General features: G+C 40.6%; 2 protein-coding genes and 1 long non-coding RNA gene across 4 annotated transcripts; 2 read left to right on the forward strand and 1 right to left on the reverse strand.

Moving 5' to 3' along the window:
• Positions 1-6,046: 6,046 nt before the first annotated feature.
• On the reverse strand, positions 6,047-7,528 carry LOC145433042 (uncharacterized). The gene is made up of 2 exons (XR_013913037.1): positions 6,893-7,528; positions 6,047-6,303 (listed from the first exon to the last, which is right to left on the reverse strand). It is a non-coding gene; the product is annotated as an uncharacterized LOC145433042 (long non-coding RNA).
• Positions 7,529-12,406: 4,878 nt separating this feature from the next.
• LOC145433046 (uncharacterized) lies at positions 12,407-28,463 on the forward strand. 2 transcript variants are annotated; one of them, XM_080309946.1, is made up of 12 exons: positions 12,407-13,019; positions 13,542-13,666; positions 13,902-14,063; positions 18,624-18,774; positions 19,590-19,798; positions 21,980-22,147; positions 24,137-24,289; positions 25,987-26,145; positions 26,198-26,362; positions 26,514-26,681; positions 26,774-26,944; positions 27,007-28,463. In XM_080309946.1, exons 1-12 carry the CDS (start codon positions 12,923-12,925, stop codon positions 27,016-27,018), a joined length of 1,740 nt encoding a protein of 579 aa, XP_080166072.1. In that variant the 5' UTR covers positions 12,407-12,922; the 3' UTR covers positions 27,019-28,463. The 2 variants fall into 2 exon arrangements, with proteins under 2 accessions (XP_080166072.1, XP_080166073.1); XM_080309947.1 differs by lacking the exon at positions 13,902-14,063 and having other exon boundaries at positions 12,410-13,019.
• Positions 28,464-45,690: 17,227 nt separating this feature from the next.
• On the forward strand, positions 45,691-46,996 carry LOC145459347 (uncharacterized). The gene is made up of 7 exons (XM_080337998.1): positions 45,691-45,696; positions 45,760-45,793; positions 46,005-46,111; positions 46,163-46,268; positions 46,332-46,514; positions 46,576-46,786; positions 46,914-46,996. Exons 3-6 carry the CDS (start codon positions 46,005-46,007, stop codon positions 46,762-46,764), a joined length of 585 nt encoding a protein of 194 aa, XP_080194124.1. The 5' UTR covers positions 45,691-45,696; positions 45,760-45,793; the 3' UTR covers positions 46,765-46,786; positions 46,914-46,996.
• Positions 46,997-72,089: the final 25,093 nt, after the last annotated feature.

Genomic DNA, 72,089 nt, shown 5'->3' on the forward strand with positions numbered 1-72,089 from the left:
CACATCCTCCCATGAAATGACTTTAATGGCGTTCAGAGATGCCCTTGTAGCTCCAATAATAGACGTCTCTACTTGGTTGTTTTCATCGTGACCTGCCGCCACACAATCGACTGGGTCCAGGGAGGACCAGTGAGTCGTGTCCAGTGATGTGGGGTGCCTCGAGAACGCATCCGATGCCGGTATGGATTTACCTGGAACATGAAAAATACGAAAGCGCCAGGACATTGTACGCTGCTTCAGGCGGAATATTCTAGTGTTTGTAATATCGTCCAACGATTTGTCCCCGAAGATTTTGATCAGCAGTTTGTGATCGGTAGCGATACCAAGGTCATCACAGCCAAGGGTAAATAACTTGGTATTCTCCAGTGACCATGCCACAGCAAGGGCTTCATCTTCAATCGGAGCGTATCGTCTTTCTGAATCACGTAAGAATCGGGAGCCTGCCAGAGTAATTTTCCAGCCATTGGGACAGCAATCAGGCGTCGTAGATTCGCACTCGCAGTATTTTTGACGCAGCCATTACCCAATGCCCGTTTTCGACCAGTCAGGATTCAAACAAGTTTTCCGCTTCGGGTCAAAAATGCGCACCCCATTTTGGATTGGCCTTTTTGAAGTTTATAACGTCTGTTATATCAAATGTGCGCTTCATTCGTAAATATGCTTCTCTTTTCCTACGAACCATTCTCTCACATTCGGGACTCCACCAAGGGACAGATTTCTTGTCCGTATTCTTTGTCTTTGGTATTGATCGATTCGCTGCTGTCGTTATGCATTTTGTTAGAATAGTATTTGCAGACTCAACATCTCGTTGATCGGACAAATCGATCATTTCATCTGCAATGTGGAAGAACTTCTTCCAATTGGCTTTCTTGAGAGACCACGATGGTGGTCGATAAAAAGAAGTTATCGCCGAGTTTGTCATATACTTCGTGAATACTAGGAAATGATCACTTATTCCTAGCAGCGACGAAGATATTTCAGTTTGGCATCTAGCGGCTATATCTTGAGTAGAGAGTGTTAAATCTAGTAACGACCAACGATTGACAGCATTGCTCGCGAGATTGATATGTGTTGGAGTTCAACATGACTAGTTCAACATGACTAAGTTTGCGTGATCGAGGACATTAAAAAGTTTAGTCCCTCGTTGGTTCGTTTGGTAACTCCACGACCAATAATGATGTGCATTGAAGTCGCCAAAGACGATGGATTTTGGTGGTAACGTCTCGAAAACGCTCGCATCACTGTCGCGTAAGCGGCAGTCGGGTGGGATGTACAGTGTACACATTGTACCATGATAGACCTTGAGGCTTCACACAAAGTACTTCGATGTCGGTTGTAGCAACTGCTTCGATGCTGGAGTTATGTGAAGATTTATTAAATATCGCCAATGCATCAGAATGAAGGGATTTGTCCTTTCTGTGACAGTGATATCCTGGAAATTTCGGAGAGTATTTTTCGATAAGGTGTGTTTGCTGGAGAATTATCGCATCTGGAGCACGTTCCAGAGTCGAGAGAAAGTGTTTTAGTTCGTGATGCTTCCTATATAATCCTCTACAATTCCACTGTAAAAAATTTAGTCCTGTATTATACTCGTTTACGGAATTTGTCATCGGATTGGCGTTGTTGATATCATGAAAAGGTTCGAAAATGTTTCTCATCGTGACAACATCTGCCTGTCGACCGAGATATTTCAAAGAAACTTTAGATACTATTTTGTATACGTCGCACTCCGTGTCAGAGTCGCAGGCCGCCAATGTAAGCTTCACTATTTCAGCCAGTAGTGCTATAAGCGGAATCTTCCTGATGGTAGCTCGGTGACTTGGGTTGTTGATTGTTGATCGTTGGTGATTGTTGATCGTTGCTGATTGTTGATACGCGTTGCGCTAGCCTGTGCCACTTCACTGCAAAGACGCGCAGCTTGAATTTCGGATGTTTCGGAATTTAGTATTGATTTAGCATCGGAGTGAGTAACCTTGGAACGTTCTTTTATGATTTGTAATTTCGCCTGTTCTTTGTACACCGGGCACCCGCCATAAGCAGCACTGTGCGATTGCTTACAATTAATGCAACATAACTCTTTGGTACATTCATCAACCTCGTGATCACGACCCCCACATTTCGAACAGCAATGTTTCCCACGCCAGTTCTGTTTTGTGTGGCCATATCTATTGCATCCAAAACATCTGACCGGTGGCGGGTTATAAGGTTTGGTACAAAATCGAGAGACTGCTCTCGTATTTCCCATCTACTTTGCGCTTCAGCCGTCTAACGAAATTGACGCCAATTTCAAAAAACTCTTTCAAGATATCTAATGTTATATCCAGCGGAACACCGGATATCACTGCTCGTGCTCCGTAAGGTTTGGCACCAAATAATGAGATTTTGACTTTAACCAGGTTGGAGTCTTTTCCTATTTGGTCTATAGTGAGAAGTTTATCAGCCTGTTCTTTGGTTTTACAAGTTACAACTAGATCTCCAGAAGGCAATCTACGTATTTTTTCCATAATTGCCAATGTTTATCTTACGTGCCTCACATACCTTTGTAGGATGTTGGTGTCCCATGCGTGTTCCATCAGACCCGGATAGCAGCACGTCAAGTTGCTGATCTGTTGCTTTTTGGCTATTAGATTCCCGCTCTTTCCCAAAAACATTATCCCTCAGCGCAAATTTATCGACAGGTATTTTTCCTCTTACTTCGCACCACTCCCCATATCCTCGCATTCTTCCTCAGAAGAAGTTAAGGTAGTTGAAGACTTCCTTTTTGCGGAGGAACTTGTCTCCATTTCCATATCTGATTGATTCAGTAGAAATTGCTTGTATTCCGATTTGAATGTGGACATGGACTGGACATCCTTGGCGACTGTCGGAAAGCCTGCGAGATGCTGTTCCACACTACAGGTCCGGCCTATTCGATAGAGCGATGCGTTTTCTTGTATTCCGTCCGGATTATATGGTAGTTGTTTTTCGAAGACGCGCAATCGCGCATGTGTTTTAGTTGTGCGCTTTTGATTCCGAGTCGTTAACATTTGAGGGACTGTGACCGCAATGGAACTGATTCCAGCTTCTTTGTTTAGAACACCAAATCTTTTGAGTAGCGATTTATCACTGGTCCATGAACTGAGCATTGCGGAACACCACGGGTAATAAGGGTGGACTGAGGACAAGGTGTTGGATAAGGAAACCATTTGTTGTCGTCCAGACAGATAGCTTTTCATGAGCTCTAGTTGCGGACCCCGCGTCAATTTCGAGAGTTGAATACTGCGATACATAAACTTGTAAATTTCTAGTTTCCCCATCTTCTAGGTGTAGGACACCGAATCTTTTGAACAGTGATATGTTGGTCGAGCAACCGGGCCCCCTGGCAATGATATACGGAGGGCCTGCGGTTGTAGTTTTTGCAGTGACTTGGGTGCCCTGACTAGGCTGACATTTAAAACAAACGGTGTTGAAAAAAAACTTCTTTAAAACATGTTTTAAGCAGTGTTTTAAACAGATGCCTTTGAAAAAAAAAATTTTTCAGACGTTGTCTATTTATGTCATAATTGTGGTAAATAGTTTCGAAAAAACGTGTAGTATGAGCCTACGGGCGATTTGCACCCAATATTGTCAACGTTGTGGGGTGGCTGAAACCCTCAAAATCGTCATTGGTTCAACAATTATAGCATTTAGATATAGATCAATGGTACTAAATGCGTGTTCTGATGGATGATTGGAACCCTCGAAATAGTCGGTTCAACAGCTATAGTATACGTAGATATAGATCATTGGTACGTAGTGAATGTTCTGATGATGAAGACCGCCGACCGTAAAAATGCAGCATAACGATGTAGTCCTGGTCAAATATAGTTTTTGGTACATTTAAGACAGGGATCTGAAGATATGTTTTAAACATGTTCGTTTTAAATTGATTTTTGTTTCAAATTCAACCCACTACCGGGTTCTGCCATCACATTGATTAGCTCGCATCGCGACAATTGTTTGCTGATTATGACGGCGTTTGGCCTGACTTCCTGCATTTCCCTATTAACGTTCGCAAAGTCTTGTTAAGTAACTCTTATGCACGGGAATGACTTGCAATTCACAGGCACACACAATAACACACCGTCCAATTTTAGGTTCTATTTGAAAAAAAAACACGAAAATTGCTGACGAATTATTTTGAACACGGGAATGCGACGCTTATGGGTGCAAATACAGTTTAATTTAGAGAGGAAGGGCGTGTATTTGCTCGTCTAATCGAGATCGACAGAGGAGATTGTGTTCATGTGTCTGTGATTGTGTGCATGCACCCAGTACGTTAACATTCAACGTGTTATAAATACATTGAGATTAACTGTTATTATTACAATTTTATTTACTTCCACCAGCGATTTTAGAAAGGAGTACCACAAAATTTCATAAAATCTCAAAGGGTACGAGCACTAGAAAGGTTTTATCTTATAATCGTTCGAAATACATTCATCATATGCTATATAACAGGGGTCGGCATACCTCCTTCATGAGCGAGCTTCATATTGAAAATCTTAGTTCTAAAAAAGCCACAACACACAACTTCAAAATACGGATTTATTACGTCACAATGAAATGTAGGCTGTCGAATGAAGTTTAATTGCGTAGTGATCCGGTGCGTCTCCACCTGAGCTGCATAGAAAGGATGGTGTGAACGTGAGGTTCACGTTCGCGTTCTGTAGGCTTAAATTAGGTAACCTAACAATTTTATAAAGTAGCCAGTACGATTTGAGAAAAAAAATCATTTTTGAAGAGCCCTACTGTGCATACCCTAACAAAATAACGGTTCGGCGCGACAGCCCCCATGCGGAACGGTATTTACGGAGCCGGAGCAGCGGTATCAATGAGCTCCGGAGCTTGGAGCCGGAGCCAATTCATCATAGCAGAGAGCGCCGGAGCTAGAGCAGTTTAAAATTTGTGCCAGCTCCAAAGCCCTGGTTCTAACCCTGTTGTTCACCTTCCCCTAAATGTTACAAGTGTTACATAAACCATAAGAAAGAAACAAGACGAAAACAATACGCATATAGTGTTAAAGGTCAACTGCATCTTATAGACAACTTCGCCTAATCATGTTCAGAATTTTTTTTCATACCGAAATTGCCGACTTTCCGTATTTCAAACTAATCGGAAATTGCCGTAATTTGGACTGAAAGTCCCAATATTGGTATGTTTACAGAAAAAGCGAAATGTCCATTGTGACGTCATGTGGTTGACATCTCTTCTGGCCGCTGCGGATGTATGCTATAGGGCTGGTGCTTTTGCAGTAGCAGGGCGATTACATTAGTTAGTTATAGCGGAGGTTTCGCTTGTAATGGATTCACCAAGTGAGTCCAAGTACTCAGATGACGAATGTAAGTATGCTTTTTGCCCTTGCTTACGAAAGTAATGTTTAAACTGGACACGTATCAAGTGTTGATGAGCTCAATCCCGTATCAGTGGAACTCCTTGCTGCTCCGAAAACGAGGGGTCGTTTGAGTATGATTATTTATTGATGAATAACCCAAGGAGGTTAGTAATATATAGTATGATCAGCCTAGCTTGTTCAGCTTGAGCCGCTTGTCCATACCAAATGAAATACAACGGTATGTGTAATTTGGTGGAGTACCTCATTTCAGTTATTAATCTTGGTATTATCAATTACAGGATAGAGGATGGAGGTTATTGCCAACTTATGCAAACTATTAGCGGGAGAGCAACTAACGAATTATTAGTGCATAACAGCATTACCATGATTTCAATCAGTAGCTCAATCAGTATTGGAGATGTCTCACCATAGATATCAACAGGAATATTGTCATATAATTATACCATCTAGTTCGATGCATGAGCGAATGAGTCTCATTCACATGAAACGCTGCGTTGGGAGCCAAGTAATTACCCGTCAGTAACACAACAATTATGCTTTTCAGGAAGCTGGGAAAACCTGTGTACGGAAATTTTGTTTGCTGGCCATTGGGATTCTGCAACACAAACCAACGAGAAATCCTGTCTGTGCATCCGATCAAAATTCACATCTAGTATTTTCAAAGGATTTCAATTTAGTAATGCTTCGCGAAGGAATAATTGTATTGAGAATAATAAATGCAACATAACCAATCCATCAACAGTACTACTGTGTCAGGGAGAGAAATATAGAGTTTTGTTTCCAACAATAGCTTCTTTTGTCCAGCAATGGCTTCAATTAATTTTCACGATGCCGCTAGTTGAATGAGGAAACCATCGCAATAGACTTGGTCGACTCCGCCGTATCTGGTCTTGCTTGAATGCATGCGTCAACTTCTTCATTGCAGGAATCTAGAGCAGGTGTAAAAACATTGCAGAGTTTTATAACAAAGTGGAATCATAGGCAGTATACCAAATCCTGTTCCGAAGTATCATAAAAATGAAGGATTGCCAACTGCATCCTATCTAACTTTTAGTCTGTTATGGTGATAGTGATACGTTTCCATCTTCTACTGAGCTGTCAATATCTTGAGAGGTTTAGTCACTGATATCTGACAGTCCTCATTCAGTAACTTAAGTAACTAATATGATTATTTGAGGTACAGCTGTTCAAATATTTCCGTAATATGATTATATGACTACACATGTACACAAACAGAAGTTTATTTGCAAAAGTAATAGGCCAAGGTTGATGCCAGATTCCATAGACTACTCCTTGTCGCTTCGACATCTTCCTGTCTTTTCATTGTATCGCATTTTTTGTGGTGAATTGAACTGATAAAATTGCTAATAAACCAATGATGATGATGAAGATGATTGCACATGCACATGAGTGTAAACAATAACTACTTTGATGACTACCGTACCACAGTCAATACTATACTATAAACGGTTAGTTACACTCTTACAATACTAGCTAACACATTACATTTTCACTTACCGATTTTGTACACTTTGTATAGCTTTAGAAGTGCGTTCCTTTGCCATTACCACAATTTCACTGACTGCGTGAAAAGGAAGTATGAACGGCACTACTGCAGTACGTCGGCACTACGTGTGAGAGTTTCCGTGGTCAGCAGTCAACTTTATTACGCGTTGCGTATCTCGGATACGTCATTGAAAATGTCTCTGCCTTTGGTTGTCTATAAGTCCGCACTTTTGGTCTTAGCGGCGTCCGGTCGCCTGACGGTATATGGACGGATTTTGGCAGCGATGTAAAGACATTGTAGACACGGCATATTGCGTATTGGAGCAACCATACGCGACATAACATCTGACTCTATGAATCATCTCCTTCACAGCCTTCATGATCTCACTCAATGACCCAAATCCACAGCTAATCTAAGCAATGAATCCCACCTAACAGCCAACAGGAATAACAAGGATTTTTGTTGTGTCAACTACTTGACGTCATTTCACGGCTGGATGATTTCGGGTCCGTTTTTCGGAATTTCGATTTGTAATTCAAATTACTTGAAAACTATCACGTAATTTTCATTTTCATTATTTTTTTCTTATTCCTAACCACATAATCTACGAAATAAGGCAAAGTCATTTTTAAGATGCAGTTGACCTTTAATATGTGATAGAATGGATCAGTTTATAATGAGGTTAAACTATTCAAGCAAAATGGCGAAACGCATGTGCAATTGTGCAATCATTAAAGAGCCACAATAAAAGGCTCAAAGAGCCGCAGTTTGGCCACCCCTGCTATATACCGTTAAAGGTGACATCGAGCAAAATAGCAAGTGTTAAGACAGCGAGTGTCATAATAGTACGGTTACCATATTTTGAGATCCGGCGAAGAGGACACTTTTTAAAAATCACAAAATTTATATATAGTCGGACGAGAAAACGGGTAATTATAAAATCTTTACAGGAAATATTGTTGTGTTGACTAAAATAAGAACATTTTCCCACCTCGACTCCCGATAGCTGCTGTCAAAGCTATAAAGGAGAACGAATTGCGAAAAGAGGACATTTGGGCGTCCTCGGAGGACATTTTCGATTTCCTGAAAACAAATCCTATTTTTAATGTATGAGAATAAAAATATTATTCCATTGATACAACGCATCAAAGGTATTTTGGAATCTCGAGCATACCTATTCCATGTGCTTTGTGACGATGCGACTGGTCGATCACTATTAGCTCAGTGCTACATGTTTTAGATACTGAGATACGACTGATCAAGAGGTTTTGAAGGTTACACGGTAGGTATTGACAATGTGAACTGGAATTCTCGTTGATAATATTCCTATACTGGAATTTATTGTGATATTCAACGCTATAGTAGATGTTATAAATTGTATCAATAAGACTAAGCACCAGTGTTGACGTATAGCCTACCATTTAAAGAAGATTCAATGATAATTTTGTATTTTTTATATCATACCTATTACATTGCACTTTGTAACAACGATGTGTGATGATCACGATTTCACAGATGTGTTATTTCTAGCAAGGTAGCTTTGTATGCTGCGATACCCATCAATCAAGGTTTTTAGAAACTATCATTCTCGTCGATAAATCAACTCGTAGCGACATGGAGCGTAGGGTTAATATATTTTGGGATCCGGAAAGGAGGACACTTTTTACAAACCCAAAAGTTAGATTACTGGGCTAGAAAACCGGTGATTTGAAATATTTTACGTGAAATCGTCTTATGTTGATTAAAAAGAGGTCAATTTTCCAAGTTCGACTCCTGAACGACTCACTCAGACGACCAGATCGCAGATTTCGCGTCATTTATGGCGTTTTTTAATTGTGCCTGTCCAGTGGCCTGGCTGTCAAAGCTATAAAGACGGACGAATCGCCAAAAAAGATGGCATTTAGGGAGGGCCAAAACAGCGCTTCGTCGGCCCACCCCCATTCCCCCAAAAAATGTTGGACTTGGGCCCCATAGGGTGATAAACAAAACTTTTTAGGGCTTCCCCAGACCCTCGTCACATTATACGTTTTGACCGCTACTTGTCAGCGAGGTTTGTTGTACTGTTTAGTGAGTCCGTTAATGTCGCCTAATAGCGAAAGGCGCTCTAATTCATGATTAAATCGGTAAATTTTATAGGGAATTGCATGTATATTGCTATCAATTTTTTCATCCTCTCTCTGCTCACGTAATCAGATTTACCGGAAGAGATTAGTGAGGTGCTGCCTCGGAAAATGTAGGGCCCGTAAATAATAATTAAACATATTCGGGGGGACCCGTTGGTATAATGACTTCGTTACATGATGTTATTCCGTGATCTCATATGTCTGCTTTGTCAAAAGATATTGAAATCGATATTGAAACCTAAACTGAAAGACGCATACGATTTGAAATTGGTATTTCTTCACTGGCAACTTTTTTGCGGGATGGCATTCGTCTTGTGGGGTTCAGATTGTTGTATGTTGTATACAAATCGAGGTCTTCGGTCAGCATAAAGAGCAGTCCTTTTCGGCCAAGGTTCCCTCGCTGCCGATCGTTCTGGCGCACTTCTCGGAGTCGCATGTTACATGACCTGAAACTTCATACGTCTTGGTGGGTCGTGCGCGGTAATGGCCGAAGCCGAAATGCCCATTCATCGTGCGTATTTTTTTCTTGGGGAGGGGTACCCAATAATCAAGATATTTGGCAACATTAAAACGCGCAAGGCGTGAAAATGTTTTGAAGAAGATGCATAAATTTTCAAAACAAAATACTCAATAATTTATGGTAACTCACGAAATATTTTTGGGCCCTTTTCGAGCTTGTCCCCTCCCCCACATAGGGGCTTTAGGGTGCGGTGGGTACGATCCAGCATTTAGGCTTCTTCGTCCCCTGAAAAATAAGGACAAATCCTCCTAAAGAATGACATGTGGTAACCTACATAATAGGATGCAGTTAAAGATATGTCAACGTACGATCACAATAAAGGCAACCCGATCCGTCGTATCCAAGTAACCAATTCTCGGAATTTCCAGTCGACCAATGGCCACATTAAAAATTACAATAGGCGACTGTATTGTTCCTTCCTCTGTTTTGTGTTATTCATTGCGATTATAGGTGGTAAAAGTATATGTGGCTCAGTTTGTTGGCTGATGATGATGATTGATATGCTATACAACGTATATTGCCCAACCGGGATGGGTGTCAATTAGATTGGGGCTGAGAAAAGAAAGCCATCATGAAGATATATCAACGAAAGTCTAGGATATTTAAGTCATTCATATGATTACATTTGAACCGTATGTTCGTCTCTATTCTTAAAACTGTGATTTGCCTTGGAAATAGACACTGTTATTTGGATATTTAGAACTTGAAAATGCGTTCAAAACTTATGTGTTTAAAACAAGTCTCGAAAGTTACACTATAACTGTATAACTGTAACTAAATTTAGAACAGAAGGTGTTTAAAATGCTTTGTTTAAAACTTTTTTAAACACGGTTATAAATAAATTCCATTTACAGAAAAAAAGCTAAATTGTGTAATTTCAGTCATAATTATCTAAAACAGTGGTTCCCAACGTGGGCGATATTAGCTGCGTAAAGGTGTAATTTCGAGGTCGAGCCGAAAAGTCGACCTTTATAGTCAACTCGCTGGTGATTACAGTTTGTATGCCCATTTTTCGGTTTCCAATATTTGGGGGTTCATGATCGGTGTGAAGCTTGATGAATCGAACAAGGATGGGAGTCACTGGCTAAATAATTTCGAAACAACATGTAGGTTAAATCTCGAACGCATCTTATATATGTGTATATATATATATATGGTGTTTTGACATCAGTGGTTATATGACACCAGGTCGATCTTTTATGATTTCTGAACTCCTGACAAAGAGCACGGCCCACCTTTGTTCTTGGCGTTTTTGTGAAGTCCCGTGCACACTGGCTTTGCGTCACGAAGAAATCAGCTGGTAATCCCCCCCCCCCCCCGATCATGTCGATCTGGTATTATTATTAGAAATTCCGACTGTCACTTCCAACATTTCAAAATTTCACCAACATTCCAAAAAGTCTCCTTCACTTGACCAACCATGATCGATTTCATTTCGAAATAAATTACAGCAAATATTGACAGTTTCAATCCCGTTAGGCTTACATACTGAGAGTATTGTCAATGTCACCGAAAACAACAGCACTTATAGGCATCTCAGTGAGCAAATCTCAGTTTTACGCGCGTTTGGTATCATGATGAATTGTGATGTTACATCACTATTTACGTAATTTAAATTCGACGTTGTTCTGAGATTTTCGCTACAGTGAGAAGGTGGAACGCTACAATGTTCTTTTTGTCAGATTTCACGGATTCAACATCATTTCTGAATTCTTGGTTTCTTTCAGCGCCAGTGCAATTAAGTAGAACCTATAAACATTTTCTTCTGCTTGATCACATTGCTGTGGAGCAAGGAAAATGAAAACATTATTGTTACTAGTACCATTCTTATGAAGCAAAGTTACAACAATGAATTGAAATTCGAAATAGGAGGAGTATTATATTGTTGATGTGATGTAAGAAGGAAAGGAAGTAATACAAGAGATAGCGAATACATTGTACTGAAACGAACAGTGTCACACATTACGCGTACGTACAGTTAGGAAATCTCAGAGGGGGTCGATGAAGTTGCTGTTTATGTAGACGGAGAAGTAACGCTGTAAATTTCTTCTGAATTTCAAGTAGATGTAGCGAATACAAGACATGTCACAGCTATAGGCCTACTTCAAGTGGAGGTAGAAAATGAAAGATAAGAGGAGAATTCAAGTAATCAGCTTCAAAAGATTGATGGTAGATTTGGTCGGGGGTGGCATACTTCAATACGTCAATCGCAGGTGACATAGAAATGATACAGACTTATCCCAAAACTGCTTTCTACTTTCTAATCCCAAAATGTATAAAGTATGTATTTTTGCGTATGAAACAGTACTTTTGTACGTAGTGCAGGTATGCGGAAGCTACCTGAGTGCTCCGAAAAAGTAGTTCCTTACTGACCAGCTTGTGAACTCGCATTTCACACCAGATTTCTTCACTTCAAAACTGTTGTATGAAATGATTTAATACTGAACATAAACAGTGACACGACCACATTGCGTATGGCGTGGTTATCGGGTCAGCTGTTGTCCTGCGTACATGAGGATCATGAATCATGATAGCACTGTATGTCGATAACAAGTTCATAAAAGGAAGACTGCATATGTAGTTGAAATCTAATATTTTAATAGTGAGAGGACAGGTGATACGTTTTTTCAGGGACATGGTGTTCGATTCAATAAGTCATTAATGTTGAAGAGAGCGACAACGACTACGATTACTAGCAAGTTGCAACATTTCCTGATCATCTCATTCTCATCATTCTTCATCATTCTCTTGAACATTCGGAAAGGGCACATGTTTATCATATCATAAGTTGTAATCTCGTTATAATCACGCGTGTTCGATCGTTGGACATTTCGACAATTCCTCACTGTGTGTACCGTTTTGGTAACGTTATATCTCCGTATCGATATGGGAAATAGGCCTACTTTCGAAGTCAGTTTCTCCCAATTTAGTAAGAAAACATGTGATACCTCCGTCACCTTATTACAAAGAAGATGTCAGTAACATCGAATATCCCAGCTTATTGAGATATAACTTCCGTTCAAGATCTTGTTGACTTTCGAACATTCGGTTTACAGCTCGGTTCAGACCCGTATACAGGGAGATTGAAGGGGGAAGATTGAAAGACCGTCATTAGTCTATTAGACATCCTCTGATCTATATCAATACATCGCATTTTGTCTTTGTGTCGTGGTATTGTACATTGGGAGTCATAAGCAGATGAAAATAATAGAATCGACTATTATGATTATGGTTATACTCCATAATCCATTTTATGTGGAACAAGTGTGTCCGATTGATCTTGTTTCACAGAAAAACTTCAGTATAGTGTAGACACACATATGCATAATGTGCTAGAGGTATCGTAAATCTGACTATTTCTTACTTGCCGTCAGTATTTTGACAAGTCTTCTCTGAATATGAGAATTCTGGACATACGTATAATCGCTGTCAATCCAACTATGCATCTCTCACACATCTTACCCGTGGAAGGAACAAGAAGACGGACTGGATACTGTAAGATTTATAAAGTGTTAAGCAGCTGAGTGAATTATAATCGAATATTGTAAATACTATTAATTCCTAATATTTCAATTCTATCATAGGTATACGTCACAATAAGTCGACTGTAATTCGCTGATAATTTTTGTAACAAAGTCAACACATTGAAATTTTCTGGAGTCTAAACATGTAAAAACGACTGACGATCATAGGGAATGTGATATATAATAAAATAAATTCGAATTTATTCGATTCACAAAAATTTGAACATCATCGATTCTACGTTAATAACGCATAGAAGCACAACGGATAAACCGCGACTATTCTGATGCAGCTTATCGCAAAACCCTGCCTTTTCGATCATGATACGTATAAAAATCGATGTTGTATCGGGTAGGTTTGCCACGGTATTTTTGAATAGTTATTTGAAGATCGGCCACTATGTAAAGTGTAGTATTATACGCAAGTAAAATTATGTCACGTCTATTATATGGTGCTGAAACCAGGTAATATATCGCCGTTGATACTTCTCGACAGGTTCGGCAAGGAAAGGGAACGTTTTTCACAAATCATTAGAACTGGAAAGATCCGGGACCGACACCATATACACGATACCAACGAGTGAGAAGACCCATGATAACTACCAAAGAATCATTTGGGAGGTATGAAAACACTTCCTTAACTTAGACTAGTGTACTACTCCATATATCAGACTACGTGCATTTCCGACCAAATTCGTGGCCAAGTATAGCTACTGCTACATGGAGGATATTAGCCATTGGTAATGATTAACTTAGCAAAGTTAATTTTGCTTCACATTTATCTCAATTTAAATTATTCGCCCGGATTCTAAGAGCAGTGCTGATGCAGATAATATTACAATGAATCGATTTTTAGTGGCTATCCCTTGACCTGACAATACGTAAGCGAACGGACATTCATTACGTCATCAACGCCCTGTCCGATAGATTTGGGTATGAAGAACTGCGAGGGTGGATACGAGACGATCACAACGTACAGCAAATTTTGAAGAACATTGGTCAAATGGAAGAAGTGTGGGTATGGATCGTATAATACACTGTTAAAAATATTCTATGCCAAATTACTGGTCTGGTCCTGGCAGCAGTTTTACGGCTCTGAGACCGGTAAATTTGAAAAATATTTTCCTGTAAATATTATTGACCGTAATTTATTCTTACAAAGACTGACTGTTAAAATTTTTACAGAAAATTCCCGTTACCTGATGTAACGGAAAACGGCTGTAATACCAAGTTACTGGTCTGGTCCAGTGCAGCAGTTTTACGCTGATGAGACCAGTAAATTCGAAATAACTCTCCCCGTAATATGATTTTACATATGCTGACCGTAGGAAATTTTACAGAAAATTTCCGTAACTAAAGGTAACAGAAATCTGCAGTAATATCAATATACTCGTCTGGTCCCTTGCAGCAGTTTTACGTTCCTGAGACCAGTAAATTTGAATCAGGTTTATTTGGTGCGGGAACAAGTAAAAAAAAAGTAAGTGTGGATAATGACGAAAATCCAGTCTTTCTTGTGGAGATCATCAGTCAGCAACTGCCTGAATGAAGAGGGCTTCATCAAAACTTCAGCAGCAGCAGTTGAAGGACTGTACTTTGGGCCATGCTCTTTTGTAGGTTCTTCTATAATCTGAACAAAGATTATGCAGTCATCAACACAGTTACAATTTGGAAACTTTGAAACGCTATAGTACGACATACTGCGATTTTTCATATTCTTGTCAATTTCTCGAATAATGATGGCCTAGGATAGGGGTGTCGAACATACGGACCGCAGGTCGCATGCGGCTTGCGAAGCAATTCTGAGTAGTTTGAAAAACCCCTGTATTACCCAGCACATTTTCTAACAAATGTTGAGATATTATTGTAAGAAATACTTTCCGCAAGGCCACAAATGTAAAGATCATAGACCGTGATATAATTATCCGACAGTGGTGTTGTGGTTTTACTCTAGTCATCATCAGGAACAAGTTGGTAATAATGACATCCAATTTCCAAAACTCCAAAAAGTGCACACTGAGTTCTTATTTTTATGAAGAAATGAGCCAAAAAGTAGTTATTCGTGAAGTGAAGAAAAAAACTGTTATATGCAGGTCGCATAGAGAATATATTAGTTATAAAAAATCAATTCAAATATATTTGGTCGCACTGCTGTATCACTTCTACTCAAAGGCCCCAGACAGACAGAGAAACCCGAATGACGATTAATAATGAGCCAAATTCTAACGTCTGCGTTTGCAATTAAATCACTTGTGTTCCTCAAAGCGCATACGATGAGTTAACGGCAGATTACGAATAAAACAGAGGGAGCATACAAATATGTCAGCTTATTCCGTCGTTAGAGTCAGTGTTTTAGCGGTTGAATTCAAACGATCAATCTTTGAATTTTTGCCCAAATTCCGTTGTTTGCGAGTAAAGGTGCTGCTAGAATATATCCATATGATATGATCGTGAATGTTATGTAATATACCAAAATGTATACAGGATTGATAATAAACTATTCAAGCGAAAAGTAAGGTCGGGCGTTTTGATGTACCGTAACATTTTGGAATGATTTAACGGATCCGGCCCGCGAGCGGTTTGAAAGTTTGAATCCGGCCAGCGATGCAAGTTGAGTTTGATACCCCTGGCCTAGGACTTCGTACCTGAATCATCTTTTCCAGCGTGATTGCAAACTTTTCTGGCAATATTCCTTTGCATCGCACGTCCAATGTATTTCGCACTGCACCGTGCTAGAAGCGAGAGGCGAAATGATCCCTTTCTATCACATAAGCATTCGACGTCATGATTCATAATGCCATAACGCTTCCATTTTCGTGTAGTTCAATGTCAGAAAATTTAATACATTCTTATAAGCCATAGCTTCTGTTCACCATTAAACTGTAACGAAAATACATACGTCTTCAGAAACAGGACTGAGAATAACTTGCCAGGTTTGAGCTCGGACACTGCTATACCTACAATATCTGCTATCAACACCTGCAATATTCTAAAGCTAGAGTTAAGCTGTGGCTTCGAAACCCTCAATATCTTACAGCAACGCATCTTGTCATTATCCAATACGAAAACATCGGGTCAATATAATATCTATGTCGGAACATTCAGCCGCACGTGCTCAGGCTCAGATATGTCTGACGTCTGACGCCGCTATGTCTGGAATATGTATGACGTCACAATGTACTGTTCGCTCGAGCAGCTACGAATTCATGATCAAACAATTCATAAGGCCATTCGCAGGAAAAAGGTAAAGGACGTATACTACTCTCGTCGCAATGGCAAAGGAGCATGGCGGCTAAACACCAGCTCCAGTGTTTCGATATATAATTTGCATCATACATGCGTTAAGGAGTCTACAATGGTGGCAGAACTGGTCCAACAGATAATTACACAAAAGATTAATCCTGCAGTAAAACTACATAACATACCAAATTCGCTTGGCATGCTACTATTGCTAGACCATGATGTCTCAAAGGATACTATTTATAAAGCGATATAAACGATGGTATCTGCAATGCCCAAATGTTCGGATGCCATTCACCGATTAGCATTCAGCACGGCCATCGATGTCGTAATTTGCTTGATGATTGAAACATGATGTAATGACGAAAATCACATATATATGTCCATAAGACCGTAAGCGTGTAAAATGATCGAATTGTAAGTGCAATAGCAATGTTGCAAATAATGATTATCCAGTAAATCGCTTTTACGAATGCAAAAGTAAATCCGGAATACTTGTTATCCAGTAAATTGCTTTTACAAATCCAAAAGTAAATCTGAAATACAATTTATCCCGTAAATTGCTTCTACGAATTTAATCTGTAATATTTTTACCCTCTAAAAACAAGTAAATTTACTTTTGACGTGCCCGTATATTAATTTAACGGGCATTTACCGTTAATATAACTGACGGGACAAATTTACCGGTATAATTTGGGTAAATCTACGAATATTTCTAAGAGTGTATTCTATAACGATTTTGCCGTGTCATAGGCTCTATTATGATAGTTTCATCGACTTCGGTGATGACAGTTATTTTTTCCAGACAACGAGACTACAAAGTGCCAAATGAATGTAGTCTCGAAGTAAATACCATATTTCATGACGCTAGAGTAAGGAGCGCGTGCTCGAACAGATTTGTTGAACTACTTTACTTCTTGTTTAGTACTTAGGATGACCAATGACCATGACCATAAGGGTCTTCAGTACCATTGCTTGCTCAATACTCATACATTAACCTTGAATTTAACGAGGTAAAAGGAATCGAGTCCTTTCACTGCAGGATTGGTGGGAATACGCTTAGCATTACAATGGGGTGTAGAAAACAGCAATTCCAATATACTAATACTTGTGGACTGTTTGAGCGCAATTCAAGCGATTGACAGTATTTCTGGGCGATCGCGTCACCTCATCGCACCAATTTTACAAACGACCGATCGAATATCGGAGGCAGGATACAAGATCGCTATTTGGTGGATACTTGGTAACCTCGTCATCATCAAATTCCCGCGAATGAAAAGGCAGATGAATTGGTCAGACAAGTAGAGAGGCGAGCCAGTTTGCAAACGAGTAAATTCGAACCGTCAGTACGTGACATCGCTGCTTCGCGTCGGAAGGCGTACGTCGAACTTTGGAATAACCGCTATTCACAATCGGACAAGTCACAACAATATAAGGAATGTTTTCCAACCGTTTACCACGGAACAGACGAGAATGGACTGCCGAAAAAGTATCAAGCGATTTCGTTCCGACTACAAACTGGACATTGCGGACTAAACATGCGCACCTATTCAAATTGGGGATAACGTTTTGGAATTGGGATAACATTTTGGATTCATTCGACTTTGTAAGGTTGGCAGATGTCGTAGCTTTCTTTATCGCATTCATCGTTCATTCATTCACTCTCCAATCCTCGCGTCGTCTTCGGATCTTCGATGCCAACTTATAGCTCTCCGTGTTTCTGGACTTTTGGATCCACTGCATTTACAGCAAGAATGGTGATGAGGAGCCCTGATAAATCTCCGACAAACAGAAGATAGGCAGAAACTAGGCTCAAACCTGCATCCGTTTACGACAAGAAGGTGATGTGGAATCGATATGGGAGTAATCAAACAAAGATTTAATTATGGCCATTGTATGTGTGTTTGTTTGTAGGTCATATGCTGTGAAGTAGGTTTTTTCATGTTGATAAGATAGCGTAATGGTGAAGCGTCCGGCTTCTTGATCGGTAGGTCGTGGGTTCGATCCCCGGCCGGGTCAGACCAAAGACCTGATTAGTAACACTGGTATTCATGACTTCCCTGATTGGCATTTACTGGAATAGCATGGAGAGGTGGTGCAAGACTTAGAAAGCCGTAAAGGCTATATTTGCATCTTCCTTGTCCAGCGGCATATGCACAAGCACATCATGCTCTCACGGTATGCATATGCACACTGCACAGATTGTGTGTATGTGTATCATGAGTCGGTGTATATGCCGCAAAAAAAACATCAAGGACAAAAATAAAGTACGTCCTGTCCTTTAGTTGAACTCGGTGGTTTTCTAGCAATATCTGACCACAAAGATGCTCCCTATTAACAGGCGTTGGTAGCGAAACAAGAAATTCCGAAGGATATTATGAGTGTTGCCCTTGTTGAACGACGCGAGAAGAATCATGGCGAAGTTATAGACGATGGATATTATTCAGATCAAGATCGAAAACCCTGCAACGATGTCGCACAAACAAATGAAGGTGACGTCAAAGATTATGGTCCTAATTCATCGATTATTAGGCCTACACGAATTTCATTTTGGTTGATTATGCAGGCGCCACGGTCGGTCATTAATGATAAATGTAATAGTAATATGGTTCCGAAGGCAAATAATGCAACCAGACAATAGGAGAAGGTTGATCACAATGTATACAGGGGCACAATAGTGCATCGTGAATATTTTTAAAACCCGACATGAATAATATACATCGCTTCGGTGGTTTAGTAGTGTCATATCAGCTATAATCCTGATGTGGTTTGATTTCGCCAGGCTCGCTGTATTTGTGAGAAAATCACGTGTCTCTTGATTTTGATAACCTGCGTAAATTTATATCGCACTTTTTAGGTGCTATCTCTCGTCTGCTATGCTTGAAATTAGTACACATCTGAGTAAGAGCAGTTAAAAGTCGCCCTGTATGCTATATTAGACGAAGAATCGGGATACTTAGGTATATTTTTTCTTTTTTCTGGGGAGGGGGTTCTCTGAAGAAAGGGTGGGGCACATTGAAACAAAATAGTCATGTTATTTCAAACGGCTGTCCTTTCGTTATTTCAACATATTATCTAATAATTTTTTATTTGGAAATATGCGTTTTATGTTCATGTTCATCCATCGTTTTGCTTAAGTTCATTGGTATTTCTGGATTCGAAATATTTTGATGACTAAAATTGTATTTTTTGGCCCATTGTGCCCCATCTTCTCCTACTATGATGATGATCTGCAATGATGGGTCTATTATCATTATAGTTGTCAATGCTGGCAGGGAAAGAATAAAACGTGAACTATTTTCTCAAGACCCTGAAATGATATTGGAAAATGATGACTCCAACCTGATTGATTGCTTCGGAGTTGCTCATCGTCCAATGACTGAAAAAGACGTGGGAGATATTACAAAGGCATTGTCGAAAAATAACCAACAAGAAGAACTGGAATTTCGGCATTGCGGTCTAAATGAATGTCTTCTGGAAAAGCTGTTGGATGAAGTCGAAAGTCTCAACAAGAAGGTTGATATCACTGTTGCGTAACGCGTAACGCTTTGACTGGAACGCGTAATGACGGTAGCCTAATTGCAACCTATGAATTTAATTCGATAGATAAATGTGCTTGATATGACAAATTCAATCGCAATTCTGTTGGGTGGTTTCGGCATGATTTTAGAAGCTCGTTTTGTTGATTTGCATTTAAATAGCGGTGTGACGCAGGGTCGCTATACTGTCCTGATTTTCAGATTCGTCCATATTTTCGAGGGCGATGCGTGATAAAACTACATTGTCCTTACTTCTCAGATTTATTATCAGTTTTCCAAATTCACGGTTTGTATGGTTGGCCTTTACTATAACGATGGTAACCAGGGGTCTAACGATAACGAAACATATGCTGAGTTTATTGGGAATATTTTTCGCATCGCCTCTAAACACCAGTCGGTAAAAAAGCGTGTCACTTCCTTGCTGGTATATGTGGGTTCCCGTCCCCGGAGAGAGATAACCTTGCGGTTTCGTCGTTTCCATCGTCAAAGCACCGCGATGCGGGTACAGACGAAAATAAAATGCCCTTTTTTTCCTTTAACGAGAAATGAAATCATGGATTGTCAAAGTGTTTCAACAATGCATTGTCCAGCAGAAGTCCATTATGTAATTATTTGCCAGACAATAAGCCGATAAATCTCTAATCTATGGCCTTCCCTGGTGAGCTTGCATTCCAGCTGAGTATACGCTGTTTATACTAGCGATTGATAATACAAATATACCACGTGATTAGCAGAAACGGATATAGTATCATTCAGCCATGTCATAGGTCACGTACTCAGCAAGATCTGGCAAGGCAGTCACCATGTCATTATATAGACTTCCTTATACTTTACGAGGTGGTTGTATCATATATGATATGGCATGTCTCCGAGACGGATTTCTCCATGTTCACACGGCCTTGATATTGGGTACTACGTTTTTGAAAAGCTAAGACTTTTCCGATGCATTTGGTTTGCAAAAATTAAAATTAAAATAAAATGAAAAAAATGGTTATCACCTAAAATTTCCAGATATTTCCCAGTGGGAAATATTGTCGGAAAATCTGCCAGAAGATCAGAAGTCGACATGTACGGTATTTTGTGTAAATTTTCACGGTTTCAAACATCAAAACGTGTTCTGGGGAGTCTTCTGGTGGGATTTGATAATTTTGGTCACGCTTCAGTGATTTTCAAGATCTAGGTCAAGTTGAAGGGCAAATTCAGACAGCACATGAGTCGTAAACTGGTTTACTATGCCTGCAGATGGTTGGATATGACAAAAGAAAGCATACTGTGTTGTTTTATGCCATAAACCAGACGGTAGGGGTCCGATTGAGTCTTGATCCTGAACTTGACCTTGATGACCACTCACTGACCACGCCCATTTGTAAATTTTATATGTATTTTCCATTTTCGATATCTGACGGACCGCGTGGTTTACAACCATGGTTGACGGCTTGTTTGCAACCATGCAACAGTGGCTACGCACTGAAGCATCGTATTTCTCTCTCTGACGCCATTCTGAGGGTCAGCATTGATAATTGAGAGAGAGAGAGAATTTTTTGGATAAAAATTTTGTTTACTTAAACTTGGTAAAAAACCATAGACATGTCATGGCGTGTTGATCAAGGGTGGAATCGGTATAGGGGTATACTATGCCCACTTTTAAACTGGAACGGCCAAGATTCAAGTCTTGGTGGGGTCACGGTGTGAATTTGAAAAGTGAAGGTCAATTCTGCAAAATATGGTCCCACCTCGTAAGGGTTAGTGGCGTACTTGTATCTTTTTCTTTCAACATATAGTGTACTGATGTTTTAACTGATTTCGTGAAATTGAAATTTACTCGACATTGGGTTACCAACGTCTTCCTTTCGAAGGATTTGTCTTTTTTGAAGAAATGTCCTTTTTGACTATTTGTCCTCCTTTGTAGTCTAAAATGCCCAAGAAGGTCACGAAAGACGTTAAATTTTGGGCTAAAACACAGAAGACGGGTTACGCGGGAGTGAAATATCGGGAGTCGAGTCAGAGTGATGACCTTAGTTTTTGTCAACACAAGATTTCCAGTATAAATTTCAAAATTTGCTGTTTTCAATTTCGGTAAACTAACTCTAATGTCTTGATAAAAGTGTCCTCCTTTCCCGGTTCTAAAATAAGGTAACCCTATAACATATGTCGACAGATCAAGATCAAGAAGCTCAGCGTTACTGCCCACGAGGATATTGATAGACTCTTCCCAAGCATTTGCAAGCTTTTGGTGAGGTGTGGTACAAAGGAATTGAATATCGAAGAATGCAATGGTTCGCAGACGTCTCTTCATTTATTAAACGATTGCATTGATAAATATCAGGTATTGTTAATAAATGGAATAGACTTCTATAATATACGTACCAGTGACGAGCACATTATGTAATATGTGCAAGACAGTTTCAGTTTACCGCTTTACACTTACAATTTCGTTGCACACTATATATACCAGCGGTCGGGAACCTATGGCTCGCGAGTCATATATGGCTCTTTCGGATATAAGATATGGCTCTTTACCAAATAAATATTTTTGTACTGAATTGATCTATTGCAGCGACTTGTTAGTAAACTTTCATCACGACCAGAATAATTATCCCCGTGGCATTATAAACATGTCCTTGAGAGGTAAATGCAATGCCGTCTTCAAGTTTAAGGACTATATAGAACTATTTTCAAAATATTCAAATTTAAGTTACTGTCGCGCCGGTGACCAATATCCTTGCGAATTCGAGGTAGCCTGCCCAACTCGAAATCTTGGATTTCGCGATACGTTGATTGATCAAAGAGAAGCAGACATGGCGACACCAATATCTTTTCAAATACACATTTCCTTCCTGATCTACGGCGCGAAATGAACTGCCGTGAACGTGACATTCATAATTACAAACTCGAATTACAAACAACGCCATAGCTATCCCCGTTCTTGATTGGCAACTGGCAAGTAGCTCTACATGCGATAAAATAGGCGTGTAGCGCAACGTTATATGTTACCACCGAATACTTTGAGAATTGAGAAGTCGATCAGTATTTATATTTTCGGAATCAGTGCGACAGTTACATTGGAATAATATCAGTTATAATAAATTCCAGGCTATTTACGATGAATTGCGTTATCAGTGGTCAGGCTTGGCCAGTTTGTGCCTTACCTCTCGTTTCACGCTTTATTTTTGAATAATAAATTGCAAATTGTGTGAATTTTGGAGAAAAATGTTCAAAATCTAGTCATTCATGAACATCAATAGAAAATACCAATAATAATTGAAGGTTTCAAATTTTTGTTAACAGCCATGACTGGGTAGGCCTACATAGATTGCTGTAGTTACCATGTTTGGCTCCACCTACGCATGTGACCATGAGTTCTCGCATTTAAAATGAGCATCACGGCGAGCCTACGTTCTCGTATTTCGAGTTTCGCATGCTCAAGTAAAGCAACCAGCATTAGTTCGAGTTTTTAGAGAGACTATGTGGCGCACACGGCGAATCCCATGTATAGGCTAATGAGTTCGAATTAGTGCTACCATGACGTCAGGAATTTTGAATTGTGACGGAACAGCTGATTGACATGTATGGCTCTTTGGGAGGTAACATGGAAAAAAATAAGACCAATATGGCTCTTCGGACAAAAAAGGTTCCCGTCCACTGCTATACATCGTTCTCCAGGCCATGATCATGAAAACGGTTGCAGGACATGCGACAGCATGCTAAAAGATGAAAACGGCTGTTGAATATATGACACAATAGCATAGGGACACATGACTAGGGACAAAACAGCAAGGTGACTCATCAGCAAGGTGACACAGGCGTATGGTGACACATTATCATGTGGATTGTGGATACATCAACATGGTGACACATCGGCATGGGGACACTTGGGTGTGGGGACATATCCACATGGGGTTGTTGTAATATTTGTTTATTTCCGTTGATGTTTTCTGAGGCTTCAGCCTGCTTCCTTGTCTCATCAATCATTGTGTAGTACACCGGCGAATAATAAACATGTACTCTGCAGTCTATCGCAAAGCTTAGTAAAGAAGCAGGTATAGTATTACATGGTGGCAGCGGTGGGATTCGTACCCACGCCATCGTATTGACTGGTGCAATGTACATGTTGACGTTTTAACATGGTGACTCCTTAGTGCGCAACAATTGAGCATGTGATCCACCGCATGTGACATTTGAGCATATGTACCAACAAGTATTTTCATTGCATATTATCATTATCACTTATCAGCGCCTATGTCAAGTCTCCGAACTGGGCTTTCAATAGCTCCATAGTGTGATTTTGGAATAATAAAATCCGTTCTATCAAAAGGTGGAACTGGAAACGCTGGACCTCAGCTACCGAGAAAATAACGATTATAAGAAACTTGGAGATATTATCGCCAAAGGAATCAGTGAATTGTCATTGGTGAACTGCCGTTTGCAATTGGAAGATTTCAAAAATATGACGGGACATGACAATAAGGTGAAATATCATATCAGATCGGTTCAAATTTTCATAATATCATAAACATAAAACCATAAACCATCGAGGCTAGTATTGCGCAGGACACACAACGTGCAATGCAATACACAACGCCACAATCCGATTTATTATAAGTATAATGACACGTTTTTAGTGATATCACTATTATCTCTACCCGCACCCGTCTGTCGTTAGCTTCAATACGCTACCTCATTTTCAGCATTTCCGATATGTGTCAGAACCTCCACTCTGAGATGCCATGTAGTCAACGTTTACTATGCCGAGCTAAACCGTATAAAAGAGTTACGGTTTGTTTGCGATTTCAACAAGGGGTACACTCATATCATGTGCCGTTGGCCGGAATCGACGTATGACTCAATAGCTTGCTCTTAAATCGCTCAGTGCATCAAATATTTTATAGGTCGACCTTTAGCAACCTCTAGTCTAGACCATAATGGTTCTCAAACTGAGGCGTGAAAGCATCCGAGGGGGCGCTATGCTGCGGTCAACCCTGGAAAGTTTTGCTGCAATTTTATCGATATGGGATTTCCAAGATAAAGTATATCATCAATGTGAATTTCAAGGTACTTCACACATGAGATGGAGTTCGCATTTGTGTTATTTATATTCAAGAATGCAGCGAGGAGCGAAGTATGCATAATGGCACTAGGCTTTTGGTAAATATAACAATTTGTGTTTTAGACGGATTTATAATAGCTTGTTCGCATTTATCCAGGAACTGATTCGATGTATTTGGGTATGAACTAAATCTTGCAAGAGTGAAAGGAAGAAAGCTGAGACTTACAACCACGTGTCATCCGAGAAAAGCAGAGAATGTGACCAAGCCGTTCATGTATAGTATATATTGAACAGTTCGAAGTTTAAATTCAAGTTTAAGGGACCAAGGACCGATCCTTATGAAATGCCACGGGTAACTAAAGATGAAGCAGCATCAGCATGGCAGAAGACGAATCATCAACATCTTGCATGCTATTTGATAGATAAGATTGTATTAGATTATGCTGAGAGCCTCTCACACCATCTTGAAATTATTTATCAAGGAAAAGACTGCTTACTGTGTCAGAAGCTTTTTGAAGGTCCAGAAAAATACCACAGCCAATTTTATTTTTAGATATTGTTGAATAACATTGAAGAAGTTTTCTGAAGGTTTACTGCTTGGATAGTAGGCTGTTGCAGTTGCTACGAAAGCCAAATTGGTTTCAAATCGGTTCAGGTTCAGTAGAGGTTCAAAGTACTTAACATAGTCGTTTGTGGATGAGCTTTTCAAACACCACAGCCGTATAAGATGAACCGATATAGGCCCGATAGCAGTGTTTCTCAACCGGTGTGGATAAATCACCACCGTGTGGAACCTCGCTCATTAATAACCCACCCCCTTTGAACGGGGTGGCCGCTAATCGAAGTATAGTTCCTATATCACAAGATCGTACGTGAAGTTTGAGCAATCACGCACGATTGTTGGTAAAGAGAAATATTGGTTCTAATCAATATCACGCAAGATTGTGCATTATACTATCAAACTTCACTTGCTAGAGATGTACAAACACATTGCCTTTGCTATATAATGCATATGCATCACATCTTCAATTTAACTTGTGGGAGCGAAAACTTCTCTGAGACTCTTACGTTAGTAGCCTACGCTTGGCAGTTCACCTTTGATTGGTATTTTTCATTAGCTCAAATATCTTGACATCAGCTACAATGCTGTTGATAAGGAGTCGGTGGCAATGTTATCTGGCCTACTTTGCAAAGACAGAGATGTCACTCTAATCATGGAAGGATGCGATTTATCAGTTCACGAACTGGGTCGCTTCGAAAATGCGGATGGTATCAAGGTAGGTTGATCCAATTCAGAAATCCCAATTTATTACGGCGAATATCATGTAGATTGAAAAGTTGGATCTCAGTTATAATGAAACTTTGGATTCGGAAGGCTTAAAAGAAGCTGGACGCCTTGTGAGACGATTTGGTTGCATCGATGTCCGACTTTCATCGTGCGACTTGACGGAAGAGTCATTGAGGTCTTTCAAAAATGGCATTGAGTCTCATCAGGTAATTCATAGTCTACATGTCGTTGCGGAAATAACATTTCGCGTTGAATCGGTGTCACCGTTGACTGTTCTTAAAGTTTAACACGGCCGTATAATATATTTGGTTGCGCTAATATTCGACCTAAAGTTTAACACTGTCGCAATATATTTAGTTTCGAAGTCTCGATTTGAGTAATAACACCGGAATCGCTTCCTGTCACGAAGAGATAGCTGAGGTCACACGTATGTCTGGATTGGTTGAACTTGACCTGAGCGATTGCAGGATGACGTCAACACAAGTCCAAAATCTTATTGAATCATTCAGGGCCCGTCACACGAAAGTAAGAAAACAAATAGCTTATTTTCAAATAGATAATGTATTTCAGGTTCCTAGAAGTTACATCATATTCCATATGTTACTGTTTTGTCATAGGTAAGATCAATCAATCTCAGCGACAGCGATAGAAGAAGAATCGACTTGAAATATGTCAACGCACTCAAAGCATTTAAGGAGTCTGACGTGTGCAGCCAACTGAAGCTTTTCCTACCACATCTGAGTGAAAAGGACAAAGCATTGCTGGAATGCTGGAATCAAAAAGAGACGGTAAGTCAATAAATGCATATGCTTATGTATACCGTCTATCTATCCATAATTTCATTTTATAGAGGCCGGCCTGATCCAGATGTTTCAACGGAAATAATTGCCGACTATCTATCGTATTTTGCTCAATACGTAGTTATTGTACTCGACCAACTACCTGTTCAATCAAATTTGTCTTTGTCGTCTTTGATCAGGGATATCTAGAACTCAAGATATCCCTGTGTCTGATGTACATTGTAATGTTGTGTACATTATTATGATTGTACAACGCCCTTAAAGCATTTATGAAGTCTAGCGTGTGCAGCCAATTGAATAAGCTAGTCTTACCACATCTGAGTTAAAAGGATAATGCAGGAAACAAGTCTTCGAGTCTAAATAATCTACTTATGTGTTACATAAGCGTCTATCTATACCAGGGGCGGGCAATATACGGCCATCGGGTCGGATCCGGCCCGCAGAGAGTTTCTACCTTGGAAGTGGAATTCTATTCTGAAAATATTGACAAAGCTATGCGTCACAGAATGAATCCCAGTTGGCCAACCTGAGAAATGTGGACATGAAACTACTTGCTCTGTTCGGATCTACATACATTTTCGACCATGAGCATTAACGAGACAAGGCTGCGTTCTAATATAACTGTTATAAACGTGCAGTCTTTACTACGGGTTGCTACATACGACATGCAGCCAGAGCGTAAAGAACTTGTTGACAACTTTTGCCGACCACAGATGTCTGATTGACTTTAACGGCTATTGTAAACAAATTCATTAAACACTGTTTATGGTCTCTATACGCTTTAAACCTAAAGTTTCCATTAAATACTATTTTTCCTTGTATAGGTGGATAAATACACGATCAATGTATATATTCTGTAATCCGGCCCACCAAGTACTTTATTCACCCATATCCGGCCCGCCGACAGGAGAAGTTGCCCGCCCCTGAATTATATACCCATATCTATAATTTCATTTTATAGTGATCTGATCCATAGGTTTCAGTGGAAATAATTGCCGACTTTACATCATATTTTGCACAATTGGTATTTTAGTAGTAAATATGTATTCAAATAACTATTTAGTCAGCTTGCCTTCGCTTGTGTTGATTGTAGGCCCATATTATTTTACATTACACCTTCTAACAAAAATTTAGTAGAGTCGAATTTTAAATGTTTACTAAACCATGAGCTGATTTTTAAATATTTCTTAAACCATATTCCTGAGGATGACATGTTCCTAGCATTTCTTTCCAAAAGTGTCGTTTAAAAATGTTAAAGCGTTTTAAACTTCCAGCACCCTGTATTTCAGGCTCCTATTCGCAATTCCTTGTACCACCGATGTGCTGTGACGTCACAGTGATCCACCATTCAAGTTCATTATAATGATCTTTTCTAGTTTTCAGTCTCAGCTCATGCTCGGCAAAAAATCCCAAATTCTGTTCGCGTTGTTCTGTAAACGGACGCCTCCTGATTGTATCGATAGAGTAATGTGATTATCATGCAAATTTAAGCAGTCTTCTGATCGTTTTCGCTATGTCTTGAGTTTTTATAGAAGTTCAAACAAGGGAAATACAATTTAAAGATAGTAAAATACAAATTAAAGATAGAAGTAAGGTTCCGTTATGCTTATGAGCTTAAATTTGGCAACTTGGCAACTCATGTGATATGTGGTACGTGTCGATCGAATTTTGAAGGCTGCTGGCTTGGGAGAGAACGGCATACAATGGCATTGGTCCCCCCAAGAATCTTGAGGAAACCGCAAACTATATAGATGAGTGTTATTTCTGTATGGTTGACGTTTCAGGGTCTAAAACAGTGGTTCTTAACCAGAGATGAGCATGGATTAGGATTAGGTTTTGAAAAAACAGGATTTGTGAAATTATGTCGGATTTGGATTGGATTTGGATTAGAGATTTTTTTCAGAACGGATTAGGATTTGGATTGGATTTACCTAATTCCTGGGAGATTGAAATGTCGTGTGGCGAATGGAGACAAACTTTATTCAGATCAGTGATTAATGTACTTATGGTTACTAAGTTATCTTGAATCAAGTGAATCGTTGGTTGTGAAAGAAAATTTTCGAATCCCTCCATTGCATAAATTAGTATTTTTTCTAAATTTCCAGTTAGAATCGGATTAGGATTGGACATGGACTTGAATATGAAAAAGTTATGGATTAGGATTTGGATTTGGATTTGAAGGTTCGGATTTGGATTGGATTAGGACATAGAAATTTCAAATCCGCTCATCTCTGTTCTTAACCTTGCCTCCAGCGCCCCCCAAGGGGCGATTTTGATTTTGAAGGGGGCGGAAACGCTCAGGGGGCGATATGGGGGGCGATGGGCTCAGGGGGGAGGTACGGGGGCGCTGGAGCAAAATGGCTTCGCAGTAGATAGTGTAGTATAGTAAAACATATCATTAACGAGTTTTCAGAGCAAATTAAGATTCGACAAAACATGTCAAATCTCGAAATTTTTCGACGATGTTTGCTACATATATGTTCTCACAAAAATTACACATCAATTTCTGACGGTTTATACAAGTTTTTCACTTTTGTTTTCGCGCTGCGCGCGAATTACCGTTGCCAAATTTTTAATTATTGAGTAGCCTACCCTTCCCCACGAAAACATACGCATTATTTATCGAAAATAGTAATAGGCATTTCGGCGTAGGCCATTACCACACCACGAGGCACGAAGACATATGAAGTTTCAGCCAATATGGGACTCCGAGAAATGTGCCAAAACATCGTCAGCGAAAAAACATTTCCTGAAAAGAATTGCCCTCATGTTGACCGTAAATTTCTATATAAATATGCCTGATTGTCCAGTTTAAATGGCCCGTGCCGAATTGTCATGTCGTGACAATCTGAACCCCACATGACAAATAACATCCAATAAAGAAAAATTATTTGATATTGAAGAAATACCAATTTTGAATCGTGTGCTTATCTTGGTTTAATACGTTTATGCGATTTCAATGTCTTTTGACTATAATAGCCAGCGGATAACAGCTCACAAAATAACAACATGCAACGAAGTATTTTTACCAACGGGCCCGCCCGAATATATTCAATTATTAATTACGTGAATGCATTATCCAAGACAACAGCTCATTCAAAGATATCGGTGAATCTTATGGCGTGGGCTGACAGGATAGGAAATGATAGCGATATATATGCAATTACCAATATTCTTGTCCGATTCATTCATCCGTTATAAAGAGAAAATTTTCGCGCCTAGGCAACAAGGCCTCATAAAACTTTGCTCAACATCAAAATCACGAGACGCTGGGTCTTGGGGAAAGCTCCACAGAAGTTAGGTTTATCACCTTATCGGGGCCCAAGACCAAAGTTTTTTGAGGGGGCAAGCGAATTGCTGTTACGGCCTGTCCTTTTACCAATTGATTTTATCACAGTCTTTGAAATATGGTGTGGGGGGCGCTAGAGCACTGAAAGTTTTGATAGGGGGCGCTGGAAGAAAAAAGGTTAAGAACCACTGGTTTAAAATAACTCAAAACCGACGTGACATTACGTATACATCCACACCATCTTCTATAGCCCCTGCTCCGCATAGCAGTGAGTTGACTCTGCCCAGACCAATATGCCAAAAAACGCCAGAATATTCAGTCAGGTTCGAAGATACTGTTGATATCTCTAATACTAATACATACATAAATTCAGATTCAAGGTTGAAACAATTGACTTGTTAAATTCATCATTTCGATGTTCTTCGTCTCATCGTCGAGAAAAAGATATGGAAGATTCTCAAGGCATTTTCTCTTTGCTTCTGCAATAATGTAACAATAATGTAATGAGTCGGAGTCTCAAAAATATTTAGTACGCCTTGGAGTTGGAGCCGGGAAAAAAATACTGGCTGGAGTCGGGGTCGGAGTTTGGGAATATGCTCCTGACTCCGACATCTTTAATATGAAAACAAGTGCTTTCCAGGATCTTTTAAAATAACAGATTATTAATAATTTAGGATTTTTATGTAACATCAACCGCTGTTATTGGTATAGATATCGATAAAATTGGACATTATTTGCAAATTATAATTCAGCTGCATAGGGTAGGAAAATTGAAAGATTTCTTCGCGATGCAGATGCAAATCGGTGCAATTTTTTGAATTGTAACATAATACTGTGAAACAGAAAATATATCGTCTGGTTTTGCACGTGACAACATCACTTGTAAAACTGACGCAAATATGCTGCTTCCCACTTGACAATTTCAAAAATATTGGTAGTAGCTACTAGCTAAGGATGGGGTGAACGTGAGGTTCACGATCGCGTTCTGTGTGTGAAGTGTGAACCTCAGAAATTTAGAGGTTCATGTTCACAAACGAACCTTTCGTAGGTTCTGCACTGTGAACCTTTTTCATCTATTAGAATTTTCACTTCATTATAACATCTTTGGTTGAAATTTATTGCGATTCAACTGTGGGCCGCTCTAAGCATGGCGCTGGTGGCATAAAAAAATTAACACTATCAATCAATCAGGTTTATTAATATTTTCATCGTTTCAAAACATCACAAGACTGCGATACAATGAAAAGATAGGAAGGTGTCGAAACAACTTGGAGTAGACTTTAAGATCAGAAACCCACTTTAGCCTAGGCGAAGTAAAGAAGAGGCATGCACTCTGAATGAAAAGTAATGCAGAGAATATAAGACGCAAGCGACAAAATGAGGTGGCATGTGGCGGAGGGCGAGGTCGATGTTAGGTCGTGGTCCGGTAATCCTAAAGGCTGGCTAGTATTCATTTAGAAGAAATTGCTTGTATTTCGAGTTGAATGCGGACATGCTCGACGACTGTCGGATAGCCGGCGAGATTCTGTTCCACAATTGGGGTCCGGCATACTTGATAGAGCAATGCGTTTTTTTGTATTCGGTCCTGATCATATGGTAGTTGTTCTTCGTTGACGCGCGTGTGCTGTGTACTTGTGCGCTTTTGTCTCCGAGGTGAAGTAGTCGTTGAAATTTGAGGGACATTGACATTGTCATTGAGTGGGGCAATCGCATTCTTGCCGGCAGCATCCCAACAAATAATTCCGTATTGTAACTTTGATAGGAATGAAGTGTTGAAAAGTATCAACAGCACCCTGACTGCAGAGTGTAGCTAAGGCGGCGAAATAGACCACATATACCTTCAATAGTTGTGGTTTGAGTGATTGTATGTGACTCTTCCAGGAAATGTCCGAATCCAGTAAAACACCAAGGTATTTGGCATTTTTAGTGTTGGAAATTGGTTGGCCAGCGATGTCAACGGTTAGGTTATCGCACGAGTTCACGACCAATAATTGGGATTTCGCAGCGTTAACCCGAAGGCTATTATGGGACGTCCACTCATACACTCTGGGCATTTCATCACGGGTGACGGCCTTCAAGCTTGCGGTAGTAGGTGCACGAGATAGGAGATGGTCCCGCACAAACTAACGTCAATTTTCGACACTGGTCCAAACATAGAAAATATTTACAATTCAAAGATATTCTTTATTACGGCTCTTCAAGATCAAACTCGAATTGCGTAGCAAGGCTCCCGGTAGTCAACGCGTACCACAACCAAATCCACACTTGTATAATGTATATCCTTCAATACATATTCGTTGACTTAGGCCAAGGCGCATGAATCTTCTTATTGCAGTGGAAATACGGAAGTGATACGGTATTCGCAGAATTTGAAGTGTTAATGGCTCAACTATATCATCCCAAAGCGAACTCCGCTGATAACTTGCCTGCCCTCAAAGCAAGATTGATTGATTTGGCACATGCCTATTGTGGATATCCTATTGATTCGGCAAATTTTTAATGACGAAGGAATGTTTTCGTGCAATAAAAGCATTGCGACAAAATCCAGACATTCACATTAGCAAAACGGATAAGGGGTCTGGGGTTGTAATCCTAAACAAACGGGATTACATACTCAAAATGGAAGCAATCTTGGGTGACGAATCAAAATTCAAGACACTTGGTCCCGCTGCAGAATTCGATAACATCGCGAAGATCGAAAGACGGCTACAGCGCCGACTATTCAATCTCAAGAAAAACGGCTCCATAACACCTGAGGTCTACGCCTCCATCAGACCGGTCGGGGCATAGAGGCCACGTATGTACGGACTGCCAAAAACTCATAAAACCAACGTGCCCGTTCGACCAATTCCTTCTATGATTGGATCGGCTCAGCACAAGCTCGCGAAGTGGCTTATCGGTATTTTGGAACCAGTGCGTTCCATGTATGATTCGCATTGTGTCGCTGATTCGTTTACATTCGCGCACGAGATGAAAACCACCGATCTTCCAAACTCGAATATGTTTCTCGGTTCTTATGATATCGTTAGCCTCTTCACGAACGTGCCGCTGAAGGAGACCATTGATATTTGTGCGGCCGCGGTGGTGGTGATTTAGCACCACCTTCTGCAGCAATTAGAGCTTAATGTCTCTGATGATCAGGGTTGTAATGACTCGAGTCATGACTCGACTCGAGTCCGACTCGAGTCACAATTTTCTGATGACTCGACTTGACTCGAGTCATTTTCGCAAAATTCAGAAATGACTCGACTCGACTCGAGTCAATTTGTGGATTGACTCGACTTGGACTCGAGTCATTGCGCATGACTCGAACCAAGTCATATGACTCGAGACTCAGACTTCGAAGACCGACAATTCATTGTAATTTCGAAGAATAGTTAAGTTACCACACAATTGGAATCTCGACTATTGGTACTGGTACTTGAAATTGGCGACCACGAACGGCTAAAAGTGAGGAAAATTAGTATATTATAAATGCGAACCATTCGATATCATCAAACAGAGTTATAAAGGGTGGGTTTAACAAGTCATTGACAGGAATCTGAGCAGTCAACACAATGACTTGGACTCGACTCGAGTCATAATACTGTGACTCGGACTCGAGCCTATTTTCGCTGACTTGGACTCGGACTTGACTCGGTGGTGAATTGAAAATGACTCGACTTGACTCGAGTCAAAACTATAAAACTGAGATTGACTTGTGACTCGGTGCCTTGTGACTTGGTTACAACCCTGCTGATAATCTGTATAGAAGTACAGCTAACCAATCGTCTCGGTGCTTGGCTATACAATACTTATCTCGAGAAGCTGTTGCCTTGGGTGAAGTTCTTCGTAACAGATATATGCTCAATACAATCAGTTTATTCAGACGTTTGCAGTAGTTGCGTATAGAGTCTCATAATCAAAAGTAATCTCTCACACGTGTTACATACACTTATATAGAGTGTCAAGACATCACAACAAGAAGTAGTTTCTTATTCGATACATAGCGGAATATCATGGACGAGTGATCACAGCTGGATAGCTACACAGTCTCTTCTCGAAAAGGAACTTAATTAGGGGTAATTAAGGGAAAAGCCAATTAGATTATACGACCATGAATGACAAAATCGATTTACTATGTCGAATGGAAATTTGGTACAGAAGGGTCACCCCGTCCCCCATTAAAAGGAGATCGGTTAGTGACAATTACGAGTAAAGACTTTAAATTTCAACGACCTTTAAAGTAATTACCTGCAATGTTATCAAACAAACAAATGTGAATTAGGCCTATACAGTTTCAGTTTTAGAATGAGAATTGCACGAGTAAGGTTTTATACTGCTTTTCTAATATACAAGTTATCCTAAATGGAATAACACAAAACCATTTAATCCTAAGCAAAAAGTAAGCCTAAACAAATACAAATTCATCCACGTGACAACCCAATTCATCATGAGTGGTATCGCCACTGTTAACATGAAGGCAAAATTAACTTCAGTGTGTGGCCGGTATATATACAATAGTGGCCAGTTTAACATTGCAATATCTCGGTCGATATTGTACTGTGACTTAGGGTAACCAACATACCCAAGTCCGCGTAAACTTCAGTTTCGGGCCGTGGCCCATATATGCACAAGTGTGTTCCTGGTCAGTGAAATTGGTACAAAATCTCGATCGATAATGTACAGGTGTTTCCGGCGTACAACTTGTTACTCAACTCATGTGTGCCTGCACTGTCGTGCACATGCATGTTTCCTCTGGGGTCTGGCATCGTCTCGGGTTGTAAGAACTGCGTAATTTTCGTCTGCGATCTGGTTTGTCTGATTGACACAGACTTCAGCGTATATATCGCTCACTTAGACGCTGTGCGGGGTTGAAGATACGACGTGGCTACGTACGCTTGTTGGCGCTGTCGGGTCTTCCAATGATCGCAGAATTGGGATATCGTCGGTCGGTTAATCGATAATTCGCGGTATATCGTTGTCGTTTCGTCGGTGGAATAGCGGCGCACTGTCGGTATGCGACGGCACGTGGTGTCAGAATCGTCCCGATGCCAGATTGTTGTTTTTGAATTTGTTGAAATCGTGTCGATGACTTCGCACACATGAGTAGAAGCTTGGTACGCCGGAACGCGAAAGCATGGACGACGGACACGTATTTTCGTCAATTCTGTAAAAACCTCACGACAGCATGACGATGAAAGGGAATATACCAGTGTGGGGATGACTCGAGTCATGACTTGACTCGAGTCAGACTCGAGTCACCTTTTTCGCATGACTTGACTTGACTCGAGTCACTTTGCCAAAATGACTTGACTTGACTTGACTCGGCGTATCAGAAATGTGGATTGACTCGTGACTCGGAGCAAAATTCACGAGTCCATTTCAAGTCATCAATTAATCGGTGTCGATAAAAATCACTGTACGGTATCTTGCATATGTTCTGATTTTTCGCGAAACGCTGGTGTAACCCGTGAAAGCGACCAATCATTCAATGATCGTGCGTTTTATTGACCCTCCAGTGTTCTCTCACAAATAAATTGACCAATGACCACAAACGAAGTGATCGAAGCTTACAGCTTACGTTGTCGTAATAGTAGTAAAGTAATATAATAGAAAATTATGTATTTCTGTTCTCTGTTCTTACCTTAAGCAAACCTCTTGTTTTATTGATTATTTTGAATTCGAATAGTTTATACACTCCTCAACCCTTGGCGCAGGCTCAAATTGTATCATATCAATATGTAAATGGGTAAAGGGTAATGTATTGCATCATATCAATTCGTTTCTCTATTCTCTATTTTGGTTGGTAACTATAAACCAGTGGTTCTTAACCTTTTTTCCTCCAGCACCCCCTTTCAAAAATTATCGTGCTTCAGCGCCCCCCCCCCCCAACTTCATATTGTAAGGAATGTAATAAAGACAATGAGTAAGAGGGAGGGCCGCAACATCACTTCGTTAACCCCTATAAAAACGATTGCCTTGCGCACCCATAGCGTGATAAACCGAACTTCTGAGGGCTTCGCCCCCACGAACCCCGTATCGTGATTTTGATGGTCAGCAAAGTTTGTGTGGCCTGGTCGCCCTGGGTACCAAAATTTTCCATAATGCATGAAGGAATAGGTGGTAATTACATATATAAGTCGCTATAAACTTTTTATCCTCTCAGCCCACGTAATCAGATTTACCAGTAGCACTGAGCGAGCTGTTGTATAGGAAAATAAAGGGCACGTAATTAATAATTAAACATATTCGGGCGTGCCCGCAGGTACAATTATTTGTTACCAGGGCCGTAACAGCACTTCGTCAGCCCCCCCCCCCCCAAACAAAAAACGTTGGTCCTGGGCTCCCATCGGGTGATAAACCAAACTTCCGTGGGACTTCACTCCCAGACCCCCATTAGGCTGTCCGCAATTTGCTGATAGCCTATTAGGTATCTACATTGGGTGTCCATTTACTGAGGCAGCTATTCTCGCCTATTCGCGCGAAGTGCGAAAAATTTCACTAATTAATGATTGAATTGGTCAATATCATCGGGAATTGCATGTAAATTGAGATCAATTTTTATCCTCTCTCTGCTCACGTGAACACATTTACCGGTAGAGCTGAGTGAGGTGCAATGTTCCCTGTAAGCTGCGCACGTGCGCAGTGCTGACACGGTCTCTGCACACAGAAAATCTACGTTGCGCACAACAAATCCGGAGTTATTACCTTTTTTTAGTCGTTACGCACTGTTGTCCAAGGGTCAGCGCAGTGAGTTGTTGAGTGTGCGCAGACTCATCAAAACTTAAAGCGAACATTGTGAGGTTTCTTGGAAACTGTGGGGCCCGTTACTAATAATTAAACATATTCGGGCGGGCGAACCCGTTGGTATGACTTCGTTGCATGATGGTATTTCGTGACCCTCTGTCTGCAATATCAAAAAATATAGAATCGCTCAACGGGGATATCGCCCAACAGGAATATCCCTGTCGCCCAATCGTACCAAACTAAAAGACGCACACGATTTCAGATTGGTATTTCTTCACTGACATATAATTTTTCCCTGCCAGATGGAATTCGTCTTCTGGGGTTCAGATTGCCAAGACAGGAACATTCGGTGTCAGTCAGTTAGGCGCCCATGGACAATTAAACCTATATGTATTTTGAAGGCTATATATAACGAAGTTTTCGGTGTTAATTTGCTCTGAATACTCATTAAGGATATGTCCTATCACCACATCATCTACTGCGAAGCCATTTTTCTCCAGCGCCCCCCATACCGCCCCCTGAGCCCAGCGCCCCCATATCGCCCCCTGAGCGTTTCCGCCCCCCTTCAAGATCGCCAGCGCCCCCTGGGGGGCGCTGGGGGCAAGGTTAAGAACCACTGCTATAAACTGAGGCTACGTATATGTGAGCGATACAGCGCTTTCTTGGGTGTGTATTCAGCTCTATATTCGTTCATCGGTTCCAAATCAATGACCACTCAATCTCTATTTCTGACAGCTAGCAACATGTAATGACTCATACTACCAAAAGGCTACTTGACTTGAATTTTGACTTGACTCGTGACTTGACTTGACTTGACTCGTCTTGACTCGAGTCACCTCCAAAATTCGAGTGACTTGACTTGACTCGAGTCACCTTCGAAAACCGATTGACTTGACTTGACTCGAGTCAAAATGTGCAATGACTCGAAATGACTCGTGACTCGAAGGTAGTGACTTGATCCCAACACTGGAATATACTAGCACGATTAGAACTAGCACAAAATAACAATACAAGCATGAAATAAAACACAAAGCCTATCAATAAGTAACCAGTCTGAGAAGGCACCGAATTTAGCAAGGTGTCAACAATATCAGAAACAATTAAAGAAATAATAAGGCACGCTGTTCGCTTACAGCGTTGCAAGCGAGGGGTCAATCACTGGCGACTGCGGAAAAAAATGTAGGGAGCAGACGCACGAAAAATATTTTGCACGTGGCGAAAGAAAATGCAATATGGACAGGAAGTCTGCTAAATAGCGAACTCCTAATGTAAGTCAAAACATGTCTGTTAAATTGCTATTGAAGTAATAAATTCTCGGTGTATCAGGGAACATGGTTTGCGTAATCTTGACAGCGGATGTGCGATTGATAGGTACTGCTGAGTTTTGTAAAGCGAATTCCAAACAACTCATCACAAGTCAATCAACTTGCCAGAAACGATAAAGCAGCGCGTTATGGCGTAGTACAGAATTGATATTAATTGTTAATCGAGTCATTATAAAACTGTAAAAGCACGTAAAAATGTTACAAACTTGAAAGATACATTATAAGCCAGTTCAATGGTTGTTTGTTCAAATTTAATGGGCGTTTCAAGGGCTTAACATTGTGGGAATACCCGTTTTTCTATAGTCTCAGCAATTTCAACATGTGGTTGAAGTACGGGATAACGTTCATAGTATTGGTTGGTGTGTTTGTCATAGTTTAAGTCGTTGCAGTGCTGCTAAATGTACGCACGCGATGCCGAGAAATATATATTAGTAGGGTAGCGTTATTAAGTTATGAATGAAATATAGCTGAATAATGAAAATATTAATAAAAAACAGAATTAAGCTAAATCATGCTACAAAGCACGTACTCGGTAATTAAAAATCATCCCGAAGGTGGTCATATTTCAATCTTGCATGCTTATATATGAATGAATAACCTGTGGAGCAAAATGCTGACAAAAAAATTCAAACATGAAGTCTGGCCCTATCGCGTCAGGCCCTATCGCGTCAGGCCAACAAGTAAACCAGATAGCGTTTAGGTGTGGCGGGAAAAATGCTCCGTGTACACGGTCGTCTGGCGTAATCGAAAACAAATTGAAGATTTATTAGACATGTAAGTGAGTAATTACAATATCAGTCAAACTCACATTGGCCAGGCATGATGTTATCATATACAGAGGAGTGAAAAGGGCTGTTATGTGTCAGTGAATATGTTAAAGCTGAAATCCCTATGAAATCACTTATTGAAATGCCGTCAGAATACCATTACTCAATGTGGGGTTATGGAATGGGCCCTTTGAGAGGAAGATGCTTCATTACGGACGATCAGTTAAAGTACAATATTCGGCAAATTAGCATAATCCGGTTAGACACAATAATGGTGGAACCGAATGATGATTTCTGGCGATTATGCTGAACAAGAAATCTGTAGGCCCATTGCGAAATTACACTTCCTTGCTAAAAGCGTTACGAATTTTAAGAAAACGTTGGGTTTAGAATCAGCGTAACGTGCACGTGCGCGTGGCGATAAAGCGTGTGCCGTCTTAATATCGAAAGCTGAAAACCACATAGCGTTTTGAGATAAGGTTTCCGTTCAACGATCTCCGTAACTAGAATATTTCGTAATATTCACGTGTCCGATATCTATGAATCCAAACCAATGTACGCTGTTCAGTTATTATTCGACTGAACAAGATATGACATATTAAATAGCGAATTTTATAATAGGTCTAGAGTTGAGATAAGAACATCACGGCCGTAATGTTAATAATATTTAAAATCACCGATAACACCTTGACTTAGCGGAGGCCATTAAGCTATGAAGGTTGATAAAAATGCGTTGTAGGCATAAATAAGATGCTGATCGACATTACAATCAATGCATATAAATCCGATACGAGACTGCGGTACTGTCAAAGGTTCTATCGTGTGGATATTGGAATGATCGCTAAGAGGCCCGCTTTAACGAAGTATATTGGTATAACGCCATTTTAATAATATTCAATAAGGAGTTGGTAAACCTTACTTAATTCCCTGAAGTGAAAACCCGATAAGACCTTTGTGAGTCGTATATTTTGTCGTGTGAACGTAGATAACAAAATATGAAATCGTACGAGGTTTTGTGCATGTACTCTCTCTCGTGGCTATGATATATATACGTATGTAATACCACGTAGAGACATTAATTAATTCATTCATTATTCGCTGATTCGGAAGTCGATTGGCATCGCCGTACGTGATTCAATAAAGTTACAAGTCGTGGAGACAGAACAAAATATATTCGTCAGTGTGATTCATCGAATACGTGTGAAATAGACAGGTCGTGGTACGTCAGCCAACAAGGCCGTACGGCGCGGTTACGCCGGTCCGTCAAAAGAAGAAACACGCAGCGAATTGTAAACGCAACCTTCGATTGTGGGATAAGTTAATTTTATTTGTGCACAAGATAAATCCCATATTAACGAATTCAAGCAAAAGATATCCAAGACCTGATTCATATTCGAACATATCTTAGCGTAATATTTTGGTTGGAAATCACAGATTAGTGATACGGCGAGCGGTAGTCAAATGTATTGCGCTCGCATATTTATTCCTCTCAGAAAAACCAGCGTCGACACGCTGGGCAAAGGTCAACAGTTCCCGTATGATAGTATATAATATGTAGTACATGTAGTATGTAATGCGCTTCATTTTGTCAACAACCAAAGTCATTTGCCTTTGCGCGTCAGTCATATGTTGTCTCAGAGAAGCTGAGCTATCATTCACTGCTGAAAGCGCGACACAATTTTGAACGGGAATGCGATTTAAATCTTGCGAGTCGACAACAGTCGAATTTTTCGCAATGTGCGCTGATAGCCGCGGCTGTCCGGAGAAATTGGCCGCGTTATTTTGACCAATTTTAGCAATTAGATTAGCTTTTGCTTCGCCTAAATACGTAGGCTCGTTTATAACAAAGCTGCTAGGAAAAGCGTGCCTAATTCTTTCATCGGCAATACCGAGTAAAGCAGCTTCGTGCTCAACATCTTTAGCGTGACCGATTTCAGAGTCTAGTACCTCCTCAGCTGGTTGCTTATTTTTACTCGCCATTTAGACACTTTAGTAAACACTTGTCTATGGCAAACCTCGAATATATAACGACAATACAACAATAACACTTCAAAAATCACTAACACATACACAATTCACTAGGGGTGTCTGCTGTCATGATCGTTTTCAACAGAAATTGACAATTAAAAACGTGTACCGTGTTCGTCCGTGTGAGTGTAGAATGTCCTTGTCGTCGATAGCAAAAACGTCAGTCTCTGTATTGAAGTTGTATATCTCACGACTTTAACTCGGCGGCGCCATGCAGCAATTAGAGCAGGGGTCGCCAACTCAAAATAGGTCGCGGGCCACTTTTCCAAATTCCTGGAGGCCGCGGGCCGCATGACATCAATATCGATATAAAAGTAGGCAACGCAGTTCAACAACCACGTCTGATAACTCTACGTTATTACAACGCTGTGCTTTCTAACATAGGCGACGGTTATAGCCACCACAAAAGAACTAATATTTTATTGAACAAACACAAATACAACAAAAAGTATCATGATCATCAATGTCATTATATTTTGGACTATGAGCTGTACACGATACCTAACAATGACAACACTCTTTAGCCGCTAAAACAGGGGTGGCCAACATTTTTGTAATTCACGGCCGCATTTCGCGTACTCATGTAGCCTGCGGCCGCATACCGGTGGTTAGTCGTGATAAACTAGCTGGGGCCAAATACCCACGTTATCATGTCCATGTCCATTGCTGGTACACTCCGAACTAATCTATATGCACATATCGGCTTACTATGCGCACCAAATCGTTAGTAGTTATGTTGCAAAGAGCCACAGATAACCAATCTGTAGTCGCGCGAAGCGCGAAAAATTTTTCATGTTCATGAGTGAATTTCGTCAATAAATATTAGTATAGTTTCACATATTACTATAAAATATTTATCCTTTCTCGGCCAATGTGATCAGATTCCCAGATACAGCTGATGCAGGGGGTATCTGCGAAAACTTAGGGTTGTTATTACAAGTGTCGACAGCCGCATAATTTTCCTTCTACTGCTGCAGATTGGCCACCCATGGATTGAAGAATCAATATTGGGGTTAGCTATACACGGTAGGCCTACTTGCTAGACAACTATCTCCTCGTAAAGCATGGTCTTTTGGAGCGCCCGAAGTCGTTTTGCAGGCGTCTCGGTCTTGGCAGTGGTGGGCCATTGCACGTCAAGGCAATATGCCCATTCGTACCAGCAAATTCTTCATCCATGGAATGATATTACCATGCCGAAGCCGTATCAACTAGTGAGTAATAGTGATAGTGGGCACATAGAATGGCTCACTTTGTAAAACAACAACATTATGTTTCAACTGAAATCAATTTTAGCGTTTCAACATGATTTACTAAGCGTGTTTCTGAATTTTTTTCAAATCAGGTCGCGGGCCGCGTGTTGGAGACCCCTGAATTAGAGCTTAATGTCTCTGATGATCTGTATAGAAGTACAGCTAAGGTGAGCTAACCAATCGTCTTTGTGCTTGGCTATACAATACTTATCGCGAGAAGCTGTTGCCTTGGGTGAAGTTCTTCGTAACAGATATATGCTCAATACAATCAGTTTATTCAGACGTTTGCAGTAGTTGCGTATAGAGTCTCATAATCAAAAGTAATCTCTCACGCGTGTTACATACACTTATATAGAGTGTCAAGACATCACAACAAGAAGTAGTTTCTTATTCGAGACATAGCGGAATATCATGGACGAGTGATCACAGCTGGATAGCTACACTTCCTTCTCGCGTAAAGTGTTCGTTGAACTTCTTAATACGGCTACTTGCTCTGTTGAGTTGAGTTTTAACGATACCATCTACATGCAAACCGACGGTGTAGCTATGGGTAGCCCTCTTGGCCCGATTTTAGCCAATACATTTGTGGGATTCCATGAAAACAGACTTTTCGCCGCAGATGAAACCATGTCGACGACACCTTCGTTATCTGTCAAAATGAGACGGAGTTCGATGACTTCTTTGATAAGTTGAATTCTCTACGCTCGTCTTTAAAATTCACATTTGAAAAAGAGCGTGCTAACTCGTTACCATTCTTAGACGTTCTAGTGGAAAAACGGGATATTAGCTTTGTCACTTCGGTTTACCGGAAGCCAACGTTTACAGGGCATTATATACGCTGGAATTCTTTTAGCCCGAATCGCCGTAAACTAAATTTGATTGGCACGTTGGTGCACAGAGCCTTGATGATTTGTTCGGATGTAAAATTAAACGTGGAGCTAGAATATATCCGCAAAATTCTAATCGATAACGGGTACCCCGAACACATCATCAAGAGTTCTGTGGACAGAAAACTCAGTAATTTCAATCCCAACAAATCACATAACACGAACACACGGTCTGAGGAAAATGTATATATACATTTACCGTGGCTGGGCCACATCTCTTCCCGGTTTGAAAAGCAATGGATTTCTGCTGTAAATCGCTGTTACGATAACGTAAAAACTAATGTTGTGTTTACCACCAAACAATTGCTTCCTGCTTCTCAACAAAGCAATATAGTCTATGGTTTCAAGTGCCCCTGTGATTGTCGGTACGTGGGAAAAACAACTCAGCGCTTGCAGGAACGCATCAAACAACATGTTCCGAGCGTTATTAGATCACGCACATTGGACTCTCGCGAAGACGCAGCCGTAACTGATCTGCGATTACTAGAACGTAATCAGGCCATGGCTATGAACTCTGCCATCGGCAAGCATTTGGCTGAGAATGCAACTTGAGCTTAAAAACCATCGCGATGAAAGATTTTCTATTTTAGGTAGAGGCCGCACTAATTTTCACCTGTCTGCACTGGAATCGACTTATATTAAAATCCACCGACCGCGCTTGTGTCAGCAGAAGGAAGTTTTAGTGAATCTAAAAATTGGCCACTAGCTGCGCTCGCAGTTTGCCTTAATCCAAATCCAAATCCAAAAGTTTTGAATTTTCAATTCCATGTCCAAGTCTAATCCGATTCTAACTTGATATTCAGTAAAAATGCTAATTTTTGCAAGGGAGACATTGGAAATTTTTCTTTCACAACCAACAATTCTCTTGATTTAAGATAACTTAGCCAAGGGCTGCACCACTCATGTTTATTGGCACCGAGTGTACCATAGTGTAGTTTAACATAAGTACAATATTAACTGATCTGCATATAGTTTGTGGCTATACGCCACACGACATGTCAATCTCCCAGAAAATCAGTAAATCTAATCCAAATCCTAATCCGCTCATAAAAAACTCTAATCCTAAGCCAATCCAAATCCGACAAAGTTTCACGAATCCGTTTTTTTTTTCTAATCCCAATCCTAATATATGTTCATCTCTGCCAAATAAGACAATATGTTTGAACCATAGTGTCCTATATAGTGTGGATCAGACATGGGGTGTGATTACTTCATGAATGTTATCGATTGCGATGACGATTACTTCTGACTATCGCGATTACGATTACAATTACGATTACAGCAAAATCAGGCAGTATAGTCGATTAGGTTTACGATTACATAGCAAAAATAATCACGATTACATTTATTTTGCTTCTTAAAATTTTCTTTGAACACATATTGGAAGGCAATATGACGACTGTGATGAAAAAGTTCTCATGAGAGAGCAACGTTCTTGTTTAACGAGACGTCATGACGCAGGGTTGTAATGACTCGAGTCAGACTCGAGTCGCGATATTTTGGTGACTCGACTTGACTCAAGTCATTTTCTTAAAAATGAAAAATGACTCGTCTCGACTCGAGTCAATTTGTGTATTGACTCGGATTGTACTCGAGTCATTGCGCAGGACTCGGACCAAATCATATGACTCGAGACTGGGACTATCAAGACAGGCATTTCATTGTAATTTCGAAGAATAGTAAAGTTATCACACTATTGTTATTTCGTCTATCAGTACTGGTACTTGCAAATGCTACCAAGATTGTTAAAAGTGAGGAAAATTAGTATATAATAACGTGCGAAGCTATCGATATCACCGAGCAGAGTTGTAAAAAGGGGGTTTCCCATGACATAATCTCAGAACTGATCAGTCAACGCAATGACTTGGACTCGGACTCGAGTCAAAACTCTATGAATCGGACTCGACACTCTACTCCATGACTTGGACTCGGACTTGACTCGGTGGTGAATTGAAAATGACTCGACTTGTCTCGAGTCAATACTATTATTCATATCCAATGTGCATTGCGTTGCAGTTAAAGAGAATCTTGTTCTGAAAGATGGAAAATTGGTTGGGCTGGTTCATGCTGGGTGTGGTAACGATGTGGAGCTGGCAAGTTCTATACATGGCAAGTATTCCTAATTTGAGCATGTTTTTTTTTTGCTTATTATGTATATTTCTTCAACAGTGTTTTACATTCGCACCATCGATCGTAAGGTTTCCCAACCTTTTGCCTGGTACTGCACAAAATCAATCAAAGCTTGGAAGCTGGCAAATTTGACATGGCGTGTTATTATGGAATGTGAAGCTAATGGCTTTGAAGTGCATGCGGTTGTTGCTGATGGCCATCCAATGAATCGTAAAATGTTCAAAATCATGAGTGGTTGTAAGGAAATCCCGATGGGGAAATTGTTCATGGCACCTAACCCAGCTTCTTCTGATAGGGCCATTTACTTTTTGTCCGATCCTTCTCACTTGCTCAAGGTAAGCTGTGTTGTTTGACATTAATTTGTGACTCGTGAATATGTAGATTTGCATTCTCCATAGACTGTTCGAAACTCACTGTACAATTCACGGCCAGGTGGGTCCAAATTTCTGTGTTGGAGTGGACAGCATGTCCTATGGACTTATGTTGTGGACCTATTCTATAAGGACGCCGGTTCACTTTTGAGTGAATCAGGTCTCACACAGTCTCATATTAACTTGACACCTTACACCAAGGTTAGTTTTCTTTAGGCTAACATCATGAAACAATATATTTTGGATATGGCTTATGGTCTATTGTCATTCAGATGAAAGTAGATCTCGCCAGAGGAGTTCTGAATTGGAAAGTGGGAAATTGCCTCTCGAAGATCACCGGAGCTGAAGGAACTTCGAAATTCATACTTCTTTTTTCCAAGTAAAATTCTTAATTCTAATTTTATTTTTGATTAATTTTGACTCTTTGCAGGTGGTTTGAGATCATCAATTGTGGCTATAAATGTCCAATAAGAAAAAACGATGAACGTTTGACATGGCTTCAGAAGGACTTTGTGAAATCGCTGATGGATTGGGAAGTAAGCAAGCTAAGTCTTGGTGAATTGTGAGCAGTTTCATTCAAGTTTGCTGCATGTTTTAAGGAAGATGTATCCAAGCATCATAGAGGCGAGAGAAAAAGGATAATCGCGCGTCCAACTCTTGAGGGACTTATTTTCACGTCGGTCAATTTGGTCAAATTGGCTGAAGTATTTCTGGAAGTGATGCCTCGTGTATGGCTCAAGTCATTTACTCAAGATATTCTTGAAGCGTGTTTCGGAAATCTGGTCTGTGTTAATTGTACAGCTTGTGGCATAATTTGATCGCTAATGCGTTCTAACCTAACAGAGAATGCAAGCATATAGATCACGGCATCCTGATGCTTCGCAGGCATACTATGGGCTCCAACACCAGGTTCAGCGCAAGTCCATCAAGAAAATCAAAGGGTCCAATGCCGGTTCCTCCTCCACGCATGGCGCTAATAATGTTTGGACTACCATCTATGAAGAACCCATTGTCAAGAAGAAGAAAGTGTAATTCATAATCATTTCACAACAAGGTGAGATAGTTAGAGAACCCTTGATACAATTTCCTAAATTCTGATATGCATGGAAAAGGAAATTCCTCACTGTAACCAATCCTGATGTCCATCGAGGTTATATTATTGCATAACTAATCAATTTTAGACCAAGGATTACCGCAGTGGCCGTGATAGATGATCATCATGAAAGCTGTCCATCAAGGTTATATTATTTTTTCACCTTCATCATATGTTAATGAAGCCGTAACCACTGCACTCTATGGTAGGAAGGAATAGGATTGTTTTATACTTTTGTGCTTGGAGTTTCGGCGGAATGTTGTAAACATGTGTATACAGGATGGTTCTAACATTTGAGCGGTGCTATTACTAAGTAACGATTGAGGTTCAGCTAGAGACTGAAGCAATTTCACCCAGGCCAACGTTGCATCAATTGTTCCACTTGTCCATCGTATGCTGCCGTATGATGTTATTTTTCAGATGAAGATGACCAGCCACATGACGCCGCGGACCATGCAAGGAGATTACAAAATATGAACCATGCCAGGAAATCATAGAATCTGAAGAAAAATCGAAAACTGTCACTGACACACAACCCATTTGCTGGATATGAAAGGGTCATGGCGACCCGGAGATCTTTCATTTTAACCGGGTTTATACTTTGGTCTCCGTGGTGCCTTCATGCACCAATCTGCTCGTACCAGTTGTGCCCCGGACAGCTCTGCATAACTGGCTAACATCTAGCGAATGGATGATAAATCGTCAATACTCAATATACTTGATAATTTGTCAATATACAATACCACACATGATGACTGTTGCAAGTTGCTTATTTATTGCTCAGATGAGAAATGAAAGGATTGCATGCCTAGAAGTCATCAACAATGCTTCTGGTGTGGTATATATAGTATTGTACCCTACACCTTAATGTGGTAGACGTTTGTTAATATTCGCATCGTCATTGAACCGTCATTCTTGTAATAACGTTTCTTGTTGGACCCTGCGATCACATACTTGTTGCAATGAGATGTCGATCCTTAGCAGCGCGGGTCTGAAAAATATAGCAGATTATTAACTAAAGAGGACACTGGCGGTGTGTTCAACTAAATCACAATGTACTGCAAGGACATTGTCTCGTCCAGATTCACTAAAATCTACATTGTAAGTTATATGCAATGTTCCCTCTAAGCTGCACAAGTGTGCAAATGCGCAGACGATTGGTTATATGCCATCAATTTTGAAATTGCAAACATTGTAAAACACTTTCAGATCAAGGTTTTCCCTTCAAATCACCACGTGTACCCTGGCTTCCTTTATTTGACTCTCTTCCTTTCCGAAGCTTGTTAACTAGCTTCTTTGTGAAGGAGTGACCCAACACTGTAAGAAATAAGCCAATGGCATAGTCTATCACTAGTTTGGAATGGACACACGTTGCTCTGTTGATGCTGCTTCTGAAGTTGAATACGTATGAACTTTTGACAACTCTGTCCTGCAAAATTGAAAAGTTCATTAACTTTGAGGATTTGCTGCATTCCCTCGTAAACTCTCTGTAGACTCTCCTAAGAAGAAAGAGCAGTTCTGAGCTTGGATATACAAGCGCCCCAGCCTTGCGCTCCATCAGGGGGTTAACTTGCCAGTGTTATTTATAAGATATTCAAGCAACTGGTCATTAAATTTTCGAATTGCCTTTCTCAAAGTAAAGCCAGCCATGTATTCTAAAATATCGCTCTCCCTTTCAGAAATACTGGCAGAGACCAATGACTCGGGCTGGGGTGGATTCATTCCATTATCAATTATTTTTTCCATGAGCTTGAGTAAAAATTTGGCAGAGGAAAGCCTGTCGTTTGATTTTGTAAATAATATTGGATCACCGCAAACCTTACTGTAACTCATCACAATATCATCTGGATTTCTAGTGGAATTCATACTGGTAATCCATCCCGTAGCTAGTTCAATACCTTTTTCAGATAGTTCTGGTGGGTCTATGAACTCCAATGAGCGCAGCAATGGTTCAAGATCCACTGGTTGCTGAATAATATTTGGAACAGATATGGTGTCCATGCTTTCATCAAAGTCGTTGAAGAGAAGTTCATGGACAATTTCCAGGGGAATATCGTACCATTCTTCAACAACGTCACTAACTTGCGAGGCCATAATTTCAATAGAGATACAGTATAAATGAGTAAGCCGTGTACCTGGTGAAATTAAAATAATAATAATACAGCACTACAGACACTACAGTCGATGTTCAACTTAATCACAACTGTATACTACATGAAAAGTAATCTAGACAAGCTACGATAATAATAACACTTATGTGCAACTGATAAATCGCTCCTCAAAAGATTTGGTGTTCTAAACTTAGAAGATATGAGGAAGCTAGAAATTGCCAAGTTTATGTATTAACCCGCTACGTGTGCTTACGTTAGCCGGAGCATCACGGCAAACAACCGAAACATTCTGGCTGCGATGACTTGTCATTCAACCGTATCTGATTGACAGGCCACGCAGTTACCGTTCTATCCCATTCTGTTTTCCATGGACACTATGCTTGAACGATTATGATTAATTTTTCCGCTGTTTCCGCGTTTTAGAGTTGCTATGCGCTAGCGCTCTGTGCAGTGTGCATAAAGCTTCAAAGGTCAACGACTGGAAGGGAAGTTCCGCTTTAAGCCGTGCCCGCTTTTTCTACAGGGTTGGCTTGCTCAAAAAGAGATCGGTTTTGTTCAAAATAAGGTCACCCCACTATCAAGGATTATTGTGCCATTAGGGTTAGAGTGAGGGTGACTGGTGTAAGTATCCGACCCTGTCCTGTGGATATACTTTCAGGAATCAGCTGTATCCTGTATTAGGGTTAGGGATATTTGGATTGGAGTTGGGTTGCGTTAGGGTATCCCAAGACTAGGGTTGGAGGGGATAGACGTTGTGGACTCTATATAAGGAAAGGAACTAACCAAAATTTGTCCATTTTCATAACAAGGAGTTGGAATTCTGAATCCAATGATATTATTATTGTAGGTCGTGTTTTGCAGTTTTGAAAAGTGAAACCCGCTTGTGCCAAGCTGCCAACCGGTTGAACTGTGTTGTTAAAAGGTGGGAGCACTTTATTCCACCCTGCTCTTTTTTTTCAGTAACTTGTATTTAGTAGCCTTCTCAGGCAAGAGGTACAGATGCTAGACGACGAATTAGAATATGATTAACCTGATCCTAAAATGACTGAAAGAATCACAAGAGAAGATTCGAGCCGTAGTGACTTGTCTGATCATCACCCAAACAGTGAGGATGAACCTGTTCTCAAGACTGATAACTGGAATATGACACGGAGAGAAATCAAACGTGTATACTCCACTGCTACCTTGCTGTTACATGAAACAGCATCTATCACTAGTGTTCCCCAGAGTTATGCAAATCCAAGTGTAGAACTCAACGGTGAAATAAAAGATTTATCTGGCGGGCTATGGCCTTTCCGGGCATTCGATATTCACCAGCAAACTCTTCCTGACTTCATTGCGAATAATTCCAAGCAGCTGAATTGGTATGCAAGAGTTCGTTTAATAAAGAATATAGCATCTGCTATCTGCACTCGTCCTTGTGAAAATCACGACTCATTTTGTGGATATTTGTCTGAAGACTGTATAACAATTAGTTGTGATGGGCAACATCGTCCATTTATTTGGAGTAGTGGGAATGATGAAAGCCAGCGCAAGATTCATATAAAAGATTTGGGACGTATATGTCATTTCATAATAACAAATGGTATCAAGTTAGGAAGCGAAATCTGTAAAGGAGACATCAAAAATTGTTTCTTGCAAGATTTCGATGAACAACGAATATCTAAGTCAACAGAACCTGTTGAAACTGCCTATGATTTGTTGCAGCATTCCATCCACGACGAAATGGAGATCGATGAATTTTTGCAGCATCCATTTTTTTGGTCAGATAGAGAAAAAGAGGATTTCATTACTATTCTGTATGACTCTGTGGGGAGCAACGAAGGAGTCATATCTGAACTTGACGCCGATTTTGAAAGAGAGGTGTTTAGCGGGGACTGGACTCGGGTGTTGAAGCTTACATCACTAGAAAAGGATTCAGTAGCCAAAACCAAAGAGCTTAAAAAAAATCCAAATAAAAACAAGAATACTGTCGCAATGAATCTATTTGTTAACAAAGCTGATCCTGAAGCAAATATATACAAAATATACGAGTACGAGATTGATGAAAACAAGCTAATCAAGGGAAATATGGTAGAAAAAACTGCTGGCGATTGGAAGAATATACTGGATGATCAGAATGCAGAATGTATTAATCGTCTTTGCAATGAATTGACTGACAGGCCACTCTGGGCAATGAAAGGTACTTGTGCGGTTGTTGGCGGGAAGATTATGAGAAGAATTGGTCCATTTGATGGTTACTCTTTGCACGATCTGATGAGGTTCCTCAGAAATAGAAAAGTTCACTGCTGGGAAATCAATAGCAAAACCGAACTGGAAAAGAAATACTATAAAGCGCTTGGAGGTTATTGGAATTTTTATTCAACGAGATTTCCAAATCTACTGGTTTTTTTATACAGTCACAAGGATGCATTTCCCTACTACCAAGATGACGAACATTTAGGTAAAAAGGACACCCCATGATGTAAGAAATTTCCGCTACTTTCATAATACTAGGGTTACCATATTTTGGAAATCTGAAAAGAGGACACTTTTTCAGACTTGCAAATCCGGTAGAGAATTCTGAAAAAATGGTAAATTTTTCCCACTTCGTGGTCGGTTGACTGGAAAAAAGGTCAACTTCCTCGCTCACGCTCAGCGCCCAAAATACAGTTTTCCCCTACACATTGTCGGGTGGTTGACTATCAAATAAAGAAACAGAGAAGGTCAACTTTCCGCTCAGCTCCCCAAATACCCGCCGGAGCGTCACTTCGGTGCTCATTTACGGCATCTCAGTCAAATTCGGCTATAAATATGACCAAAATTCTCAAAAGAGGACAAAAGGGGGTCCTCCGGGGACACTTTCAAAAAAGTCAAAAAAGCGGACAAATCCTCTTGAAAGAGGACGTATGGTAACCCTACATAATACTGTAGGCTATTGATTTTCAGTAATTTTTTTGTCACTTTATATCCTATATCATTAACATTGTCATATAATGCATATTGTTATCTGCAAATATTGTTATCTACTGTATACTGTATTGACCCAAAAAATTAGGCAAACAGTTGTTTCCGAGGGCTGATTTCATAATATTTATAGGTATATATTTTAGATTCAACTTAAATTATAATTTAATGCATAGTTTATTTTCAGTGCTGTTTTACATATTGTGCATTCAGGAAGAATCAGCATGGCAGAGTTTGATCAAAGCTATATATCTATCGACAATAAAATTGTTTGTTGCAGCATTGGACAGACCGGCCTAGAAGTCATTGCAAGTCAGCTGTAGTTCCGCAATTCATAACAAGTCGAATCGCCCAGTTTATTCATCCTGGGGGGGGGGGGGGTGCGAACGTTAGCTTACGAACCACCATAAATAAGAAGTTTTTATACTCAGTAAATAAGATGATTTTGTCATATTTCCACCCGCTTTGAAAAACAATGGATTTCCGCGGTATGTGAAGTTCATTAAAAAGATAGAAGAAAAACAAACCATTACAAAGATAGAAAAAAAACATACACGGCACAAAGCCGACCTCTCTCTCCGCCGTCTCATGTGATCTGCTCAAAAATTGTACACGTTAGCATTTAAACAATCTCACGTGAGATACTCAGCGGACGAGGCAACACTAAACATGAGCTGCACCAGTGGTTCTTAACCTAGCCTCCGGCGCCCCCCATGGGGCGCTGGCGATTTTGAAGGGGGCGTAAACGCTGAGGGGACGCTGGGCTCAGGGGGGCGCTGATGAAAAATGGCTTCGCAGTAGATGATGTAATAGTAGGACATACCCTTAATGAATATTCAGAGCAAATTACCATTCTACAAAACATGTCAAATCGCGAAATTTTTGGTCGCGCTACTGGGCGACGTTTGCTACATATGTTCTCATAAATGTAGTGGGTTATTATAACTAATGTAAAATGAATTGTGCGTACTTTTAGATCGCCAATGTCCCGTTAAAACACTACCGTCACGCTTGCTAGGATAATTTTCAACAAAATGTTTCGAACTAATTTCCTGCAGCGTACAGTGTGTGCAAGTCGAAGAAGGAGGCACTGTATATCACTTTTGAGAGTGAGAGCCCCTTGTACATAAAATATAAGATTTGTGCACAAAAGGAATAACTAAATATACTTGTATTTGAGAGCTACAAAATTAAGTCGTCAGAATATTTCTTCATTGTATCATAAAGGGTGATACTATATCTCGTGTTGTGATTTACAACCTCACATGAACGTTATATAATATGAGTTGCTTTGTTCGGAATACATTCATGTTAAAATTGATAACTGGGTTCAGTACTAAATTCGGGTCCCCCGTCACTGTGAAGTTACTTCGGCACGTTTGGAGTGGCCGAAGAACTTAGCAGTGACGGGGTACCCGAATTTGCTGCGCACAGCACTCGGGAAGTTTTTCGAAAATGAGGGGTGCGCCACAGGCTGTCGTCGGCTTACCACTCCAGGGCAAATGGCCGCGCGGAGGCCGCGGTGAAATCGATGAAACGACACCTTCTCGGCAACATTTCACAGGATGGCAGCATCCGGACCGATGCAATTACTCGGGCATTGCTACAGTTTCGCAATAGCCCCGACCCCGCGAACGGACTCTCCCCTACAGAAATAGTATTTGGCAGGACTTTAAAAGATGTGTTGCCGATCAAAGCATGGGTCCCAGTTTTCACCCAGCGCAATATATCAGTCCATTATGGAGGAACCTCTGGCAAAGTCGCGAGCACACGTTACGTACCAGATTTGCGAAGCAGCTGGAATCTCTGTCGTTGAACACTAAGCCATTATCACCGCTTCTTGAAGGTGATTTCTGTCGCATTCAAAACCAAAACGGTCGTTATCCCCTTCGCTGGGACAGAACCGGCACTGTGGTTCAGTGCCGGGACTATGACCAGTAGGCCTACCTCGTGAAAGTGGACGGTTCCGGCAGATTGACGCTGCGTAACAGGAAATTTCTGCGCAAGATTGAGCCGTACTTACCGAACCAAAAGCACACATCTTTTCAACCAACGGTCTCGTCTCCCGACACAGCTACGTCACCTCGAGTCGTTTCTCCACCCGCTCTAAGTGGACAGTCAAATGAGGTAGACCCTGGCGTGCTGAGATCCGCCGAATCAAGTGCACAAGATCAGGGTTGTAATGACTCGACTCGAGTCACGAAATTTTGGTGACTCGAGTCATTTTCTTGAAAAGGGAAAATGACTCGACTCGAGTCAATATTTGGATTGACTCGACTTGTACTCGAGTCATTACGCATGACTCGACCCAAGTCATTGACTCGGCATATTTTATATGACTTGAAGATGAAGAAATTTGCGAATCGTACTGGCTAGATCAACGAATATGACGAATTCTGCCGATATCGCTATTTGTCGCCACTGCTTTCGTTGCACACGTCTGATATCAGATATGCCGCCGTAAAAACAACAGAAAATGGCACATATAGTAGCTATGCATAGTACAAAATCATCCTGTGATGAAGAGGTAATAGATCCTCCGCAATCAAAGTACTCGAGACTTTTCAATTATACAAGCAAACAATCGAAGCAAAGTTCAATTAGCGCCAATGAAATATGACACAGATGGTCAAGTAGGCCTACTTCGAAGAGACTGATAAGCTCATGTGTAGATTTGAAGGCGATGATTCTTTGCATTATTGGGAGACCAGAAATAATGAGTATCCAATGCTCTTCAATGAGGTTCAAAAATGCTTGTCAATTCCTGTATCTAGTGCACCAGTGGAACGTGTTTCAGTTGATGTGGATTTATTCTAAGGCCATGCCGCTATAACATATATGAGGATCTCCTTTCCACTTTAGTATTTTTGAATTGTAACTCATCATTGGTTTGATCTGCTGTCAGTGAAAACACACAATACACTCCGTCCATTTGACGTGTTGTTAGGTATGTGCATTGTGCACGTGAATAATAATGAATGGCTAATGTTGTGTGATGTTTGTACAATAGGGTTGTTCAAAAATAACTTCTTATTTATTTTACTGGGTGGCTACTTGGTAAAATTGTTATGTTGCATGGAAAGAACACTGAATCTGGCTTAATTTTAAAAAGTACAATCAATGATATGAGAGGAGAAAATTTTATATTTGAAAATAAAGGGAGTGTTTTCGGTGAGAAATGATTTCATATAATATAATTAGATGCTAGTAGTAATCCGACTATCTTTTCATATCCAAAATATTCCACTCTAATAAATTCGCTTTTTCTAGTTGGAATTGAGCCAAATTTGCTATGAATCATATTTTTACACAATATAACAATATCATGAGGTGGCCGGTAAAATTCGAAAATCTCTATTTGTAGTTAATCCAAAATTTCCTCTCATATTAGTAACGCTCCGGCGGCTATTTCGGGAGCTGAGCAGAAAAGCTGACCTTTTTTAAGTCAACCACCAGATAATGTGAAAGAAAAACTGTACGTCTACATAAACATGCATCTGTTGATTCTCTATCAGCTGGTATCTATAGACGTGAATTCGTTGGTTCTATATCAGATAACATGTAGAATGAATTCGTTGATTCTCTATAAAAGCTATAAGCCAGTTCAGGATTGAAAACATGAGTTGAACATGACTTCAATACTGTGACTTGGACTCGACTCGAGTCATATAACACTATGACTCGGACTTGAGCCTTCAAACGATGACTTGGACTCGGTGATGAATTGAAAATGACTCGAGTCAAAACCGCAAAAGTAAGATTGACTCGTGACTCGGAACAATGTGACTTGGTTACAACCCTGCAGAAGATCATCTACCAGTTGAAGTACCGATCGACGACACTAAGTGTTACAGCACCGTCTAATGATAGACGCCAGCGCTCGGGCAGAAATATTACTCCGCCAGTATGGCACAAGGACTACGTTATTGGGGCACAGATTTTATTTTGATTCCCGCTCCAATCGCCATTAGAGCATTTGGTTGGACGTTCTCTACACGCTGTATTTTGAACTCCTCACTCAATGCACGTTGATTTCGTTAGAAGTTGGGGGGATGTGTGATTATCTCTTACTACTATCTCTCTCTCTAGTAGTTTCCCTAAACGCATGGGCGATCTCGTCTTCTTGTTGTTGTGATTGTGCAACGTGCGTGCATGTATGTATTAGCATCCACGTCTTGTGAGTTGTTGTAGCAATAGGGATTAGGCTAGTCGATGCAACTGTTCTTTTGTATTTCAGTTTGATCATTTATTACGGTATTTAACCTATGAATAAATGCAAAGCATCCAATTTCCAGTTGACTTACTTAGTCACACAAAGCACTAAAACAAAATCCATAACCATCAATTTTCCCGTATTGCCAATGCCAATCGCAGATGTGAATTCGGGAAGTGTACAACTGTACATCTGGTTCGAACCACAGGATATGAGACCGTACCCGATTGTTGTTCTAACAACCTTCATTTGACCCTGAATATACCACATACAATTATTATATGGTTTATCATCGTCGAGCGGTCCTCGAGCGCGATTAAATCGCAAATTATTTTCAATACTTAAGTCCCGAAAAGACCGACAGGACTTTGACCTCTAACCAGGACCGAAGCTCCTGCAACCCAAACCCCCAATCGAGGGGGAATGAGCTCAAAGGGTGCTCTAAATTAGTTCGGTGAATGGAGATAAATTACACATCATGTTTTGACGACTCCCCCACGAAAAAATACGCATAATTATAGAAAATAGAAATAGGCATTTCGGCGTCGGCCATTACCACGCCACGATGCACGAAGACATATGAAGTTCCGGCCAATATGGGACCCCGAGAAGTGTGCCAAAAATATCGTCAGCGAGAAAACCTTCGCCGAATAAGATCGCCCTCATGTTGACCGTAAACTTCGATGTATTAAGTCTAATTGTCCATACGTGCTTAAATCGCCCGTGCCGAATTGTCATGTCGTCGCAATCTGCACCCCACAGGACAAATAACATCCATCAGAGGAAATTATTTGCCAGTGAAGAAATAGGCTACCAGTTTTGAACAGTGTGCCTACCTTAGTTTATTACGTTTATGCGTTTCAATATCTTTTGACTATATAGCGGACAAGAGCTACCAAAATAACAACATGTAACGAAGTAATTTGTACCAACGGCACGCCCGAATTTGTGTAATTGTTAATTACCTGGCCTTCATTTTCCAAGACAACAGCTCACTCAGTGCTACTGGTAATTCTGATTACGTGGGCTGAGAGGATAAAAAGTTTATAGCGACATATATATGCAATTACCACCTATTCATTCATGCATTATAGAAAAATTTGGCGCCTAGGGGGACCAGGCGACGCAAACTTTGCTGACTATCGAAATCACTCGACGGGGTTCTTGAGGGCAAGCCCCAAGAAGTTTGGTTCACCAGGTTATGGGTGCCCTAGATCAGTGGTTCTCAACCTTTTTCACCTCGCGGACCGGTAAAATTTCAAAATTGTCTTGCGGACCGATGAACTTTCGAAAATTGAAAGGAAGCCGAAATGTAAATATGCAACCGTTTTTTGCAATTATATGGTGCTAGAGAGAGAGTTTTAGAAGGTTTTGATCGTAATAGATTATTATCTTCATGAATCTGCTGAGTCGGGGTATAATTGCCTTGTCCAGATAAACTTACTACCGCCGAGAGTCGTTTACAGTCTTTCGCGGCGAAGGTCATTGGTTTAACCGACCACGCCAACTCGAATAATATTCTTCTCTTTGACAATATCGAGAGAAGACGCGTTTCGGACTCGAACCAAGCACCTTGTCGTGCTACCTTGCTCATTGCTCACTATCACCAGACGCAGGCTACTCTGGCAACTACGAATAAAATGCACTGCAGTAAGACACCTTACAGCAGCTATACCGGCCATCCGCAAATCCGGGCCGAAAAAGTACTTCGTCCACCCACCCCAAAAAAACGTTGGTCTTGGGTTGCCACAGGGCGATGAGCCAAACTTCCGCAGGCTTCGCCCCCGTACCCCACAGCTGGGTGGCTGTTTTTACCTGTACTTGTGAGCATATTCCTTCTACTCAGTGCAAGCATAGAGAATCTATGTCAGGGGTGGCCGGCCAACCGTATTGCCATTCACAGCCGTGGGGTTGTCGACAGTTGCACGAAGCGTGAAAAAATTTTCAGATTCGCTGATGAATTTCGTCATTAATATTAGTAGTTTTACATATTACTGATCAAACATTTATCCTTTCTCAATACATGTGATTTGATTCACCGGTAGAGTTGATGGAGGTTGTGTTTTCGAAAATTTAGGGCAAGTTAGAAATGATGATGCATCGGCTGGGCCAATTGTTTTTAGTCACTTTTTTATATGCTGTTATTTTTTACCTCCCATCAGGATTGTCAGTATAGGGAGGAGCACACGATTCCGAGCTGGTATTTCTATATGATGCGCATCATTTTCCTCTGCTGTTCGCTTCTGTGGTCTGTACTGTAGGGATCTGATTGCAAAGGACGCTACTATATTTAAAAAGAAAATGATGTCACGTTGAATCGCGCGGTTCAAGATTAATTAAAATCTCTCGAGAAACCGGGAGTTAATTCGTAAATTCAAATTGCATGTCGATGGCCGCCAACACATACTAACTGAATTACGTGTCCACGGCCGCAGGTTGGCCACCCCTGGTCTACGTAGCTTAATCACGCCAATAGCAAAAATTTTCGCTCATTCATAACTGAATCGGTGTTCTCGCTGGCGAGTTTTCGGCACACATTTCCGAGTCCCGTGTTAGCTAAAACTTCATTATGTGTTATTACGCCGTGGCGCGGTGACATCTGACTCCGAAATGCCTATTTCTATAAATCACGGAGAAGGTCACCTAATAAGCAAGACGTTTAGTGACGCTAAAACGCGCAAAGTGCGAAAAGAAATTGCAAAATGTTGGAAAATTTTTTTTTAAATACGCTATGATATATGCTCACTTGCAAAATAATTTTGGGTCCCTTCTAAGTTCGGCCCTCTCCAATTGTGCGGTTTGGGATGGTCCTGCACAAAACGAATGAATCGAAAACGAATTATCGCGCAAACTGCACTGTTTAGCGATGAGTCAGCTCGTATATGTTTTGTACTGTCGCTCGCATGTCGTTAAAAGACATGTCTTGAACTTCAAGTCAAATCGAACATGTTTCTAGGCCTAATCTAACCTCACGAAGTTCTGAATGAGTTTAGAATTTGATGTTTCATTTATTTTACCAATGGACAAGCCTTCAACATTGCATCTTGAAATTAAGGTATAAAATTGCAATATGTCTGGCGGACCGGCGGGAATGTCGTCGCGGACCGGCGGTTGAGAACCACTGCCCTAGATAATTGTTTTTTTTATGGGGACTGACGAAGTGCTGTTACGGCCCTCCCCCTTACCCATTGTCTTTATGACAGTACTCACAATATGGTGTGTGGGGGGGCGCTAGAGCACGATAATTTTTGAAAGGGGGCGCTGGAAGAAACAAGGTTAAGAACCAATGAGCTACACAAAGGCACACGCGGTCAGTAAGTGTTACGACACAGTGAAAAGTAACGTAATTTTTTAGACAAAGCAACTGATCCCTTCAACTCAGTATTACCAGTTAGCGTATTTGGGAGCCAAATTTCGGAATTTTGGCTCATTTTCATGCTGGTTGGCACCGGAACATTGAGTTTGTCACGTTGGCACTTTCGACTTTCTTCAACTATCGCTATGTAAATTTGTTGTCAGTGCATTGGATCTTATAAAATGCTGTTTACTCGTGCAGCTAAGGAAGTATTTGATGTCAGAATTAGAGAAATATGGAATTGCAGTAGGCATCAAAGTGACTTATGTCCATTGTCCAGTTTTCAAATTTTGAAGGTCCATTATTAAAACATTTTTTTAAAACATTTTTTCGGCCATATCTTGGCCATATGGTTATGTTTATTTCATTAATTCAAACTTAGTCACGGCCAATATATGGCTGAAAGAATATGAAAACTTTACGTAAAGTCAATTTTCTCAAAACGTATAAAATGGACATAACATACTTTGATTCCGCTGCGACGATATAGGTGTCTCACGTCCTATGAATCGTTATCTTGCGTAACCGTACATCGAAATATTAGGTTGCGGGCAATCCTTCCCTCTAATGCTGCGCACGTGCGCAAATGCGCAGTGCTGACACGGGCTCTGCGCACAGAAAATCTAAGTTGCGCACAAAAAATCCGAAGTGATGATTAGAGGGAACATTGGTTGCGGGCCGCTATATCTGGTGACAACTGCAACAGCCGGTTTGTAATGTTCAATATCCTTCGCCGTCGGGGCTACTAGGGGAGACCGGGGACCAATGTAAATAGGGGCAATCGTAACAATCGAGCTCACTGCTAGCAGGGACGAGTAATATCCTTGATATTTTTACTGCGCATGCGGTGTCTCCTAATATATCCGAAGTTATGTTGAGCTGCAACGCGAAACCCCGGACTAATTTGGAGAAAATGAAATTTTTGACACGTGAGTAAATATTTTCTGGTCTAGAATAATTTGTTCAGGCGTATAATACCTCATGTGGTTACAACGTAATATATGCAGCTGGAACAATGTTGCCATAGTCGACCGTGATGGTAGAAAAACTAGGACTGGCATAACCAGGCAAGTACCATATTAAGACACGAATCATGGTCGAGCGTGTCAGGGGCAATTGTAACACTCTGTTACTTTTGCCCCGTTACAATATGTTTTCAATGCTGAATATCTTTGTTCATATGTTGGTATAACCATTTATCTACTGCTGATTAATCTTGCAATAGTCAGAAGTTCAATACCAAAACAGATACTGTATCTCCTCCATGCCAATTCTAACGTGATCAGTTATCGGTAGCGGCCAATATCGTACATGCATGATGTGAATCTTATGGTCTGGTTCAGGGCTGACCAACCTTTTCAGCCAAAGGGCCACATTCGATTGACGAACTTTTGCGCGGGCCACCATCCGCGCGAAGCGCGAAAAAATTTTAAAGTTCATAGTAGGGATGGTGTGAACCTCTAAAAGGTTCAGGTTCGTGTGAACGCGAACCTTTTTGAAAGGTTCTGTGTGAACACGAACCTGAACCTCATGACGTCACGGGACGTCATATTGCTGATTCCAACCTATCCTTCAATGAAATGATAGCCTATATTAATGTACACGATACCTAGCGACGACTCGGGCAACATTACGTCACAAAGCTGAAATACATATTGACGTTTTAAACGTCGCGAAATGTTTCAATTGGGCAATCACATGATATGATAATCTCATAAAATCAATATCCCCCGTCGCTTTGCCAACAATTTTGACGAGGACTTACCAGGGAATATAAGGGAAGGAAGGGACGTAGTTTACTTTTGTTCTTGGTGTTCTTGCGGTATATACACCGACTCATGATATACATACACACGATCTGCGTATAAGCAGATGCATACCATGAGTACATAATGTGCATATGCCGTCGGGCAAGGAAGATGCAGATATAGCCTTGTAGCACTATTGGGATGACTCGAGTCATGACTTGACTCAAGTCAGACTCGAGTCACCTTTTTCGTATGACAGATCGGAAAATGTATTCGGCGTCTGAGTATTGCTACAGTGATATTGAGCAGAGTGTGAAACGGGTTTCTATATACTTGCTACCGATATTACCCCATTGATAAGTTATGCAGCAGATAGCCAACACCTCAATCGCAGCGATTTGGTTTTAATGATCCAGTAAACATATGTCAAGATTGACCCCATACGCCTGCTAGATTGATTAGTTAAATAAGCATCATTCGCTGACTACGTAGCTTATTTCATTCGTGATGTTTTGTTATTGCGGGTCACGCTCGCAGCAGACTTATATTTACAAACGGAAAGTTGGATATTTGGAGCAAGCTTTTGTACCAAAGCAAGTAAAACTTTTGAGATTGTCAAGGTACTTGCTCGTTTAGTGTTGATTTTTTATGCCTATAGCGTCATGCATAGAGTGGTCTGCAGTTGAAATGCAATAAATTTGAACCAACGATGTTGTAATGACATGAAAATTGTAATAAATGAAAAAGGTTCACAGTGCAGAACCTACCAAGGTTCTGTTGTGAACGCGAACCTCTAAATTTCCGGGGTTCACACACAGAACGCGAACGTGAACCTCACGTTCACACCATCCCTAGTTCATAGGTCAATAATATTGTCACTTAACTATGTTGCGGGCCTGCTGTATATCGTTGGGATAAGTTTGCGAAGGCTGGGCTATTCGGCGCATGGACATATCGATATCGAAAGCTGCGATCAACATGCGTTAATCATTTCGTGCCTAGGTTTCATAGTCGACGGTCTTACTGCGAGCGCAAACGCAAGGTCGCATATGTTGAACGACACTTGTCTCGTAATCGCGAATATAGTTAAACTCAATCTGATACATTGGGTGTTCTTCAATTTTCACAAAAGGGCAACAATTTTAAAAACAAGAAATCGAGGGACCACATATTGCGCTAAGCTTGTAGAAAATTTTTACCTTTGATAAATCTATCGCAAATTATTCTGCTGTATTGTAGTGTACGAAGATATAGGCTACCAATATGTGAATGGTTGATGGATCTGTCAATGAATCGAAACTGATATTTTATTCATCACATCTCAAGTGTTGCGACCAGACTAATAAAATTTTTGGTTGGCCTTGCAAGTTCACAATCTGTGCGATCCATGTTTGATGATATTAGAAATTTCGGAAATTACCTCGCGGGCCACTCAAAACCATCTCGCGGGCCATGGGTTGGCCGGCCCTGACTCTGGTTATTCAGCGATTTTACAATCCATTCTCATGTTGATTGACTTTTGGTGTCTCGACTTTGTTGGTCATTTAATAATTTGCCCGTGACTGAACAGCTGAATCCTGACTTTGAGCTTGGCCCACTAAGGCTACATTTTGTCATTTGGATGAATGCCATTGGCTTTGATGCCACAGAATGCTCTTTCCTCATTTTTCTGCGCCATCATCGGACCATTCACCAAATGTATTTTACGCAAGTCGATTTAGCACCTAGCAGGTGACCGAGTGCCCCACCTGATGTGCACGCTGAACAACAGCACCTTTGTAGCAGGAGCCGAACATGTGTTGGGAGATGAGGGTCCAGTTATAGTTCCTAATAACGACGTTTTCCAAAATTTTCAGTCGCTATAGACAGATTTTAATTTAGAGCCTTACACAAGTTCCCGGAATGACGAATTAATTCATCCGGTTAAAGTCCGGCCATTTTCTAAAGCACCAACTCGAAAAGTCACTATAATTGAAGGAGGCGTGAATCTACCACAGTTACCGACAGTAAAATCAAAAACCAAAATATTGGAATGAGTCGGAAATCGATGGCGAACAGAAGTGAAAGTAACCCGTTTCAAAAAAGAAAGGATCGAGCTACACAATCACGATAAGCATCGACAATAGATGAATCTGACATATGTCTGATTTGTGTTGAACATTTCGACAAGTCTTTCGCGAGTAGATAAATGGATGAAATGAGTTTCTTGCACATTTTTGACTGATGAAGGATGCACGATGGGTACTGCTGTATTCAGATGCCAAAACTGCGACGGATCGTTGCCTGGTAGCGTCCCAACATTTCTTTATTTAGTTTTATGCAATATACAATTTGTGCTGCAATTTACGTTGCTAATTTCTTTCGTTTTTAGTTATAAATAACCCTGTTACAATTGCCCCTGGGTATACGGGACGATTGCAACATTTGAGCGACGAGTTTCGCGATCCAAAATTTTCATGATCTATTGTTGATAGAGTTCCATTGTTGTTGTTTTTATCAACTATCGAGTTGTTAGCTTCTTTACATAAAACTTTAGAAATAAAATTTATACGTAATGTTAGAAAATACAAAAAGTGTTACAATTGGCACGGTCTCCCCTACACATGATTTCCCTTTCATGGACATCGGACATATTGATTCAGGTCGAATCGAGTTTGCTGGTCCATGAGAAAAAGTTTGCCTAGTTCGTATATTCGTACCACTTTTGCTGTTGTGGACTTCTAGATTTAACTTCAATCCTATATGTAGAAGAATACGAATTCTATCAAGACGTGGTGGTACAACGTTCCTTTGCAGCCTAATTTAAGCTCGATGTTGATGCTCAATGCCTGTTGATAAACACCCTCTTAAAATATAAAGATATTTCGCGTATTTAAGATAATTTTTCACTACTTTCCGATGAATTTTGCTCAAAGAGCCGTCCCAGAGTTGGCAACCTTAGAATGATGGCCTTGAAACTACTAGTTCTGTTCGGGTCTACATACATTCGCTAGCAAATATTTTCGATCATAAACATGAACAAAATTTTGTCCAATATTGCTGCCCACTGAATTGGTCATTCATCAGTCCAATATAATCGTTGTATAATATGATCGGTATCTTCAAGTGATTTAGGGGCCGACATCGGGAAATCTAATCCGCTGTCCATTAGGGGTGTTCCAAAATGACTTTTTTTCTCAAATTCTACTGGCTTCTTTATAAAATTGTTAAGTTACCTCATTGAAGCCTGCACACCAAATTTGGTTCAATTCCAACGAGTAGCCGCATTGCTACAGGAGAACAAAGTTTTTTTCTTTATTATAGAAAAATTAGTTTTTTTAAATTCAAAATTTTCTGTCCACCGCATGAAATTGTTCGGTTGTCTATAGAAACGATGCTCAGTGTCACTATACAATATACATGTATTCTACCAAGGCAATCGCAGACATTCTCTACAATTAACATATCACTTACTGGTTCTCAACCAGTGTGCCGATTGGACTGCCCAGTAAGGGTGTTCTAAAATGACTTTTTTTCCTAATTGTACTGGGTACTTGATAAAATTGTTAGGTGACCTAATTTAGGGCTGCACACCAAATTTGGTTCAATTACATCCATTAGCCGCATTACTACAAGGGAAGAAGGCTTATTCATTACTGAAAAATAAATAAAAAATAATTCAAAATTTTCTGTCCACCCCATGAAATTGTTAGGTTGTCTGTAGAAACTATGCTCACCAAATTTGGCTCAATTCCAACCACTGGAACCGGAGTAATTGCCGTGGAAAAATTTTGGGTTTGAATAAAATAGTATTTACGATGACCAATTCTTAAATTCTTTATTATGGTTGTGCCCACCGTAAATACTATTTTATTCAAATCCACATTTTTAAAATCAATAACTCCGCATCCACTGGTGTGACGTGAGGTGTGGAACAGTATCCCGCCGGCCATCCGACAATCGACGAGCATGTCCACTGTCCAGTTGTCCACATTCAAGTCGAAATACAAGCAATTTTAATTGCTACTAATTGAATACTAGTCCATCCTCAAGATTACCGAACCACGACCTGGCATATCGATCTCGCCATGACATGCCACCCCATTTTTGTCGCTTGCATTTTTCTATACTATCGTTTTTTTACTTTTCATTCAGTGTGCATGCCTCCTCTTTACATCGCCTAGGCCAAGGTAGGTGTCTCATTCCATAGACTACTCCAAGTCGCTTCGACACCTTCCTATCTTTTCATTGTATCGCAGTTTTGTGGTGTATTGAACTGATAAAAATTGCTAATAAACCAATGATGATGATGATGATGATGATGATGATGATGATGCTGATGATTTATTAGTGCAGGTGCAATAGCATCGAATGACGAGTCAGTGAACTGTGATTCCTTGCTTGCCTGCGTTAGAGGTTGTTAAGTTTGATGTAGTCAATCTTTGCAACCATGCAATAATAGATATGACATAATCAACCGCCTAGCTCAAACCTTGAAGTGGTGTGCTAGATCCTGGATCATTACTAATGTCAGCCGATAGCTTTCCAGATTAGTGTGGGTCTATTTAGCCTGCAGCAGTCTATCGCTATTCTATAATTTCACGCTACATGAAATAGGCTACATCTTCAACATGACGGCATGAGCTGAAGTTAACTGGTTGACTTCTTTTATAATTTGACAATGTATGATAAAAGAAAGCTCATGAGCTAGAACAGTGGTTCCCAACCTTTTTCGTCTCGTGTCCCCCTTGGCCGATATTTGAGCTAAAATTCCCCCAATGAAAAAGTCACATGTGACTAAATAAATGTGCTTTTTAACGCGCAACCATTTGTTGACTGAGCAATTTCATGGCCAAATATATTCAGGTATGTCCGAACTATGTCGAATGGGGACCGCACTAAACTTTGGCCGCAGACGAAAAATAAATCATCAAGTCCGCTTGCTGAAGACTTGAGTTGAATCTATGAATTTGGTGTGTTTTTCGCGTTAGCTCATATGTTGGCTCAAAAAGTTAAACAATTACACTATAGCGGCATTGTGCTGAATTCGGCTTGACGTTTTCCTGCTTAGTAGCAATTTGGTCGAGAGGCTGTCTCGGGCCAAACGAAATCGTCTCGTGGGTCTCACTTTATCAACGGGTGTAATATCTACGGAAGGCATTTAAACATACACCTAGCTTGAAATCCGCCAAAGAAACATACAATTGTAAAGAACTAATTTCTACTTGACATAAAAATCTAAAAACCTTGTGAACCCATTGTATCTTCCGATACAATGCCAAAGCCAGATTCCCCCTAAAATATTTAAGCCAGATTCCCCCCTAAAATTTCAATATTCCCCCCAAGGGGGGAATTCCCCCCCGGTTGGGAACCCCTGAGCTAGAGCAATCTAACATCCCGGTCTGCTTCAAAGCCGTGTTATAATGTCATATACACATCACGTAATCTCGTTCCATATGGATCACTAACAATGTTCCCTCTAATTTTCGACGAGTCTGCTCGCACTCACCAGCAACTCACTGCGCGGTGCCTTGGACAACAGTGCGTAACGACTAAAAAAGAAGCTGCGATTACAAACTTATAGGGGGACCCCCGCACAAGTCTCGCCCAGCCCCCAATCGTATGGCCACCACTGGCAGTGATGACAGCCCAGTGGTTCCCAACCTTTTTCGACTCATCGCCCCCTTTTCAAGCTCAACGCCGATCATCGCCCCCCAGATTTTGTGAACCGAAAAGTCGGTATACAATCTGTAATCATCGGCGGGTTGACTAAAAAAAGGTCAACTTTTCGGCTCGTTGTCGAATTTTACACTTTTGGAACTAAATTTCCGTGGGTTGACCAAAAAAAAGATAATATCTCTGACTTGACTCCAATATAGCCATTTTAACGCCTCATCACCCCCATTCACCATTTTCGCCCCCTGTCGCCCCCTTTGTCCATTTTCGTCCTTCTATCGCCCACGTTGGGAACCACTGATCTAGCCTATATTCGAATACAATTCTCACAATCAAACAGAACTATGACTACACTGATGAACAGTGGACACTCTATACATTTCACATACACAGAAGATACGCCTATAGAGTGCAAAATACAAGTGATGAAGGATAAGTGAATTGAGTAGCCATCTCCATCCATTTTAAATACTGTTCACAACATTAAATCATTCAAGTGACGTGGGGTAGGCTACCAATCATACAATACGGCTTTTGGCTGGCACAGTGTTCGTTCGTGAAATGGAGGGATATCTATAGCCTAGATATCCATGGTGAATTGACAGCTTGCAGCTGGCGTCAACTCGTCGAGGCGCTGGGTGAGAAGAGTGCCAGGTATATGCAATATGCATGCATATCGGTTGAGGCGTCGTATGGACTTGTTTGCTTGGATTATTAAAAAACTTATCAGTACGTATCAAAAATTCGTGCGGACCAGAAAAAAACGGATTGAGTGACCCACGGGACCATCTCGGCATCGACCCACAAGAAAAAGTGAGTGCAATTATTTAAATCCTTTGGGACGGTGATTTCAGTTCGAATGTAAGTCATCTTGGATCAGACTCGGCCCAGGGAAAAAGCGTTTCGATTCACCGCCGTAACCAAAACCACCGGTGTGACTACTGCTAGAAGAGAGATTGTCTAATTAACGAGTGACAGATGGAGTGTCATACACATTACACAAGCTCTGATGATGGCGAGAAAATATAATTGATGAGTAACTGCGGAGGAGTGATGTATATTAAGAAATGAGTGACTGCAAGCGTTGTCTAATCTTATGGTACACACGTATAGGTAGGTTGCGAAAGGTCGTGGGCGCATATACGACATAACGTCATAATTCGCCAACATAGTCAAGTTAGTGCAATCACATCGCGTGATGAATGATTCAGTTCAGTTTATTATCAAAACTTCATCATTTCAAAATACCACAAGACTGCGATGCAATAATGAAAAGATACGAAGGTGGCGAAACGACTTGGGGTAGTCTTTGGAATCAGACACCTACCTGGGCCTAGGCGATGTAAAGAGGAGGCACGCAAATTGAATGGAAAGTAAAAGAAATTAGTATAAAAGGACAAGCGACAAAATCAGACGAGATCAATATATATGTCAGGTCGTGGTCTGATAAAGTGGGGACTGACTAGCATTTACTCAGTAGAATGATGCTGAACCTTAAAGTAGTTTTGGGATATACAAGGACAAATCCTGACCAAATGCGTAAAATAATGACGGCATAAATAAGCATTAAGCATGTCCCACAAAGCAATACCTTTGAGTCGATGGGAAACGGTCAATGCACATGAAGAAATAACTATAGGGCTGGGCAAAATCGAGTATACCAGAGATATTCGATTCTGAATCACGTATTATGCTTCTAGTCGAGTCGAGTAATCGAGTAGGCTATCACTCATTTTGACGTCATAGCAGAATACAATACGTCCAAGTTCAAATATGTACCTTTGTGCCACCAAAAAGAACATAATGCCTGTTATGCATTATATTAAAGATATTTTGGTATTATTTCGACCATACCGATTGATATCGACTTCGTTGCACTTCGTGACAATGCTGTGGGATGATCATGACTTCGTAAATGTGTTATTTTATTTCCGGTAACGTTCGTGGCTTTGTGCAATATGTTTCGTATGCTGCGATAAGCCAATCAAGGTTTCAAGACTTCCACAGTGGCAAATAGTACTGAAACCACAATTCTCGATGAGAAATTAACTTGCCATGGTGAGGAGCGTATAATTCCAGTACTCGAAAAAATCGTCTTTTACTACTCAAACTCGAATCAATAAATTAAAACCCGATTCAGATTTCCGTACTCGAATCATTGTGCCCAGCCCTAGAAATAACTGAATACACAACTATCGTTACGGAAACGTATATCAGCATCTACGGCGCGGAATCGCTCGATAAGTGCACTGGAGAAGGGTTATCCGTTATCGGAATATCTGTGTGTAGATTCATCTTTAAGCGTTATTGGCACAGCACGTACTCATCGTCGCACGAGCTCAGATTTGTCGCTCTTCATGTTTCGCAAGTCGTGTCGTTTAAGATACGTGATAAGTCTAATAGATTTTCGGATGCGTGGGTGGGTAACTCAAAGCAGGAAGTCGTGTGTTGCAATGGCAAAGATATTAAAGACGTTTTTCATCCGAAATATATACCTGTCAAGGTTGGTGTCAATCCGTCTGTTACCTCGACTGGATTGAATGAAGGGTGATCTGCTTTTAAGCGGATTTCCCTCAGTCCCTGTCTAATTCCAGGGGATTCGGTTTGGTTCATGGTCCCATCAGCAATAATGGTTCCGTCGATTGTGTAGAGGTTTGTTCGGCTCGGCTTTCTAGCAGCGGTTGGAATGCGTAGCCAGACGAGAGTTATAGCTGTCCTTGTATCTATGTAAAAAAGACAAGTATGTAAGCTATAGGGCAGGGGCGCGCAACTTCTCCGATCGGCGGGCCTGATATGGGAAAATGAAGTACTTGGCGGCCGGGATCACAGAATCGATACACTAATCGCGTGTTTATTCACCTTTACAATGGAATAAATAGTATTCAATGTAAACCTCAAGATTACAGCATAGAGACCAAAAGTAGTATTTAATGTACTTCAATAGCTGTAGAAGTCAGTCAGACATCTGTGGTTGATCAAAATTGTCTGCAAGTTCTTTGAACTTTGGCTGCATGTTGGATGTAGAAACCCATATCGTAAAGACCGCACGTATGAACATCAGTTCCAGCCTTGTCCTGTTGATGTCCATGGTAGAAGTTTTTTGCTATGTAGATTGTAGACCCGAACACAAGTATAGCTATAGTAACTATAGGCTACATTAATGACCAATTGACCATCTTTCTAGGTTTGCAAACTTGGATTAATTCTGTTACGCATATAATTTGTCAATACTTTCGGATTAGAATTAGAATTTCATTTTCAGGGCAGAAGTTCTCTGCGGGCCACTCAAAATCCCGTGGCGGGCCGGACCTGGCCCGCGGGCCGTATGTTGCCCGTACCTGCCGTAGGACGATCATGGATATGAAGTAGTGTGGCCGTTATGCGAAGGCTCGGTCATGTCGTCGCCGTTTTGCGAATATGCGAGCTAGCAAGTGATGAAAATAGGTGTTCTTGCAGTAGAATTCAGTCTGTATAGTTCAGTTTCATTCTATAAATCTTGATCGGACGATCTGTCAGCGATGCGATGCGCTTGGCTAGCGCCGGTCTTCGAAGCAATCCCGGTCATCAGTCCGAGGATTCGTGTCGAATGGCATCGAGTCGATGTGTCGTACGAAAAGCATGTACTATATGGCGAGGTCCGCAATTCCGTGTGATTGCAATCCCGTGTCCACGAAGACAAGTTAACGTTTCCAATGTGGCCAGTACCAATCTCGTTATCATGTTCCGTGAGTTCATCGCTTTCCATCGTTGATCCTGGTGAAGCTCGCGACAATACACTGTTCACGTCTGCAGTGGAGCATTCCCACGACCACGTCGGTTATCACGTCGGGGTCATCAGAATGTAGCGTACAGGCGTTCTTGGCGCGTTCCCCAAGGTTCGCGGTCTCCAAATCGACCAAGTTAAGACGTTCGCATAGTGCATTTAAAACAACTAAAACCCATGACGATGCCAGTAGCACGAATCCTAAAAGTCGACCATCAAAAAATCTCGGAAGCTAGACGAAGTAACATCACGATCACGAAATAATAGCAATCAATCAGAGTATAGGGCAAGTTTTTGTTGTAGCCTACTAAAATCGCGAGAAAGCTGCAATTAATTGTAACTAATGTTGCATTTATAATTTTTGTCAAAATTTTAGGGTATGAGATACTCGAAAGATTCCATTGTATAAACTAGTTCCTGCAGAGCTATCAAATTTGTTACTTTCCCATTTTTGGACTATCTGGAGAAACCACCAACAATTACATTTCACCGGTACACAGCAAGAATATGACGCAATGCGGAAATAATTTCCACAAAAAGCAAAACATCATAATCCGCCCCCCGCCCTTCCCTAAAACAGTCGAATAGGCTACCACACCCCAAACCTCCGAGGTCTGTAAATCTGACCCAAGGCATTGCAGAAAAACTCACTCTATGCGATTTAATAAAATCTATAACCTGAAAAAGGTGGCCCAGTGAAAATATAATTTTCTGTGGTCTCGCCTGGGCGTTCGTGAAATGCGAAACTATCTCAAATTCAAACGACAGAATTATTAAAGCTATTTATTTACATACTGTTCGGGCACGATCGTGCTTGGCAGGGGTAGTTAAACTTCTTGCTTGCGAGCCATTGTGTCGCAGGTAACAGTGAGATGTAGCTAATCCATCATATAGCTCTTTAGTTATGTAGGCTATATCAAGGAGAATAGAATCAAACTATAGTTTATATCATGTTTTTTTAAATCACCCCTTTACATTTTTACGCAATACGCAGTAAAATTGGCATGAAAAATATAGAAAAGTTGCAAAAAGTTTCACTATAAAATCCCTCCAAAAAGCTAAAACTTCATAGGACATATTGATTCTGAGTATCCAGCAAGCTGCCGGAGGATGTAAAAACAAGTTGCAAATGTTGCAAAAACTTGCCCTAGTAATAAGGCGTTCACGCTTCATTATAATTTTAATTCTCATCTAATTTGGAAAATAATTTGTAGCTCCAATTTTAATTCTAATCTAACCTTGAAAAACTGGGGTTGCCTTAAGGGACTTACAGATGTACGAATTATGTTTTTTCGGGATTCATTTAATCCTGTTTAATAAATTGAAATTCTGATCCGATCCAGATCCGGATTCTGTCTTCAGTGTTAATCCGAATCCCAAAAAAATCCGCTGTTAAAGGTTGAGGATATATTCACCACGTCATCGATATTTTTTATATTCATACCAGTTGGTAGAAGCTTGAAAGTTTGCTAT

Source organism: Botryllus schlosseri, chromosome 2, assembly GCF_051294905.1.
Source record: "Botryllus schlosseri isolate E-star chromosome 2, Bs_hap1, whole genome shotgun sequence".
Lineage (NCBI taxonomy): Eukaryota > Metazoa > Chordata > Ascidiacea > Stolidobranchia > Styelidae > Botryllus > Botryllus schlosseri.

Excerpts from the sequence above, each read along its gene's own strand:
- LOC145433046 (XM_080309946.1), top strand. The coding sequence starts at position 12,923 with ATGAGAATTCTGGACATACGTATAATCGCTGTCAATCCAACTATGCAT. Across the intron at positions 14,064-18,623 it reads GTCAAATGGAAGAAGTGTGG|GCGTTGGTAGCGAAACAAGA; the intron begins GTATGGATCGTA and ends CCCTATTAACAG. Across the intron at positions 26,682-26,773 it reads TCAGGGCCCGTCACACGAAA|GTAAGATCAATCAATCTCAG; the intron begins GTAAGAAAACAA and ends GTTTTGTCATAG.
- LOC145459347 (XM_080337998.1), top strand. The coding sequence starts at position 46,005 with ATGAAAGTAGATCTCGCCAGAGGAGTTCTGAATTGGAAAGTGGGAAAT. Across the intron at positions 46,112-46,162 it reads TTCATACTTCTTTTTTCCAA|GTGGTTTGAGATCATCAATT; the intron begins GTAAAATTCTTA and ends GACTCTTTGCAG. Across the intron at positions 46,269-46,331 it reads AATCGCTGATGGATTGGGAA|GAAGATGTATCCAAGCATCA; the intron begins GTAAGCAAGCTA and ends GCATGTTTTAAG.